We start from the raw sequence: 60,948 nt of genomic DNA on the forward strand, positions 1-60,948 counted from the left end.
ATCTCAGAAGAGAAGAGGCTTTCCACCCTTTTTAAGAAACTAAAGATTGAGTCCAGGACCACGAGTATGCCTGGCAAGTCCACTACCACTGAGCCACACCCCAGCCTCTCACTGGGGATTTCTAGGCAGGGGCTCTACCACTGAACCACACCCCCAGACCTCTTTTTACTTATTTCTAGGTAGGGTCTTCCCAAATTGCTCCGGCTATCCTTGAATTCCTTCTGTAGATCAGACTGGCCTTGAATTCATGGTCTTCCTGTCTGACCCTCTCAAGCAGATGGAATGACAGGCCTGCGACAGCAGGCACAGTGTTATTGAGCTGGTAAGTTGGTTGTCCTCAAGAATGCCCCACACTTGCTGGGCGTTGGTGGCACACGCCTTTAATCCCAGCACTCGGGAGGCAGAGGCAGGCGGATCTCTGTGAGTTCGAGGCCAGCCTGGTCTACAGAGCGAGTTCCAGGACAGCCTCCAAGACAATACAGAGAAACCCTGTCTCGAAAAAACCAAAAAAAAAAAAAAAAAAAAAAAAGAATGCCCCATACTCTGGATCTGCTGGCTAAGCCTTCATGGTTTCTAACTTGTTCCTGTGTCTAATTCCTCCACAATGGACATTAGCTGTGGGGTTACTTTCCTGTCTGATGTGACCATAAGTCCAACAAGAAGCAATTTAAGCATGGGAGGATGTGCTTGACTCGAGGTTGGAAGGTGCAGTCCATCGTGGCAGGGAAGGCATGGCAATGGCTGTGTTTCATGACTGTGGCTGCAGAGCTTTTGCTCACATGGCTATAGCCCTGCACATCTTGGCCAAATAGGAAGCAGAAAAAACTAAAGGCAGGTTGTGCTATGAACTTCAAGGCCCATTGGGCAGGACAATCAGGAGTTCATGATTACCCTAGACGTGCCTAGGCTACTTGAGACCCTGCCTCAAAACACAAGCAGAAGATGCCGATTGGTCATGATCCATCTCTCTTTCCTTGAACACACTGTCATACTGTTGCTAACCATGATAATGCACGTATGTATATACACATGTGCATTACACACGAAAACCCCACCATCCCTTTAATTCTTTTTGACTCTCACATTGTCCCCATATTTGTGATTGGGAGCGCACTCCAAGGGCTCCCGTGTCCTTTTGATGTGACTACCTATTTATCTTCACACTTTCTGGTACAGAAACTGAACGGGATGGTTTTGTGTCAACTTGACACAAGCTAGTCATCAGAGAGGAACGAACGAACCTAGGTTGAGGAAATGCCTCCATGTAAAGCATTTTCTCAATCAGTGATAATGGGGGAGGGCCCAGCCCATGGTGGGTGGTGCCAACCTTGGGCTGCCGGTCCTGGGTCCTGTAAGAAAGCAGGCTGAGCAGGCCAGTAAGCAGCACCTTCCATGGCCTCTGCCTCAGCTCCTTCCCTGCCTCAGCTCCTGCTCTGGTTTTCCTCAGTGATGAACTGTGATCTTGAAGTATAAGCCAAATAAACCCTTCCCTCCCCAACTTGCCTTCTGGTCATAGTGTTTTTGTCACAGCAATAGAAACCCTAAGACAGAAACTTTCTCTAGATTACTTGGTATTTGCCCTACCCTAGAGATGGAAGCAGCCATTTCCCCAAGGCATGTAGGAAATACCACATGGAAATCAAGTTCAAGGTGTTACGGCCACAATTTCCACTCCCTGAAACTGCCTTCCTATTAGCCAAGATGAAACGAGAATATTTTGTGTTCCCCATTACTATAGTCACCCGCCACTGTGTAACAAATCACCCCCCAGGACGTAGCTGCTTCAAACAGCAAAACCGTTTCATTCTGTGTCACGCTTCCTGTAAGTGAGGAGTTAGGGACAGGTCAGCTGCGGTTCTAACCCTTGGTTTCCTGTGGAGATGCGCAGAGGCAGGGGTGAGGGAGCGCTGAAGTCTTGGGGCCTCGCTATAGCAGGCTGAGCTCCCTCCTGGCACAGCAGCCTTGGGAAGACTATCAGCTCGGAAGCTGCCAACATTTGCGAGGGACAATAACCCGGCAGGTGAGGCAAAGCTGCAGCCCCTTCTTGTCACCATGAAAACGTCACATTACCTCTATTCATCTGTAAGCATTATGTATTGTGTGTGTGCAACACACGGGTACACGTGGAGGACAGAAACCCAACACACACATATACATGGAGGACAGAGACCCAACACACATGTACACACAGAGGACAGAGACCCAACACACAGTACACGCAGAGGACAGAGACCCAACACACGTGTACACACAGAGGACAGAGACCCAACACACGTGTACACACAGAGGACAGAGACCCAACACACAGTACACGCAGAGGACAGAGACCCAACACACGTGTACACACAGAGGACAGAGACCCAACACACAGTACACGCAGAGGACAGAGACCCAACACACATGTACACGTGGAGGACAGAGACCCAACGCACACAAACACAGGGAGGACAGAGACCCAACACACAGGTACACGTGGAGGACAGAGACCCAACACACGTGTACACGCGGAGGACAGAGACCCCACACACACATATACATGGAGGACAGAGACCCAACACACGTGTACACGTGGAGGACAGAGACCCAACACACGTGTACATGCTGAGGACAGAGACCCAACGCACGTGTACCCGCGGAGGACAGAGACCGGTTCTAGGAGTCAGCTCTCTACCTTCGCCATGTAGGTTCCAGGAACCAAACTCAGGTCGCCAGATCAGATGACAGAGGCTCTTCCCGGCACTCCCTTTACCTTCTTGATGTTATATTTTGAGACAGGGTCTCAATACATAGCTCAGGCTAGACCCAAACTCTCTGTCCTCCTACCTTGACCTCATGAGTGCTGAGATTATGAGCAGCCTATCCCTAACCTAGTTTTGTTCTTGTGTGCATGTGTGTGTACACATATATGCTTGTATGTACGTGTATATGTACAGATGTGTTTATGTGCATGCATAGTGTACATGTATGTGCAGGTGTATTTGTGCACACATATGTGCAAGTATGTGTATGTACATATGTATGTACAAGTATGTGCGTGTACATATATGTACAGCTGTGTGCACATGTATTTGCATGTATGTATATGTACAGATAGGTGCATGTATGCATGTGGTGCAGGTATGTGTGCAGGCATGTATATGCGTGTGTATATATGGGTGTGTGTATGTACATGTGTAGATGTATTAGTACATGTGTAGATGTATATGTGCAGGTGTGTATGTGTGCATATGTATGTGTGTGGGCAGCCGTGTGTATGTGTGTATGTAAGTTTTGTGTATGTGCATGTGGAAACCAAACGTCATTGTCAAATTCTTTTCTCAGTTTCTCTTTGTTTTTATTTTCATTTTTTAAAATGTTATGTGTATGTATGAACATGGACCGCATGAGTACCTAGTGTCCTCAGAGGCCAGAAAGCGTTAAATCTCTGGAGTCTGGCGTTAGAGACCGTTGTAGCTGCCGTGTGGGTGCTGCGATGGGGTCCTGTAGAAAAGCAGCCCGTGCTCTTACCACCGAGCGGTCTCTCCAGCCTCCACTTGCTTGTGGGGCAGGGTTTCTCGCTGAACCGGCTGCCGGGACAGCCCTTCCTCTCTCCTCTCGCCCAGTGCTGGTGCACACGCTACTGCAGTGTCTTTTCCATGGACGCTGGGAGGGAGGGAGGAGCTGAGGTCCCCAGACTGCTGTTTTGAGATGGTGTATGTCTTCAAGCCTTTGTGGCGTGGAGGGTCAGTGCCACCGACTCCTACTACACAGCTGTTCTGATGGTTCAGGAACAAAATTCCCTGACAGCGGGTGCTCATGGCTTCTAAGGAGTCCTAGGGGGAAGTGCCCTGGGGAGAGCCCTAATGTGGGCGATCTGTGTATTCTGGGGGGCTGATGTTGGGGGTTTCAGTGCACCATGGGGGTGTTGATCCTGCAGATTTTCCATGTTTCCTGAGAGGATACCTAACACTGAAGCTATTCACATGGCAGGGACTAAGAAACGGAGAAATAGACCTTCAAAAGCCAAACCCAGTGACCCACTTCTGCTAACCATCACAATAGCGCCACCAGCTGGGGACCCGGCCTTCAAAGCAAGAGCCTGGGGAGGGGGCTTCTTAAGCCCAAACCACAGACTCACCTGACACAGGTTCTGGTGTTCCAAAGTCATGTCAACAACACTGGTGAAGGGATGAGGTTACGACTCGGTCAGCAGAGTACATGCCCAGAACGCTTGCAACCCTGGGTTCCATGCCCAGCGCCAAGCACGGTGACACATGGCTGTCATTCGGCATTTGGAAGGTGGAGGCAGGAGGATCAGAAGTTCAGGGCCATCCTCCTTTGCATTGTGAGTTTGAGTTTGGGCTACATGAGACCTTGTTTCAAGCTTGCCACTAATCAGGACTAGCCTTGGCTGAAGGTTAGCCTCAGGCATCACGGTAGAGCTGAGGTAGGACTGGGAGGCACGGAGGTTGGCATTACATTTGCAAAGTCTCCACTCTGTCCTCGCTGCGGTTTGCTCTTCCTGCCTTTGTGTCCCCACTCTTCAGCCTTTCAGCTGTCACACACGCACACACACACGCACGCGCACGCACACACACAGCTGTCATCTAACGGCCCCTTCCTACCTGCTCCTACTTCCTTCTCAGCATCCATGCCTGGATGCAAAGTCACCTCTCCCAGGCCTGTGAGTCTCCTGAGCTACCCCCCCCCAAGCCTCTTCTTCCTGGCTCCTCTTATTCTCTTCATGACTTGTGCACCTTCCAGAAGAACCCCTTGAGTTACCCTGTTCCCTAGAGGGTGAGCTGCCCGGGTCCAGGGATTTGCCCATGCCTCCTGTAGCCAGCAGGCAATCCTGGGATTCCAGGCAAACTAGAAGTTCCCTGGGAACCTGGGCCTGGGCCCTTCAGCTACTGGCTGGATGTGCAGGGAACTGCAGACAGGCAGCTTCCACAGGCCCACGTTCCTGGCAGCTGACCCTCAAGCAGAAAGCACTAGTGCCCAGCAGGCAGGCAGGCAGGCAGGCAGGAGTCTGTGATGCCAGCATGGACCCTGGGTCTCACCAAGAGTCTCTTCTCCAGGCTCCTAACCAGATGTCCGCACTGCTGGGCACCTAGTAGGCTCTGTCCTTGCTGAGCCCTCCTCTCTTTGATTGTCCCCTGTGGCTTTCCGTTCTGTGTGTCCCCCAGTACCCTCCCCAGCTGTTTCTTTCTCTCTCTTTTTGTTTTTTTTTTTTGTTTTTTTGTTTTGTTTGTTTTTTGAGACAGGGTTTCTCTGTATTGTTTTGGAGGCTGTCGGTCCAGCCTGGCCTCGAACTCACAGAGATCCGCCTGCCTCTGCCTCCGGAGTGCTGGGATTAAAGGCGTGCGCCACCACCGCCCGGCTCCCCAGCTGTTTCTAAGGCACCCACCAGTGACCCCACCCCTCTGTGAGCTCTAGGTCATCCCAAGCAGGTTCCTTCTCCACAAATGTCTGTGTGGCCCCTTCCCTTCCAGCTCCCAGGGCGGGCACAGGCTTGACTCCCCTGCTGCCAGCTTCAGAGGCAGGGACAACCCCCTGTTCTCTTGTGCTCCCAAGGGTTTTAAGAACAAGGACCCTGGCCCCAGAGAAGCAATCTTCACTCTTTCCCCCCTCTTCCTGGTCCTAGGTTTAGTAGCCAGACTTTCTTTCTTGTGGTGGGGGAGATAGGGAAACTTCTGCCTCCTTTAACACTGGAGGAATGCGGGGTGCCTGGTGGCATGAAACTGCCTCCTCTTAGCCCTCCTGGGCTCCTCAATGCCCAGCGTGGGGGAGGGCAGGGAGCAGATGAGAACATCCACTGACGAGTGGGAAGAGAGATGTCCTTGTGACCTCTCCCAGGCACCCTGCCCCACCCCCTGTCCCCTAGGCTGGCACCAGCTTCACACCTCCCCGTGTGTCCCAGCACCCTCTGCCCGCACCTGGGAAGTGAGAGTGTAGGGGGCTGGGCTTTGCCTCGACTCTGCACAGGCGCCCTGGCTCCGCACAGGTCTGGGGCACGGACTCAGAGCCAACATCCCCGCTGTTCTCTCTTGCGGTTGCCAGGCCCAAGACAGTCCAGTCCCCAGTCCCCTCGTGAGAGACTTCTTCCAAAGCCCTTCCTGGAATGGAGACAGAGCTTAGCTCCATCCTCCTCATCAGATGAGGAGTCGGCTAACAGTGGAATTCAAGAACCGCTCCCCCACGTCCTGGCTTCCCAGTGCCTCCCCAGCTCCACTGCCTCCTCCAGGCCTCTCTACCACCCACCCGCTGGTCCTGCCTCAGTTCCCCCAGGCATCCCTGTCAGGCCGCTTCCTTCTGAATCCGCGACAGTTCGTCCCGGCCCTCTCCCAATACTTCTCTCCCCCCCATTCCTTCCCGGCCTCCCCACCCCCAACCCGTCTCCCGCTCTCCCACCTCCCTCTTCGCTCTTCCCCGCAGCGCCCGTCAGGTCCCCTCCATCCCATCCGTTCCTCGGAGGTCTAGGAGTTCTCCAAGTTCGAGCTCGAGCCCCTTCTCCCTCTACCACACTGCCGCTCCCCCTTCCCCTCTAACCCCATCTCTCCTCCACTCCCCTTCCTCTCGCTTCTCCCTCCTCCTTTCCTCTCCTCCTCCCTCCCTTCCTCCTTTGCTCCCTTCCCCCCTCGGCTCTGGCTCCCCTTCCCTCCATCCTCCCTCTCCCCTCTCCTTCCCCGTGCCCCCTCCCCCTTCCTCGCCGCCTCTCCTGCCCTCCCTCCCCAGCTTCCCCGGCCACTCTCCCCTCGGCGCCCTCCCTCCTCCTCCTCCCTCCTCCTCCTCCCGCTCCCCACCGGCATCAGTATTCCGCTCGCGTCCACGGGACTCTCGGCTGCTCTCGGCGGCTGCCGCACCGTCCGAGCGGGGGCCGGGCCGGGCCGGGGCCTGGGGGGGTGGGTGGGGGGAGCGGCGGGGCCGCGGCGGAGGCGGGCGGCGGCCAGGCTGGCAGGAGGCGAGCGCGGAGCGCGGGCGGGCGGCGGGCCGGGCGGGGGCGGAGCCGCGGCCCCGAGGACGCCCCCGGCCCAGGCCCCGCGCCCCGAGCGGACCCCGCGGGGCATGCCGCCCCTCGCCGGGAGCCCGGAGCCCGCGGTGAGTCGGAGCGCGCGACGCGCGGGGACGAGGCAGGACAGGGCCGGGGCCGGGGTGCATGGGGACGCGGACGCGGGATGGGGGCGCAGACTCGGGGTGCGGGCCCGGACCTGGACCGGCGCCCCAGGCGGGGCGACCGCAGCTGGCGGCCCGGGGCGGGAGTCCGCTCCCCCACGCCCTCCTCCCCGCCGCCGGGGGGTGTGCGGGCGATGGGGAGGGGGAGAGGCGGGCACGGGGTTTCCTTGGTGACCGCGCCTGGCAGGAGCGGTTGCCGTGGCAACCGGGGAGAACCGGGGAGTTTGGGAAGTGAACATGGGAAAGCCGAGAAGGGGTGATTGGGGAGGGAGGCGGCTTCAGATCCCACTCCCCATCAACGATCCTCCCCCCTCTGACTGCGCGCCCCGCTCCTCCCGCCGCGCAGGACCCCCTTTCCCTTCACCCGCATCGGGCCCAGGGCTGCGGTCCTCTCACACGTCTTCCCGGGACCCCTGCTCGCTCGGTGCCATCCTCTCGAGGGGCCCTCCCGTCACCGCTGGCCTCCCGCACACCTGTTCTTCCAGGGCCTTCTCACTACACTTCCCCTTATCCGGCCCGTCGCTGACCCTCGCCCCCAGACCCCCTACCCCTCCACCCTCCTTCCTGGAGACCCAGCGGGGCCTGTGCGCCTCTAGGCCCATTCTTCTCCTTGCCTGAAGTCCCTAACCTTACTGGCTGGTACCCTTTCCCCTCATCCTGTGACCCTTCTTTCCCCAAAGGTCTGTCTTCTTGTCTCCTCACACGTAGGGTACTTGGATCCCACCCACCTCTCGACCTCAGATTCTCTTCAGAACCCTCTCCCGGGCCTCCTTCCTCCTGGCTGTCAATCCTAGGCCAAAGGCTCAGGCTAGGTCCAGGTCCCTCCCAGGTCTCCGTGGTCAGTTTCCCGGACTCCACCTCTTGGACCAGGGGACCAACCAGTCTCCCAGCTAGATTCTGAGTCCCCCAACGTTCGTGAGCACCATTTCCTCTTCGGGCCCTTCCTTACCCTGCAGCTTCGGGTGACTTTCCCTAGGCTGGGGAATCCTCCTGGCGAGCACCCCAGCGGGGCAGTGGAGGAGCCTGGGGTGCCCCTCGCCCCCTCCCCAGCTGGGAGCTGCAGCCGGGCCTCCCTCCGCACCACCCATTGCTATGCACCTCACATCCCGAGTCCAGCCGCGCTGCGCCAGACAGGAACTCTGGGCTACAGTGGCAGCTGGTAGTAGCCGAGTCGGCTTCCCTCCGGGTCCAGGCCGCGGGCAGCACCCCTCCCCACTGCTCCTCCCCGCCAGGACCTTGGCCTGTTCGGTCTCTTCGCCGCTGGCTCACTGCTGCTCTCCTCTGCTTCCTCTCCCCACCTGCTGCCTCCTCCTCCCTGGGCCTTCTCTGATTCCTTCTGGTCCTCCGCCACCTGATTATTCAAATACACACAGAAGAAGGAAGTCAAGAGAGACTATTGGGATACGCTCAAAAGGGAGTACAGAGATGAGGAGCCATAGAGAGGAATGGTTTCTCTCTCTCTCTCTCTCTCTCTCTCTCTCTCTCTCTCTCTCTCTCTCTCTCTCTCTCTCTCTCTCTCTCACACACACACACACACACACACACACACACACCACAAAGAGCTAATTTCCCTTAAGGGAAAATTCTGCTGGGAGATGGGAAGGGATACACATTCCCACTGAGCCAGCACAGAGACCCAGAGCCACAGACTAAGGGGGCCTGAGACCCGTGGACCCCTCTGCTGGAGCCAGAGAGCACTCTGCCTCCCTGAAGCAGAGTGGAGTCCAAATCAACCCAGAGGAGAATGAGCAGTCGCCACACACACACACACACACACACACACACACACACACACACACACACCAGGGAAGAAGTCCCCACACTTGGAACCCTGTGCTTACGGAGACCTGGAGGGAAGGACAGAGGCAGAGACGTCCTGTGCATGCGCATTCCCCTCTCAGAGACAGAAAGGGCCGCTCTGGAGCTGTAACTGTGGAAATAGCAACCCCACTGTCCACACTGTTGCCATGAGGTATGATTGAAGGGCGTGTGCTAGAGGGCCACCAGGGTCGGGGGAGCCGCAGCAGTTACCCCTCACACCCCTAGGAGCCAGGAGGGAGCTCCACCAAGGTCTCACCCCAGAGGACAGGGCAGACCTCAGGGAACCCTCGGGGTCTGCAGCAGAGGGGTGCTCTGCTTGGCCTGTTGCGTGGATGGCCTGGCTCGGGCTTGGACTCTGCTTTCCTGCCAGGGCCCCTCCCCCAGCGCCTGTTCCTCAGTGACCCCCATCTTCTCTGCTAGGCTTAGGGGTCACCTTGCCTCCATCTCTCTGCTCTTTCCAGGGGCTGACCCACCATCCTCAATCCTGCACCTTCCTGGATACCTGTCAGCCTTCTCTGGGGTGCCAGCACTGGGTCAACAAAGTCCCTAACGTTCCCGAGAACTGTAGTTTCCTGTGTCTGTCCAGGAGGATGGCTCACATATGGTCCCAACATGTCCACAGTCTCTGACAAGCCAGGCAGGGCTATAGTGAGACTCTGTCCCCAAGCAACAGGTGCCCACCGAGCAAGAGGGAGCCGTGTCGGAGCAGGGAAAGAAACAGCCACCTCCTGCGGCCACCTGTGCCAACGGTAGGGAGAGTCCACATGCAAGTTCCCAAGGTTGGGGTCTACCTGGAGCCCTGCAAGAAGCTACCATGTCATGTATGGTCTGTCTTCCTCAACTGGCCATCACTAGGGCGCCAGCTGACACCCAACAGTCCCATTCCCTGTGTACGGCATGCTAGGCGTCCCTAGGAGTTAAAGGGCAACCTTGGGGTGGGGTTGGAAAACAGAAGCCCTGGGGACACAGAAAGATGGTCTCGTGGTCTCACCTCTAGGTCAGGGGACAGATGCTGGGCCCTTGGTGGGGTAGCCATAGCCAGCCAGTACCAGTTTGCCCATGCTCTCCCTGGAGGCCTGTAGGGAGAATATACTTGTGTCTAAGCTTCAGGATTCTCCCTCCGTACTGGAAAGAAGCCTCTCTGATCCTGGCCCTGGGGCTAGGGTGGTTTTGCCAGACAGAGGATGGCAAGAGAGTAACTACAGTGGCAGGATGCTCCTTGTTGCCTGGAAACACATACTAGGCTGTTGTCATGGTAGGCAGGACGAAGGGACTGCAAAGACCTAGAGAAGGGCAGGGAAGACCCTGGCATAGGGCAGGCGGGCAGGAGCCCATCCCAGAGTGAGGCTGTGAGGAGCTGTCTGTAGGGCATGGGCAAGTTGAGCTGAGTAAGAGTGATGGGGATGAGAGAGAAGGCGGGGGACAGTTGCAGGGTCCCAGCGCTTTGAGGTTAGGCCCAGAGCTCTTGTCTGGATTCTGCGAGGAAGGTGAGAAGCTCCACGGAAGGGTAAGCCCTGGGGGAGGTGCAGAAAGAAGCTGCCCTGCTCTTGCCTGGACAACCCTAGGACAGGAACCTAGTGTAGTCATGACAGCATTTGTGGGGCGCCTCCAGAGCCAGCCCTGTGCCAAGATTACATGGGGATTCCTTCCACTCCTTGTAGTAACCCTAGCAGGGAGGCACTGCCGTCACGTCAAGTCTGACAGGAGAAACTGGGGCCCCTAAGTATGAGGCACCTCTTCCAAGGTCAGCTACCTGGAGGAGGGGCCTCAGGCACTCTGGAGATGGCCACACCCAGCCGGAACCACTGCTTTACACAGCAGATCTGGCGCCCAGAGTCAGGAACATAACCACACTGTTAAAGACTCATGGGCATTAAGAATCTCACCCTAGCCTGGTGACACAGGCGTTTCATCTCAGCCACTTGGGAAGCTGAGAGGAGGGCAACAAATTTGAAGGTGATCTAGACCACCTAACAAGACCCTGTTTCAAGATAAAGAAGAAGACTGGGCGTGCGGTGGTGGCGCACGCCTTTAATCTCAGCACTTGGGAGGCAGAGGCAGTCAGATCTCTGAGTTTGAGGCCAGCCTGGCTACTTAAGAGAGGCCCTGTATCCAAAACTAAAACAAAACAAATATATCCCCTTCTTTGGGCTGGTGAGTTGGCTCAGTGGTTAGGAACACTTCTTTGGCTACAAAGGACATGGCTTCAATTCCCAGCACCCACATTGAGGCTCACCACCTCCTCAGGCAACAAGCATGAATGCCAGCATGTCAACAAAACATACATTTAAAGTAGTAAAAACGAATCTAAAAACATTTTTTAAAAAGAGGACTGGGGCATGGCTCAGATAAAACAAGTGCCTAAAGGGGGGCTGAAGGTGTGGCTCAGAGATGGAGCCTCTGCCTAGAATCTCCCAGTGAGGGGTGGGGTGTGGTCAGGGACAGAGCCTCTGCCTAGAATCGCCCAGTGAGGGGTGGGGATGTGGTCAGGGACAGAGCCTCTGCCTAGAATCGCCCAGTGAGGGGTGGGGATGTGGTCAGGGACAGAGCCTCTGCCTAGAATCTCCCAGTGAGGGGTGGGGATGTGGTCAGGGACAGAGCCTCTGCCTAGAATCGCCCAGCAAGGGGCGGGGGTGTGGTCAGGAGTAGAGCCCCTGCCTAGAATCCCCCAGTGAGGGACTGGGCATGTGGCTCAACAGTAGAGCCCCTGTCTAGACTCCTCCAATGAGGGACTAGTGGCATGTCTCAGTGATAAGAGCCTCTGCCTAGAATCTACCAGTTGAGGCATGACTCAACAGGGGAATACCTGTCTAGAATCTACTAGTGAATGAAAGCTGGGAGCATAGCTTAGTTGGTAAGATGCTTGTCTGTAGGCAAGAAGTCCTGAGTTCAAGTCGTAGTGCTTCATATTTTTTAAGATCTATGTGTGTGTGTTTTGCCTGCATGTATGTAACTGTACCACATGCATATCTGGTGCCTGAGGAGTCAGAAAAGAGCATTGGATCTCAGGAACTGAGTTAAAGATGGTTGGGAGCTGCCATGTGGGTGCTGGGAACTGAACCCAGGTCTGTTGCAAAAGCAGCAAGTGCTCTTAGCCACTTCACCCATTTCTCCAGCTCCCCCTTAGTACTCATCATTTTTAAATTATTGCCTGCATTTAGTTACTGGAGGTAGAGGACAGCTGGTATGTGTCTTTTCTCTCCTTCCACCTCGTGGTTTCCAGGGTGGAACTCGGTTCCTCAGGTTTGGCTACAGATGGCTTTACCGTCTAAGTCACCTCACCAGTCCCAATTCTCAGCACTTAAAGCAACAGCAAAGAGTTCCCATACTGGGGCCTCTGTCTCTCAGGCTTTCTCATGCCTGTAACCCCGGAGAGGACTGGATGCTCTGAGCTGATTGCACTGGTGGAGATTCGGGCTTTGACAATGTGGGGGGGGTCTCATTTTTGGGAAGGAGACCTAGACTGTGTTCTAGGGGATCCACTCTCCAACAAACGAACATTTCTGATCCAGTCATAAATAATGGAAGGAGCTGAGTCATGAGATGGGGGAAAGCTTGTGTTTCTGCCCCAGCGAGAATAATAATCACTTTTCGCAAGAGTCTGAGGTGAGAAGGTTGCATGAGTTTGAGGTCAGCCTGGGCCACATAGAAACAGATATGAACGGTGCATGTTACTGCAGTTACCTTCGAGGGTCCTGTACTGTACCTGCCACCTTGAATCTCCACCAAACTTAGCATCATCTCTCCAGACTGCCAGGGACGGTCATTAAGAGCTAGGAATAAGTCTGGGCTCCACTGGGCTCCTACACACCACCACCCCTCCTCCCAGGACACAGTCTGAGACATGAGGAGAGTATTTTCATACAAAAAGGTTTATCGGGAGCCCGTTGAAGAGATAGGATGTCCCTGTGAACTGGTAAGGGCCTTGGCGCACCCCTCTGCAAGGCCACGTGGCTAGGCATGATGGCGGACTAAGGTCAAACAGAGTCCACACTGAGCCACAGCCCCCCACAGCCTGGACTGGGGAGGGGGCTTCATTTTTCCTGTTCCCCCCCCTTTTTTTGACACAGGGTTTCAAACGTAGCACAAGTTTGACTCAAACTCAGCAATCCTCCTGTCCATGTCTGCCATATATTGAGGTGACAGATATGAAACACCACACTAAGCTACTGTAAGACACCCTTTGATTCACAAAAAAAATATGAGAGCATAACAGAGAAACAGAAACAGGCTCAGGAGCCTTTTCCAGAGGTCGTTCAGGTCACTTGTCCAGGTCGTTTCAATGCCCTCTACCGCCAGGTTTCAGGTGTGATCTTTTCCTCTCCGTCACCAGGAGTTGGGTCTGGAAGCCCTGGTTCTACCACAGAGCCCACTTGTGTGGGTGTCCACATACGCATCGACCGCACCACCGTGCTTCAGAAATGGGCTGTGGAATGGGCTGCCATGACTCTGCCACATGGGCTTCTGGCAGGACTAGATCTACCGTGAGAGCCCCGTAGGAGGCCGTGTCCCACCGTGCTGTGGGGACCGAAACAGGTAGCCCCAGCCAGAGCTGGGGTCAGGCACACAAAGCCACATTTCCTGGTACCACATGTGGTCACTGTCATTTAAACCGTCCTAGTTGAGTGACAAACTCAGGCTGGGTGTGGTAATTTTCACCCATCATCACGGCACACGGAAGGCTTGAGGCAGGGGCTTTTCAAGTTGTAGTCACAGCTGGCAGCTGGGGAGTGTTCAACGACCAGCTGTGGTTGGTGGCCACGGGGTTCCATCATGGAGCTGGACATTTCTGTTGCTCTAGAACTCTGTTGGGTTGGACGGGGCCGTGTTAGAATTTCATGGTCGCCCTGCTCTGTATCCGGTCCCTGCCACGCTGCCGAGTCCCGATCCTAACCTCCAGTTCTGTGTCTGTCACATGACACTGCTCATTCATGCCCAGTGGAGGCAGTGGGCGAGTGACAGTAAGGGCAGATTGGTGGCAACACAGGACAAGAGCCTGTCACGCTTTTTTCCCTTATTGCTATTATTTTGAGGCAGGGTCTCATGTAAGTCAGGCTGGCTTTTCACTCCCTGTGTAGCTAAAATGACCTTGAACCCCTGACCCTCCTGCCTCTACTTCCCGAGTGCTGGGATGAGGGTAGGTACCCAGAGGTCTCCTGATTGCTAGGTAAGCTCTCTGGCAACTGAGCCACATCCTTGGTCTGTTTGTTTCTTACTTAGAGGGGATTGAGACAGGATCCTGCTATACAACCCAGATTGACCTGGAACTCGAGAAACCCTCCTGCCTCCACCTCCTGAGTGACAAAGTCACAGGTGTGCACCAACAGACTCAGGCTTTGTCTCCTTTTCTGAGCCTCTTGTCCTCTGCTGGGCTGTGTGTCGCCACTCCCTGGCATGACAGCAAGGTTGACTTGTGGGATACGCACTCGGGGCCTGCGCTGAGTGTCTCCCTTCATGGCTTTCAGGCCAACAAAGCAGCCAGGGTCCTCTCCCTCACTTCTGCCTCTGGGTTCCGAGGTTTTGCCTGTTTGCTGTCTCTGCATCCTTCCCCTTTCCTGTCGCCTCAGCTCTAGCCATAGCCCCTCCCCCATGCCTCAGTTCTGACTTCTCTATGCAGAAGAGATGGCTCCCAGGGCTCAGTCACCCTGTCCCTCCGGGTAACTTCCCAGTAGCCTGCTTGGGGCGAAGGAAGCCAGCATCCCCACCTCCTGTCATTACCTCTGCACCCGAACTGGGCTCCTTGCAGACCAGAGGGAAGTATGTGAGCAACATGCCCATTCGCATGCCTGTACACGCATGCACACACACACACACACTCCACATGCTTGGGTCCCCACACCTGACTCGACCTTCATTACCGCCTCCTGGCTTGTGCCTCGGGTCTCTGGGCTTCTCCGTGGCAGGCCACTGGCTAGAGGGGACAGCTCCTGCACACTCCTGAGCCCGTCCTGGCCCATCCTGTGCCCCCTGCCCTGCTGTACTCAGTCATGTGCACCCAGATGCCAGCACAGAACAGAGGCTGGGACTGTGAGTCCCTGCTCTCAGGCGTCTGGTCCCTGTCACCTTCTAGTGGGAGGGAGACAGCTAAGAGACCAGGAAGTTGCTACATAGAGAGGCTTGGTGGCACCAGAACAGAGAGCAGAGTTGGGGGAAAGCAGGACAAAGTCCACGCTCATGACTCGGAGGGAAGACAACCCTTGCTGTGTGCTGGGGACACCAGAGGGGCCCAGGGCACCCAGACTCTGCTCTGCCCTTTTCTCCAGGGTCCTTTGCTAAGAGGACATCAATGCTCAGGGTTGAGTGTTCGCTCTTATTGCGAAAGCCCTGAGGACATGCAGTGGCTGAGGGGACAGGTCTGCACTTATTTCCCTCCACCTTGAGCCTCTACCTCTACCCCTCCCCCAGCCTTGCTTGTGACTGCTGTCCCGAGTGTGCCACTGCCCCACCCACCTGTCAAGGCAGGGGAGGACCTCTTTTAGCTCTGACCTCCACTCTGCCTGCTACCATAAACAGCTTCCTCTCCTGTTCTCACCTGATGAACTTCTTCAGGCGCAGGAGTGTGGCTGACAGGGATACTTCTTGCCTCCCTTTTCTCCTCACCCCGCCTCCCCTGAGCCCCCAAGTTTCCCATCTGCCATCTGCATGAATCTCTCAGGCACTGTGCCCAAGACACACATCCCCGAGCCAGGCTGGGCAGGCAGCAGTGGATGAGGGCTTAGCACCTTCCTGGAGCACCTGAACTCTTGGGGTCTCTGGTCTCTGTCCTCAGCCCACTCTACCCTGCCCAACTGTCTGGCTTCTCTGCTCCTCAGGCTCTGCCCATTCAAGGTCTGCCTGACTGAGCTAGTGTCTCTGACCCCTCTGAGTCAGCATCACCTGGGACCTGTGAGTGGGACCATGGCTGACCCCCAGGGGCTGGAAGAGGGATGTGTTGGAAGCCCTGGGACTGGGAAGGAGGGAGAGGGCTGTAGCCAGCTACTGGTTGACTACTTGGCCAACCTACACCCCAGTGACCTCTGTGGAACTTATCACTGTGATCTCTGGAGTCCTGTGACTCCCAGAAGATCCATGGTCTTGCCAGTAAGCCAGCCTAGCCAAATAGATGGGCTCTGGGCCAACCTGGAGGCCCTGTGTGTGAGTGTGAGTGTGTGTGTGCGTGTGCGTGTGCATGTGTGTGTGTGTGTGTGTGTAACCTGTGAGGCCCTGTATATGTGTGTCTGTGTGTGTGAAACCTGTGAGCCCTGTGTGTGTGTGTCTGTGTGTCTGTGTAACCTGTGAGGCCCTGTGTGTATGTGAAACCTGTGAGCCCTGTGTGTGTGTGTGTGTGTGTGTGTGAAACCTGTGAAGGCCCAGAGGTCAGCCACAGTGTTCCTCAGATCTGCACTGTGGATTTTGTTGGCTTTGGTTTGGTTTGGTTTGGTTTCTGGCTTTCCTTTTTTTGTTTTTTTGCATTTATTTATCACTCTGTGTGTGCATGCGCCTATGGTCAGGAGTCTGTTCTCTCCCCCATCAAACTCAGGTGCTCAGGTTTGTCTAGCTAGCTTACCCACTAAGCCATGTCTCATCAGCCTCACATACTCGTTTTTAAACAGGGTCTTTCATTGGCCCAGTGCTCACCTGTTTGGCTAGGCTGGCTGACTGGCAGGCCATGGATCTATTTCCACCCCCTCAGTACTGGAGTTACAAGTGCACCACAAAGTCTTGCTTGTTTACATTACCTCTGGCGACTGAACTCAGCAAACACTTTACCCATGGAGCATTCATCCCAGATATATATGTATGTATATGTGTATATATGTATGTATGTATTGGCAGTACTTGAAATGGAATCTTGGGCTTTCTGCAGACTAGGCAGGAGCTCTACCACTGAGCCACACTCCCAGCCCACCAGTAGGGGATTCTAGACAGGTGCTTTACTGCTGAGATACTCCCTCCCCCAACCCTCTTTTTTTCATTTTCTTTAGAGACAGAATCTCATTAAGTTGCCCATGCTGGCCCTGAACTTGCCATCCTCCTACTCAGCCTCTGCATAGCTAGGATAACAAGACTGTGCCTCTATGCCTAGCTTCTTTCTTAACTCTGTGGGCAACCTGGAGTCAGTGTCTAGGCCTACCCAGGGCCTCAGTTTCCCTGTTTATGCGATGGGGATGCCAGCAGAGCTTTTCCCTCAAGAAGCACTGCAGAAGGGCGTGGTGTGCATGCTGGTGATGTGCTCTGCTCTGCTGTGTGCTGTGGTGAGCTGCTCTAATGGAGCCTGTGCCTGGGACTAGCCCAGGTGCACACTCAGAAAAAGCATCTAGCCTGCGCTCTGTCTACTCCAGTTTGGCCAGTGAGCTCCATGGGCAGCTTCTGGTTCCAAACAGAGATGAGACTCCCCTAGTGACAAGATCTTTGGAGGGGCACACAGAAATGCATTGGGATCTAGTGAGAACCAGATGACACTGTGGCAGGGAGGGAGGGAAACCTGGGACACAGGTGTTCAGCCAAAGACAGTGACCTCCTGGGCACAGGTGAAGACCTCAGTTGGAGACATGTCTCAGGCTGATGTGTCTGACTTGACCAACTTTTAGAGTACAGCAGGACTGGGTGACAGGTGTGTCTGTGACAAGAAACAGAGATGTAACCTAACAGAAAATGTGCACAGCCAAGTATCCACAGCTGTGCCCATCCCTTTCCCTCACCCGGCATTTGCTGAGCACGCCAAGCTCAGTCACAGAGGCCAAAGCAGATGTGGCCTCCCCCTTGGTGGATGTGCTTCTCGGCAGGTGTGGTCTGAGAGGTCAGGTGGCAATAACCAGAGGGACCAGAAAATGCACCAGCATCATTCACCGAGAAGGTGACCGACCAGGGATGCAGGCAGAGTAAAGAGTAACTTCCATGCCACTCCCCTGACCCCCTGGGCTGGTGCTCAACCCTCCACTGAGGTCAGAGCAGAGGCTGACCTAGGAGTGAGCTCCTCGCCTGTATCTGGCTGACTCGGGAGTTGCTGGAGAGCCCTAAGCAGCAGAGGGTGGGATCTGGCTGCTGTGCTAACAGGGTCTCTCTGGCCACCTGTGAAGTTAGACACAACATGGAGTTGTAAGAAGTTCAGGGGGGAAGCAAAGCGGCCAGCTGAGGAGATAGCTGAGCCCGAGTCACCTGTGAGCTTTCTAGTGTCGAGACAGGAGAGCCTGTGTTCAGTACATTACTCTTCCCACCTCCAGCCACTCTGGGAGTTGGCCTCTTCACAGTGGAGGACACCAGAACTCAGAAACTGAGACCATATGGAAAAAAGGGCAGATTTGGGGGTCCAGCCAGAGCCCCTTCCCAGAGCACCTGCTGGCACTACCCCAATTTGGCCCATGGTATGCCGAGCCTTGTACCCACGCATAAGCACTTGGTGACATCTTCAGTGCCTGGCACATAGTGGGGGCTTCCAAAATAGGTTTTAGATAGAAGAAGAGAAGAAGGAGGGATGATACACAGGCAGAGACAAAGAGGTGGAGGGAATGGATAGATGGGCGGATGGATGGATGGATGGGTGGATGGGTGGGTGGATGGATGGATGGATGGATGGGCAAACGGATGAATAGATGCATAAAAGGATGGTTAGAGACAGACAAATGGATGGATGAACAGATAAATGGATGGTTGATGGATGGATAAAGAATGGAGAGATGGGTAAAGAAATGGATGAATGCATATATAGATAAGTGAATTTACAGATGGATGGATGGAAGGAGAGAAGAGATGGAGTATGAAAGGATAGATGGACAAAGGGAGGAATAGACAGGTGGATGGAAGGACAGATATATAGACAAGTGGATGGAAGGACAGAGGAGTAGAGGGTGGACATATGATTGCATGGAGGAAGGGCTGACGGATGGACATACTGAGTACTCACTATCTGTGTGGACGGATGGGCGGGTACATGGATGGGCAGGTGAATGCATGGAGGAAGGGCTGACGGATGGACATACTGAGTACTCACTGTCTGTGTGGACGGATGGGCGGGTACATGGATGGGCAGGTGAATGCATGGACCGCTGGGAGGAGGAATGGATGGATGAAGGGACACATGAAGTGAATGAGCAGAGTGTAGCTTCCCAGACTGCTCTGCAGAGGGCACTAGGAGTTGGGTGGCCCAGGTGGGGTAGAATGGGGAGGGGCATCTTGGGGTAGTTTTCTTTGTGGCAAGAATGAGTGCCGGCCCCAGCTGAAAGAAAGGGTGATTGTGATGTGGGCCTAAGTTGTCTGGCATAGGCTGGGTAGCATATTGAAATGGGGTTGAATCAGGGACTGCATGAGGTGGAGCAGTACCTGAACCCAGGATGGGCCCTGAGGATGCAGGAGGGACATCTTGGTCCAGTGGCATGGAGTCCAAGCAGCCCAGCCTGGTTCTGCAGCTGAGGCTGCTGTGTGTGTGTGTGTGTGTGTGTGTGTGTGTGTGTGTGTGTTGTGTGTGTGAGTGTGTGTGTGCCACGAGGCTGTAGCTTGGCACAGTCCAAACCCCTCTCCCCTGGCAGCACAGCCGCCAACCTTCCTCCCCCGCTCCCCCCCACCTTCCCTGACTGCCCAGAACCAACGGGTTAATTAGATAACGGAGCCTTTGATTAGCAGGGGGGAGGGGGAGGCCACCCCCTGGCCGAGCTAGCTGGGAGGGGGGAGTTGAGTGAGGGTGGAGGGAAGAAGGGAGGGAGTGCCCTCCCCGCTGGAAGGAGAGAAAGAAGGAGGGAGGGGGCGGGGAGGGAGGGAGCTGGGCTCTGCACTGCCGTGTGACTAGAAATTGTAATCGCAGAGAAAGGGAGAGAGGCAGAGCCGGGAGAGGGACGAGGCAGGCCCCAGGACAGACAGACAGACAGTAGGAACCTGACTGAGCCAGGCTCCTGGCAATGACAGGGTGACAGGACAGTGGAGGAGGAGGACAGATAGAGAAGGGGTCTGGTGGTCCTCAGGGAGGCAAGACAGAGTTGGGGAGCTGGGAGAGGGGCAGAAGCTGGGTCTGGGAGTGGAGAGAAGGAATCTGGTGTGGGGGGACTAAGGTGGGGGGCACAGGACCGGAGGAGGCGAGGGCTTGCTTGTGTGGTGGCCAAGAGAAGAAGGCCAGGCTCCCCTAGAGGGTGGGAAGGGCGACAGACGAGGGGGGGGTGCAGGGAGACCCAAGACACCCCTGCGCCCCCCCCCAGCACAAGCCCAGCGGGAAGCAGCGAGAAGCTGGGGTGGCAGGGCCTTGGGGCAACTGCAGACATGCGGAGGGGGGGGCCTGGGGCACAGAGAGAAGGCATCGGAAGCCAAGCCACCAGGGTAAGTGTCCCTCAGTGTGCGTGCTGTGGGATCGGGCGGGCGGGCGGGGAGGCAAGGACAAGGAGACGGTGGCAGGAGAGGCGGGAGGCGCAGGAGGGAGCTGCTGCAGCAGCCCTGGTGGGGTGTGCACTGGCAGCCGGTGGGGGAGGAGACCGGGTGCCGGCCGGGGGGATGGTGGGCTCAGTAAGCACCGCGCCAGATCCTTGGCTTACAGCTGTATGGGCTGGTCATAGCCAGAGTCTCAGCAAGTGGGGACGGTGGACCCAGGGTGGACTGAGGAGGAAGCTCACGGCCACATGTGTGGGAACAAAGACCCCACAGCCCCCGCTGAGAAACGCTGGCGCAGGGCAGGGCCTGGCGGCCAGCTGAGGCGGGGACCTCGGTCTCTGTGGTCTCGGTATCCTTCTGTCTCAGCTCAGTCTGTGCTTCCGTCCCCATGTCCCCGCCTCTCTGTCCATTTCTCCATCTCTGTGTCTCTTTTTGTCTATTTCTCTGATCCTGTCTCTGTCACAGTCTCTGCCTCTGGCCTGGTTTATGCCTTTGTCTTTTCTTTTTCTGTCTCTGCTCTGCCTCCATGCCTCTCACCATCTCTGCTTCTCGCTGTCTCTCTGTCTCTGACTCCATTTCCTGCCCTCACACACAGCAGCACACACATTTCTATCTGGGTTAAAATCTTGGGAGCTGCAGAAGTGTGTGTGTGTGTGTGTGTGTGTGTGTGTGTGTGTGTGTGTGTGCTCATGCGCACCTGCGTGGGGGGGGTGGCAGCCCTGTGTCCGTGGATTGGAGAGGCCGTATGCGAGGGTGTGTCTGTTCCTGCTGTTTGTGTGAGTGGGTGGGTATCGTGTTTATGGGGACCCCCCTTCCTGTCTCAAGCCGACTTTCTATGTGTGTGAGCACTCGGGGACACTGTGTGGAGGGTGAGTCCTGAGGCCAAACCCCCTCTGCCACCCAGTGGGCCTTGAGATGGCCTGGCACACAATCCAGCGGCTTCCGCCCTCCACAGGCTGGAGGGCTGAGGCATAGGCGAGAGCCTGCTGTGCTGGCTGCAGGTACCTCCATTTGGTTAGCCTGAGTCCCTCCCCTCTGGGGCTCCGGAGAGTAGGGTGCAGTGATGCTGACTTCCCATACCCCAGGCTGAGACACGGGGCACCCACCGCCCCTTTCCGCTCCCTCAGCTCCCTCAGCCCCCATCCTGCGACAGCTGCTGGCACAGGGCCCTCCACAGGCCGTGTTCCCTCAGAGCACCTGCCATCTTGAGGCACAGGGCACTGCTATGGTCTCCAACTGTGCCACCACAGGGTGAGGGTGCCCCGCAGCCCCCACCTCCTCCCAGAAGCCCAGCCACCAAGTCTGGGACAGGGTAGGGTCTGGGAGGAGCGAGGGTGAGCCAGGGGAGGGTACAGAGCTGGGCCTGGCGGCTGGTGCCATCACACCTGAGAGATGGGGGTGCTTCTCCCGGGGACTGCTTGGGTGTGAAGGGGGCTGGTCAGCTTTGTGCTTCACCGGGCTGAGCCTGTGCCTCACGGTCCGGTCCGTCCATCGGCCCTTCATCTCCACACACTTACCTGTCTAACTGAAACCAATGCAGACACGATGAAGATAGTTTTAAAGCCTTGGGAATGGAACCGAGGGTCTTGGATGCACTGGAATGTGCTCCACCACTCAGCCACATGTTGCCTTTTTAGATTTGAACAAGGTCTCACGGAATCGTCCAGCCCGGCCTTGGATGCACTCTCCAGACCAGGCTAGCCTGGAACTTTCAATGTTCCTGTCTGGGCATCCTGCACCCCCCCAGGCTTGGCAACACCTGAGTGTGAATCTCGCTGACATTGCCATTTACTGACCAAGTGACCTTGGGCCCAAACGTTCTCTTTTGGCCTCAGTTATCCTTTCTACAGAACGGCCCAGGAGAAATGGGCCCGTGCAGGCAGGCCAGGTTCCCGTACCTTTGGTTCCGAGCAAGGGTGAGGGCTTCTGGTGGAGTTTCGCGGGTGAGTCGGGACAACCTGAGCTCCTGACGCTTACTGACCACCACCCTGTCTCCTCCACAGCCCCCCAGCGTGCCCTCGGAGTATGAACATTGAGGATGGCGCACGCCCACACTCGTGGCTCCCCGTGCCCCCTGCTGCCGCCTGGTAGGATGTCCTGGCCCCACGGGGCTCTCCTGCTCCTGTGGCTTTTCTCCCCACCCCTGGGGGCCGGTGGGGGCGGTGTGACCGTGACCTCGGCCGCTGGAGGAGGCTCCCCGCCAGCCACCTCCTGCCCGGCAGCCTGCTCCTGCAGCAACCAGGCCAGCCGGGTGATCTGCACTCGGAGGGAGCTGGCCGAGGTGCCTGCCAGTATCCCTGTCAACACCCGCTACCTGAACCTGCAGGAGAACAGCATCCAGGTGAGCCCACCTCCATCGCTGGTTGGCCACTAGGTCAAGGCACAAAGGGTGTAAGGCTCTGCCTCCCTCCCCATCCTCTACGCTGCACTTCCTGGCGCCTGCGCACCAGATCTCCCGTCGTCGCCCTGCCCACCTTTGCGATGTGTTTCCCCGCAGGCTGTGCGTTTTCCCGGTGTGCCTGCCACGCCTTCGCACCACAGGACAGGGTGCCTTGAGGCGGCCAGGAGGGGCCCTTCCACCTCACCCTCCCTGTTGTTGGGCCAAGATAGCATCTCTCAGTAAGCCTCAATGCCTTCTAGAAAGTGGGGGCTCATTCCGGTTCTGGGGAGCTAGCTGGATGAATGGTGGGGTCCACGGGGTTTAGGGCTGGCACTGGCAGTAGTTAGTAGGGGCTGCAAGTGACTTCAGCTGTCTTTGTTTGGTGCACAGCCCATCCCATGAGGTGGGGTTGGGACTGTGCTGGTGGCCCAGAGGGCTGCTGGGAGCTGCCTCCTACCTGTACAGTGTGATGTTTGGACTAGGTCTTTCTTCACCCGAGGTGGAGCTGTCCTGGCTGCTGAGAGGTGCTCAGAAGCGTCCTGGCCACCTATTTTCAAATGTCTGCAGCTGTCATCAGACGCAGGGCACCCCGAGTGAGGACTTTGCTGTTGGGTGCTGCTTGGGTTTGGTTTTGCTTTTATTATTTGTTGGTTTGCTTGGTTGCTTGAGATAAAGCCGGGTCTCACTCTGTATCTCCAACTGGTGTGGAGCTCTTGCCGTGGCTCAGGCTCACCACAGACCCGCTCTGCAGCCCAGGTTGTGCCAGCTTGCAGTGACACTCCTGCTTCGGTCTCCGGTGTGCTAGGAGGACAGTTGTGAGCCACCATACTCGGCTGAAGGCATGTAGTCAACTACAAGTCCTCATGCAGGCTGCCTTGTACCCACTTCATGCAGGTGGGCACCCTCACAGAACGTCCCAGACCCCCGGTGCTCAGCTCAGGGTTCAGGGGCCCCACAAAAGTCTTCTGGAGAGCCAGAAAGAATGGAAGCCCCCAGGGGACAGGCCCTTTCTGGGTGTCTGAGAAGCAAGGATGTGTGAACCAGAGAAACTTGAGACCCAGGGCCACCACCAGTGCGGGGCTGGCTATCTCTATGTCAGGCCACCTCGCCGGCCGCTTCCTTGAACAAATGGGTTACCATTTGTGTCGGTTTGCTTGAAGTCCGCACCCATATCCCTCCAGCTGCTGGGCTGTCTATGTCGCTCAGTAGGGCCAGACCCTCTGCCACAAAAAGGATGAAACAGCGCCCTAGAAATCAGAACACTCTCATCTGTCACTCCACTGTAGAAGCTGCCCTAAAAGCTGCGATCCAGAGCAGAAAGGCCCATGGGGGCTAGGCCTTCCAGATGGCAGGAGCAAGAAATGCAATGCTGGCTTGGCGTGGCGCTGTGCACCTATGATCCCAGGAGGATAACCATGAAAGCCACCCTGAGCTACATAGTGAGTTCCAGGCCAGCCTGGGCCACAGAGAGACCATGTGTCAAATCTAACCATTGAACCAGCATTCAACAAAAGAAAAAAGTAATGGTTTTAATTATCCATATTTTAAAAAAATCATCACATCCCACCACCCAGATATAAATAACTCCTGTTTACATTTGTTGTCATACCTTTCTGAGCTTATGTAAATGCATCTTTTAATTATTTATTACAGAATGAATACAAATTAATTCAGGAAAACCAGAAAATACACTTAGATAAACATACAGAGACAAAAGCTATTCACAGTCCCACAGGCTCAGATAGCTCTCCTGCCCATCTGGAGTCCCCAACCCGACATTCCCAGCCCATACTCAGGGTCCTACCTGGCTAGCAGGAGGGTTCTTTGTTTTCTTGTGTGTGTGTGTGTGTGTGTGTGTGTGTGTGTGGTGTGTGCGTGTGGAAGCCACAGGTAGATATCAGATGTCTTCCATAATTACTGTCCGCCTTTTTTTTTAAGCGGGGTCTCTCTCTGAGCTGGAGGGCGCAGATCACTGAGCTGACTGGCTAGCAAGCTTCAGGGAGCCTCCTGTCTCCCTTCCAGTGCTGGGTTACAGATGTGCCACCATGCCTGGCTTTTCCGCTGGTGCTGGAGCTCGAACGCTGGTCCTCCTGCTTGTGCACCAAGCGCTTTCCTCCTCAGCCATGATCTCAGCTCACTTCCTTTTCAGAGACAAGAGTCACAGTGTTTAAAGCTGCCTTGAGGTTGGGTTCTGGCACCTGGTGGTGTGACCAGGAACATCTCTCATTGCTAGACTTTTGTTTTGCAGTCTTGGGGAGGGAACCCAGGGCCTCCAACACACCAGGCAGGTGCTCTACCACTGGGCAACAGCCCCCCAAACACACTGGGGGATTCTAGGAAGGGGCTTTACCACTGGGCCATGCCCCCAAACACACTGGGGGATTCTAGGAAGGGGCTTTACCACTGGGCCATGCCCCCAGCCTCTCACTGGAGGATTCTAGACAGAGCTCTACTGCAGGGCCATGCCCCTGTTCACTTTTTATTTTGAGACAGGTTTTCACTCAATTACCTAGGCTGGCCTTGAACCTACTCTATAACCTAGGCACACGGTAGGCTTGTCATCCTCCTGCCTCTTACCTACTTGAGGATCTGAGATGCCAGGCCTGTACCACCAGATTTGCCTTGGTTTACAGTTTTTTGAAATATATTCTCAGGTACCCCAAGCTGGCCTTGAACTCCATCTCCAACATGCTGAGACTAAATGAATGGGCCAGCAGACCCCGTGTCTGGTGTGGCTTGGTAAAAGTGTAATATTCCTGTCACCAAGAAGAGACTAGTGAAATGGCTGGATGCCCAGGCTCCGGGGTTCTAGACGCTCACTACAACAGCAGCAGAGAGGCTGGGGAGGTGGGCAGTATGACTCCATCCAAGAGCGCTTGCTTGCCTTGCTTTTGGGTCAGCAAGCGCTTCGAAAGGAAGACTATTCACGTCTCAGTTGCAAGTGGAGATATCCATGCCACACCTCCCCACTGCTCAAGACTCAACCCTTGAGAAGCACTACCCAGTGGTGTCATTTGATCACATACCTGCGCCCTGTGCGTGCACGCGCGCGCACACACACACACTCACACACATACTCACACACACACACACACACACACACACGTTGCCTGTGACTGGCTCATAGACTGCCTTCACAACTTCCAGCTGCACCTCCCACCATTCCCTGCCGCACCCTTGGCACCCAGAGCCAGAGCCTAGTGAGCAGCAGGCACTCAGCAGACACCTGAGGGTGGATGGAGGCTGGCCCCAGAGCTCTGCCCTCTCCCAGACAGGACCCCTGTCCTCACAGTGCCCTCTTGTGAGAACCTGCATGGCTGAGAGAGTCCCACCACCTGTTCCCACATAGGCTGCCCTAGGAGTCCAGGGAGAGAGAACCACACTGGGCACTGAGGGACTAGAGGGTACTGACAGGGTTCTCTCCAAAGTGTGACCTCTGTGCTTATGTGTGTAGGTGGCGGGGAAGCCTCTCCCACAGGGCAGAGACAGTGAGTGCCTCTTCTCACTTACTTTATTTCGTTTAGGTTGGCTGGTTTGGTGGTACTGAAGGTGGAGCCCAGAGCATCTTATTTTTCTTAAAACAACAGTTTCCCACTGGTACCCAGTTGTCCAGTTGGACAACCTAACAGAACTTGCAGCCCCAGGGTTGCTCTGGCCAGGTGACAGACCACCAGGCCCGGGAGAAGTTGGAGTGTGGGAGCAGAGGTTGGACAGCCAGCCCTCTGTGCCCTCCTCTTCTCTGGAAGCTGCTCTAACTGGCGGCAACACCCTTCCTCCTTCCCATCCCCATCTCCTCCCGGCCCACAGGCACCCTCAGAAGATGCTTATGGAGGTCTGTGTGTGTGTGTGTGTGTGTGTGTGTGTGTGTGTGTGTGTGTGTGTGTGTGTTTAATGTATGCGAATAAAACGGCTGTGGAGTTGGTTCTTTGTCCCCATGTTCCCTCAGCCACGTTAGTCTCCTCTGCCACCCCTTGCTGGCCCATGTACCCCCTCTCCCTTGCTGCAAGATCACACTTGGGGACTCCTGTGGGAGTGGTAGGTCTTTTTCTTCTTTTCTCATTTTATTTTGCCTGTTTGAATTCATGTTGATTGTTCGAGTGCGTGCGTGCGTGCGTGCGTGCGTGCGTGCGTGCGTGTGTGTGTGTGTGTGTTCCCCCTGGGTGTTACTCATTGGGAGCTGCCTGAAACTCATCAAATCAGCTAGGCTAGCTACCAAGCCAGCCGCCGGGATCTGCCTGTCTCCATTTCTCTATGCTGGGATCACGATCCTGAACCTTACACCTGGTTCTTCCTGTGGGTGCTGGGCACTGAGCTCAGTCCTTGTGCATGCATTCACTCTCCCCAGGCCCTGCAGAGTGATCTCCATGGAAGGTTTCATCTGGGGAATTGTTAGTCTTAGGCCATGTGTGCATTTAACTTAGCAAAATGCAGCTGACACCACAGAGGCTATGGTGCGGTCCTTCCAGCACCCATCACTGAAAGGAATAGAAGGCCCAAAGACTTCCCTTTTAGGATGGCCTAGCACCCCATACTGCAGATGCTCCCACCTTGGATATTGCACAGCTATAGCTAGGGAGGGAATTTCCCCACGCCCCCTCTGTGAATTCTGCCTGGGCATTTACAATGAGGTCTTAAAGAGATGTCCCATATACAACATCAAACAGTTAGCAAGGTGTGAGTCTACACAGCTGACATCCCAGCATTCAGAAGGCTGAGGCAGGAGGATTGGCAGGAGTTTAAGGCTAATTGGGCCTCATAGTGAGCCTCCATCTCAATCAATATCATGAGCTTTCAAAAAATACAAGGAGGAACTCCAAATGGTCCCCTGGTGTTAATATTTTCAAACTTCACAGGGAGTTGGGTTGGAGACATGGTCCAGTCTTAGGAGCATTGGTTGCTCTTGCAGAGGACCTGGGTTCAGTTCCCAACACCCACATACTGTCAGACAATCTCCCAACTTTGATGTCCTTTTCTGACCTCTGAGGGTACCAGACACGCACATGGTGCAAATACATATACACAAGCAAAATACATACCTACATTAAGATTTTTATAATGTATTTAATTTGTATTTTATGTGCTTTGGTGTTTTGCCTGAGTGTATGTTTGTGTGAGGGCGTTGGATCCCTTGGGACTGGAGTTACAGACAGTTTCGAGCTGCCATGTGGTGCTGGGAGTTGAACCCGGGTCCTCTGCAAGAGCAGTCACTGAGCCATCTCTCCCGCCCCATAAAAACATAGTTAAAGTTTTTTTTAAGGGTTGTTATTGCAGAGGACCCAGGTTCAGGACCCAGACCCACACAGCAGCTCACAACCACATGAAACTCCAGTCCCAGCGTGGTGAAGGGTGGTTACGACCTCTTCCTGCCTTTGTGGGCGTGGTGAAGGGTGGTTACGACCTCTTCCTGCCTTTGTGGGCGTGGTGAAGGGTGGTTACGACCTCTTCCTGCCTTTGTGGGCGTGGTGAAGGGTGGCTAAGACCTCTTCCTGCCTTTGTGGGCGTGGTGAAGGGTGGTTACGACCTCTTCCTGCCTTTGTGGGTACTGCAAGTGTGGTGTACGTATGTACATACAGGCAAGACACCATTCACCTAATAATAAATCTTTGTTTTTCTCCAAGACAGGGCTTCTCTGTGTAGCCCTAGCTGTCCTGGAACTCACTCTGTAGACCAGGCTGACCTCAAACTCACAGAGATCCTCCTGCCTCTGCCTCCCAAGTGCTGGGATTAAAGGCGTGCGCCGCCACCACCTGGCTATAAATAAATCTTTTAAAGAAACATTTCACAGGGAACACAGAAAAATACTGCCCATGCTTCTCTCTCGAGGCTGCTCTTTGTGGGGAATTTAACTTCTCCAATGGTGTCCTGTTTTCATTGAAGGCCTTCGATCCTTTCTGCAATGGGCATGATAAATGAAAGTCGCAGACTCAAAGCCTGGAGTGGTAGCAAAGGTCTGGCTTCACAGCTGCTCAGGAGGCTGAGGCAGGGGGACTGGGTGTTCAGGGACGGCCCCTTCTCAAAATAAAATGTAAAAAGAGGGCTGGGGTATAGGTCAGCAGTAGAGCCCCTGCCTAGAATCCCCCAGTGAGGGGTGGGGTATGGTCAGGGGTAGAGCCCTGTTGTAGATAAGGGAGGCAGAGGCTTAAGTCTGCAGCCTGACGGGCACCTCCTTCCCACACCTGTCTGAGGAGCCTGGAGAAAGGCCACACACCTGCCTCCTTCAACTAAGCTGTCTGCTTAGTTAGGTTTTTTTTTCTTCTTCTTTTTCTTGTTTGAGGTAAGGTCTCATTTATCTCAAGCTGGCCTTGAACTCACTGCCTCAAAGAAGATAGCCTTGAACTCCTGATCCTCCTGCCTCCACCTCCCAAAGACCGGGATGATGGGAAAGTGTCACAACACGTAGTCTGTGTAGTGCTGGAGATGGAACTCAGGGTCTTGTACATGTCCTGTGAACACTCCACCAACCGAACTATAGCCCCACCCTGGGGTGTGTGCGTGTGTGTGTGTGTGTGTGTGTGTGTGTGTGTGTGTGTGTGTGTGTGTGTGTGTTCCTGTTTGCATGTGGGCTCATGAATATGTGGAGGACAGGGGACAACTTCAGACACTGTTTCTCAGGTAGCGGCCATATCCTGTAGGGAGGTCTCTCGCTGACTTGGTGCTCAGCTGTCAGGCCAGATTATCTGGGTAGTGAGCTCCAGGGATCCCCGGCCTGAAGACAAACACCTGCCACCACACCTGGCTTTCCGTGTGGGCTCTGGGAATGCAACTCTGGACCTCCTGCTAACTGGACAAGCACTTTACCAACTGTGAGTTCCCCCAGGCCTTGGCTGTGTGTGTGTGTGTGTGTGTGAATGTGTGTGAGTGTGTGTGTGTGTGTAAGAGAGAGAAAGAGGCTTACTTATCTTTTTTGTATACATGTTGTTGCCAATTGGGAAATATACATTGTCAAGGGGGGTTGCACCTTGCATGTGTGGGTGCTCAGCACGTGACGGCAAGCACCCAAGTGCTGCGTTGCATTTGTGGAGGTCAGAGGTCGCACTTGGAGCTGGAGCTCCCTTGCCCTCTGTTTGGGCAGGTCTCCTGCTCTAACCACTGAGTGTGCCGTGGCCTGAGCAATTCCTTGTCCACTCTATGCAGGTTCCGGGATCTGAACTCAGGTCCTCAAACTTGTGCCGTGTGCATTGGTGAGGGCAGGGTGAGGCAGAGTTCTACTCCATAGTCCCGGCTAGCCTGCACTTCCCATAATCCTCTTGCACGCTAGGACTACAACCAGAAGACAACGTGCCCTTCCTTTGATCTCCGTCCCCTCCCACCCTATGCCTGACCCTGTGCGCACTGCAACCAAGAGGTCCTTCAGCACTCAGGCACCTGCTCCCCCGGAGGTGCCGTCCCGCCCACAGCTCGTCCACCCATCAGTTCCCATGTGCTCTGTGTCCAGGGACACACAGAGTCTACCTGAAGCTCATTGTGGGATCCACCGGGACCTCCACTTCATCCAGTCCCTGTGTCAGAGCTCCTGAAAGTTTGGGGGCTTGGGAGTAGAGTGCTCCCCTAGAGTGTGGCACGGTTAGTCCCCAATATGGCATAAAACAAGGCCATGGCGGCCCACACCTCTGTCCCATCATCTCCCACGTAGATGTCACGCTGAACACAGGACTGTGGCGTCCTGCAGCACCTGACGTCCTCTGTGCCTCAGGGCCACCTACTCCTCACTGGGGCAGACCTGGGCCCTGAGACTCTACCTCCATGAAGGAAGTGTCCCAGCTTGAGCTTCCTCACAGCCCAGGAGAGGAAGGGAGGAGGGGACACACCAGCCCTGCAAGCCCTTCCTTAGGATAGCCAGAGCACACTAAGGCGGACACACACACACACACACACACACACACACACACACACACACACGCACGCACGCACGCACGTGCGCGCGCGCACGTACACACGCGCACGCACACACACACACACTGAGGTGCATGTGTGGACAGGAAGTAGAATCCGGGCTCAGACGTCTCAGCACAGCTCCTCACAAGCACTAGTTCAGGGTGGGAGGGGACTCCAGGCCCTGGCCAGGGAAGAAAGGAAGGAGGCCAGTCCTGGCTTGTACCAACACATGACCCCAGCCATGTGCTAGTCACCAAAGAGGTCCCAAGGAAGGACAAGGGATAAACACAGAAACCACCATCAAAACAGCTGGGGGTTTTGTTTGCTTTTTTTTAAAATATGTGTGTGGTGTTGTGTATGTGTGTGTCTGTGTATGTGTGTTATGGTGTGTGTGTGTGCTGTGTGTGTATGTGTGGTATTGTGTACATGTGTGTATGTGTGTGTGCTGTGCTGTGTGGGTGTTGAGTGTGTGCGGTGTGATGTGTGTATGTGGTATGCGTGTGGTATGTGGGTAGTGTAGTATGTGTGTAGTGTGGTGTTGTGGTGTGTGTTTCATAGTGTATTGTGTATGTGTGGTGTGTATGTGGTTTGTGGGTAATGTGGTGTATGTGGGTAGTGTGGTGTGTGTTATGTAGTGTGGTGCGTGTGTGTGGTATTTGTGTATGTGTGTGTTGTGTGTGTACACGTATGTAGTGCAGTGTGTGTGCATATGGAGGCCAGAGGTTGGCATCAAGTGTCTCCCTGTCCCTCTCACCTTTGACCTGAAGCCCACTCATTTGGCTGCACTGACTGGCCGCCCAGCCCAAGGACTCAGCTCGCCTCTGTCTCCCAGCATTGGGGTTACAGATGTGCACCGTTGCGCCCAGATTCTTACCTGGGTTCTGGAGATCAAACTCAGGACACCAAGCTTGCATGGCCAGCACTTACCTGAGGCAGCCATATCTCCAGTCCGGTGGCTCTTAAACTTGAAAACAAAAAACTGTGCCACAAAACCCGAAACAACCACAACCTCACAAACGTGCTTCTCCCTGCATCAGTACATTCAGGACGCATGAAAACAATTTATCTTAATAGCATTAGGCTGAATGTCCACTTAATCATTTTCCTACCACAGTTAAATTTTTAATAAAGGATCTCCTGACAGTTTATTCTCTTAAAAGCCCCAGTAGAACACAGTGGTTCGCTCAACTCCAGTCCTGGTTACCGATGCTGCAGACATGCAGACATGCACAGTGCCTAAGGAGGCCAAGCTGCGGGGGCGGGGGGGGGGGGGGCTGCGGCCAGGCTTCCTGGCTTGAGTGTCCACTCAGTCCTCAGCTCTGGCAGGGAGCCAGGAGAGCAAGATGCAGGACATGTTGCCAAAGGACTAAGGGGACAGATGTGGCCAGCTGGGGTCCGTCATCCCAGACCCAGGGCTCCTGTGTCACAGCATGGTTGGGCAAGAAGTGGAGGGCTCCCTGCTCCAAGAGCCAATCACAGTTGTATCAGGGTTCTCTAGAGGAGCACAACTGAGAATGGATGGAGATACTTACGTATACATGGGAGGGAGAATAGAATCGCTTACAGGCTGTGCTCCAGCTAGTCCAACAATGGCTGGCTACCAATGAAAAAACCAAGAACTCAGCAGTTGCTCAGTCCATGGGGCTGGAGGCTTTTCGGTAGATACTGGAATCCCAAAGAAGTGGGCTCTGATGCCAGTGAAGGAAGGGACTTGCCATCGAGAGGGAGCAAGCAGGCAGAGAGAGCAAGCCCCCTTCTCCACATCCTTTATGTGGGCTGTCAATCTGGGCCTTCCCTGGGGCTGGATGGAGACCTCGAAGAGCACGGATGTACTCTGAGGCAAAAGGTGTGGTCCAGATTAGAAGTGGGTCTTCCCATTTTTTAATGTTTGTTTTTGAGACATGGTTTCTCTGTGTAGTCCTGGCTGTCCAGAGACTCACTCTGTAGACCAGACTGATCTAGAACTCAGAGATCCGCCTGCCTCTGCCTCCACATGCTGGGACTAAAGGCGTGCACCACCATGCCCAACTCAAATGATTTAACTTGAAAAAGACGTCCCCACAGTTTTGCTCAGCCATTTGTGTTGTAGTTTATTCCAAGATGACAATCAAGAATAGCCATGGCAGTAGCCTTGTGACTGTCCCAAGACTCAGAGGACATCTGGTCTGGAGTCTTTCAGATGGTGTTGGGGTACTGAGGCCCATCACCCCAGCAGGCTGGACGCTCCATAATTACACCATAATGGATGATTAATTATCACACTGCATGCAGACTCTACAAGGTCAGGACTGTGTCTGTCCTGCCCAGAGAAAGCCCAGAATGGTATAAAACCTCTCAGATGTCCATAAGCCAGCATGGTGGTGCTTGCCTAGGCTTCCAGAGCAATCACAGCCGTATGGCAACCCCATCTCTAAAGGAAAAGGTGTCTGGGCCAGAGGGAGGCTGAAGCTGTAGCTCACTGGTAGAGTGCTGGCCTACCATAAATGAGTCCCTGGGTTTGATCTTCGTGGGGCAGCCTGTCATCCCAGCACTTAGGAGGTGGAGGCAGGACTGACGTTCAAGCCATCCTTGGCTACATAAGGAGATTGAGGTCAACCTAGCCAAAAAGGAAGGGAGAGAAGGGTGGAGGGAGAGAGGGAGGGGAAGGGAGGGAGAGAGGGAGGAAAGAGGGAGGGAGAGAATGAGGAAGAAGGGAGGAAGGAGGGAGGGACAGAGGGTGGGAAGAAGGAAGGAAGGAAGGAAGGAAGGAAGGAAGGAGGGAGTCTTATGAGGATATCAGCACCTGTGACTGTCCCCAGGTGGGCCCTACAGCACACAACATCACACAGCTCACAACATTACACAGCTCACACAGCTCACAGCTCACACAGCTCACAACATCACACAGCTCACAGCTCACACAGCTCACAGCTCACAGCTCACACAGCTCACAGCTCACACAGCTCACACAGCTCACAGCTCACACAGCTCACACAGCTCACAACATGTAAAGTATCAAGTACAGGTGGGAATGGGCTATGCCTGACCAGGGTTACGTGACTGGATTTCCAGCTGCAGCCTGAGAGCCATCACACAGAGCAAACACACACACACAAACACACACACACACACACACACACACACACACTTTGCTGGGGCCCATCAGGATGGCTCTTGACTTTAGAGTCAGAAGTAGGATCAGTCTTGTATTATTTGGGGAAGAGAGAAAAGAAATCAAGGGCTATGCTCCTAAAGCATGCCTGTTCATATTTAAGGCTGTGACAGGGAAGTATGAACATGTCATCCCAGAACTCAAGAGACTGAGGCAGGAGAATCACAAGTTTGAGGTCAGCCTGGACTACATGATGAGATGCTGTCTGTCTCAAAGGATAAAAAAAACCTAAGGAAAAAGAGAGTGTCTGTCTTAGTGAATGTTGTTGTGAAGAGACACCATGACCACAGCAACTCTTACAAAGGAAAAAAACTTAATTGGGACTGGCTTACAGTTTAGAGCCTTAATCCATTATTATACAAGGGAACACGGCATCGTGCAGGCAGATATGGTGCTGAAGAGGTAGCTGAGAGCTCTGAATCCCAATCAGCAGAAAAAGAAGGAAATGTTGGGCCTGGCCTGAACATTTGAAACCCCAAAGCCCACCTCATGACACACTTCCTTCAACTAGACCACACCTCCTAATCCCTAAGGCCAAGCATTCAAATCTATGAGCCTGTGGGGGCCATGCCTGCTCAAACCACCTTAGTGCTTTAAGGTAACCAGAGAGAAGAGGCGGTCTCTAAACTCTAAAGCAGAAGAGGGTAAATGGAATGAGAAGAAATCCACTTCCCAGGAGAGGGGGGAAGGATAGGTGCAAACATCCAATAGCATTCTAGGAGTGATCCCTGTGAGTTCATGGTTACAGTAAATCAACTCAGCTAAGCGTTCCACAAAAGGCAGGGACTTCAGGGTGGGGTGGCACCGAGTTCCTACAGTGATTGCCTAGCATGCATGAAACCTTGAGTCCAATGCCAGCCTGTGTAAACCAGCTGTGGTGGCACTCTTAGAATCCCAGACTTGGGAGGTGGGAACCGGAGGATCAGTAGTTTAAGGTCTTTCTTGACTACATAGTAAGTCTGATGACCTTAACTAAAATTCACAATCCTGCCTCCTTGGACTCACGGCAACCCTCCTGCCTCTACCTCCCAGGTGCTGGGATAGCAGGCATCACTGGAGGCTTCACTCTCTGGCATTGTCACTCATGCTGAAAGATCAGGCAGTCACAGCACACCTGGGTCTGCACTGGTAACTTTTCTCATTGTTATCTCAGAGGAGCTGACCAATGAAACTTAAGGGAAGAAGGCTCATTCTGGCTCACGGTTCTAGGTGGTGCTGCCCAGAATGTCAACAAAGGCGCAGTGGCAGCAGTGTTACCTGGTCACATTGCATCCAGTCCACAGGTGCTCAGCTCACCTTCTCCTTTTCATTCAATCCAGAACCCCCAGTCCATAGGCCGGTGCCCCCACATTCAGGGTGGGTCTTCCACGTCCATGAACCCAATCTAGAAGCCCCCTCACAGGTGTGCCCGAGTCTTGTCTTGTTAAAATGACTATGACCCATCACAGGGCCTTGCTCTCCCTGGTCCATTCACCCTCAGACCTGGCTCGGTGACCAAGGCATTGCACTGAATGCCATGAGTACAGACCTCATTGCCATGATCTTTACACAAGGTTCACCATCCAGACAGGGTCACAGCATGTCAAACCAGTGGCAGTCAATATGGGGAGCTGGTAAAATCTCTTAGTGATGAGTGGAACCATCTGGGGTAGGTGACCAGGCAGATACCAAATGGCTTTCCTGGAAGTTCCAGAAAGCATCTCAGGAAGGGGCCAAGAATCCAGACAGGGTGTGACTAGTCAAGGGGATCTGTGTGTGTCCCCAATGTGGGTGGAGCACAGGAGAGGGGGGCAGAGAGGAGTGTGTGTGTCACTGAAGTCACTGAAGTCAGAACTCCACCTTGGATAATTCTGGCCACTAATTTGAAGGGAAGGTGTTGGGGAGAAGCAGAGGAGGAAACACAGAACAGTATTGATCATGATCTGCTGAGTCAAAAATTCAGATCCAAGTATTCCTGTGGGATTGCAGTCACTGTTTCATCTGACCACCACCGAACATAGACTCTCACATATGATAGGCAAGTGCTCTACAGTGGTGGAGTGGAGCCACACCCCAGCCCCTCACTGGGGGATTCTAGGCAAGAGCCCTACCCTAAGCCACACCCCAGCCCCTCACTGGGGGATTCTAGACAAGAGCCCTACCCTAAGCCACACCCCAGCCCCTCACTGGGGGATTCTAGATAGGGACTCTACTACTCAGGCATGCTCCCATCCCCTCTCTGGGGGGGTCCAGCCCCTCACTGGATTAAACATACATTATTAGGTCCAAGTTTCATTATTTCCCGGTCTCTGGACCAGGAACACCCAGACGTGGGCTTTACTTATCTCCCAACATCACTCAGTCCAATCAACCTGACAGGATTAAGCATCAGTTGGGATTGGTGACTCCAGCATACACCTGTATTCCCAGCTACACTGGAGACCAAAACAGGAGGTGTGGCTCCAAGTCAAGGCCAGCCTGAGCTACAAAGCCTCAAAAAACTTGAAAGTTTAAAGTTTAATCATCTACAATTGTGTACATGTGGAAAAGGAGCTTGAGGCTGGGGAGATGCCTGCACACTAAAGAACACTTGCTGCCCTTGCAGAGGACCTGGGTTCAGTTCCCAGCATCTAGCTCCAAGGGACCTGATGCCCTCTTCTGGCCTCTCTGGGTACCACACACATGTGCACATACACACATGTAGGCAAACACTCCTACACACAAAATAATTTTCAAAGAAGGAAGGAGGGGATGAATGGATGTGTGTCGTATGGCTAACATGGCTGAACTCTGTTTTCCAGACTTTCCTTTCCTTGTTATTTTTCCTTAAAAGGTATACAGGTGACTCCCATCAATAGGCTTGTGAATGCTTGTTCTGTTTATAATTCTCACTTGGCGCCAGCCAGGCCTGGTCCAAGGAACCAGGTAGCGTACTTTGAGGAGCCTCTTCCCTCCACAGCCCCTCTCTGGTCCTCTCACTTGAAATCTCAGTTCAGGCTCCAGCCACTTACTCTACCACAGTGAGTGGGAGTCCCTGAGTTATCTCATTGCATAGCCCAGAGTGGCCTCAACTCACAATAATCCTCCTGCCTCAGACTCCTGAGTGCTGGGATTAAGTGCATGCATGAGTCACCGTGGACGCTCTCTCACCCCTTTCATCTCTCCGTGAGTCAGCCAAGAGCCTCTGCGCTGCCCTCGTGAGATGTGGTTGAGGCTCAGCGGCAGAGCCACTTAACACAAGTGAGGAGCTGGGGGCGTGGCTCTGTGGCCAGATGAGAGTGGGCGTCCCAGACAGGAGTCCTAAGAGGAGACGGTTTCAGACTCATCCTGCTGCAGAGGAAGCGCTGCTCTCCTAAACCCAGAGCCGAGGTTCTGTGGGTGACACACAGCCCATGGGGGGTTGCAGCCAGGACATCCTCCAGAGCAGGCAACCCTGATCTGGGCAAGGAAGAGCTGACCATGAGCAGAAGCAGGCTAACGCCTAGGGGCTGAGGGGACAGGCTTGGAGGCACGAGGGAGCTGGCAGCTCTGGGGAGCTTTTTAAATAAAGAGGTAGCAGAGGGAGGAGGAAGGCGATGGTGATGGAAGATGAATGTCTTGAAGCCAGGGCTGTGGCTCTTTGGGGATCCTGGGCGAGGACGCAGTTGGGAGAGTGCCTGCCTAGCATGCAGAAAGCCCAGGCTTCCAGCCCCAGCACTGCATAAACCACACGTTGGTGAATGCCTGTAATCGCTAGGCCAGGTAAGCGGAGGCAGGAGGATTTGAAATTCAAGTTATCAGCCAGCCTGGGCTACATAAGACCCTGCCTCAAAATTTTTTAAAAATTTGTTTGGGGTGGGGGCTGGAAAGGCAGTTCAGAGGTTAAGAGCACGGGCTGCTCTTCCAGAGGTCCTGAGTTCAATTCCCAGCAACCACATGGAGGCTCACAACCGTCTGTAATGAGATCTGGTGCCCTCTTCTGACCTGCAGGCATACATCACTGTATACATAATAAATAAATGTTTAAAAACTTTTTGTTTGGGACATCACTGTCCCTGCCATCTAGGTCTTCGCTTGCATGGGGTAGAATATTGTAGCACGCTGTGAGTAGGAAAGCGATGGTTCTGTGAGTCTAGACACCCTTGCAGGGGATGGGGGGGATAGGAGATGGGGGTTGGGCTTCAGGGCTGATGTCCTTGAGCTACCTCCTGCAGGTGGCGCTCCCATGAAGACTTTGGGTCAGTAGGCCATGGGAACAATAGTGAGAATCCTGAGGTAAAGAGAAGCCAGTGTCAAGGGACTCCAACATCCTGAGGCATGTGCATGGCCTCTTGTCAGCTGTCTCTGCCACCCTCGCTTCTTGAGGGAGTTGACCCTGGGCAATGGTCAGGTGACAGGTCCCATACCCAGGAAGGCAGGGCTGGGAGGAGGAGTGTGCTGTCCATTACCTCCGCAGTCTCAATTTCTGTATGTGTCCATAAAAACAGACAAGAGGGAGGCAGGTCCACCCGGCTCAGCACCCAGCAAGCCGTGTGGTGAGCCGCCTCTCTTCCTCTCAGAGCCGGAGTAATTATAGGACTGTTGAAGGGTGAATGACAGGTGTGTGTGGAAAACATCACGGGACACAGAAGGAGCGTGAGAAAGTCGGGCATGGAGGCACAGGCCTGTCTTCCCAGGAAGTCAGAAGCCTGAAGTGCCAGGATGAAAAGTTTAAGGCCAGTTTGGGAACTTGGTAAGGCCTGTCTCCAAATAAAACGTGAAAAGGCAGCTGGGGGTGAAGGCTAAGGGTGGAGCAGCAGCCTAGAATGCCCCGGTGAGGGGTGGGGGTGTGCTCCAGGGTAGACCACCCACTTAAGAGTCCTCCAGTGAGGGGTCTCCCATGGCATAGTCACAGAGCTCCCGCCCAGCATCTTGGACATCAGGGTCTTGTCCTCAGCACCCCATGCTGATCACCGGGTCTCGTTCTCCGCTGCGAACTGGAGAGCCCAGGCTTGTCAGATGCACTGACACTGTCTCCCCGCAGGTGATCCGCACGGACACGTTCAAGCACCTCCGGCACCTGGAGATCCTGCAGCTGAGCAAGAACCTGGTGCGCAAGATCGAGGTGGGCGCGTTCAATGGGCTGCCCAGCCTCAACACACTGGAGCTCTTTGACAACCGGCTCACCACGGTGCCCACACAGGCCTTTGAGTACCTGTCCAAGCTCCGGGAGCTGTGGCTGCGCAACAACCCCATCGAAAGCATCCCATCCTATGCCTTCAACCGTGTGCCCTCACTGCGCCGCCTGGACCTGGGCGAGCTCAAGCGGCTGGAGTACATATCGGAGGCGGCCTTCGAGGGGCTGGTGAACCTGCGCTACCTCAATCTGGGCATGTGCAACCTAAAGGACATCCCCAACCTCACAGCGCTTGTGCGCCTGGAGGAGCTGGAACTGTCAGGGAACCGGCTGGACCTAATTCGCCCGGGCTCCTTCCAGGGCCTCACCAGCCTGCGCAAGCTGTGGCTGATGCACGCCCAAGTGGCCACCATCGAGCGAAATGCCTTTGACGACCTCAAGTCGCTGGAAGAGCTGAACCTGTCCCACAACAACCTGATGTCGCTGCCACACGACCTCTTCACGCCCCTGCACCGCCTGGAGCGCGTCCACCTCAACCACAACCCCTGGCACTGCAACTGCGACGTGCTGTGGCTCAGCTGGTGGCTAAAGGAGACGGTGCCCAGCAACACCACGTGCTGTGCACGCTGCCACGCGCCAGCCGGCCTCAAGGGCCGCTACATCGGCGAGCTGGACCAGTCACACTTCACCTGCTACGCCCCCGGTCATCGTGGAGCCACCCACAGACCTCAATGTCACCGAGGGTATGGCTGCTGAGCTCAAGTGCCGCACCGGCACATCCATGACCTCCGTCAACTGGCTGACACCTAACGGCACACTCATGACGCATGGTTCCTACCGTGTGCGCATCTCGGTCCTGCACGACGGCACGCTCAACTTCACCAACGTCACCGTGCAGGACACGGGCCAGTACACGTGCATGGTGACAAACTCGGCCGGCAACACCACTGCCTCGGCCACGCTTAATGTGTCAGCTGTGGACCCTGTGGCCGCAGGGGGGGTAGGGGGCGGGGGCCCCGGGGGTGGGGGCGGTGCAGGGGGCGCGGGCGGCTACACCTACTTTACCACGGTGACCGTGGAGACACTGGAGACGCAGCCGGGTGAGGAGGCTCAGCAGCCCCGGGGTACTGAAAAGGAGCCCCCCGGGGCCCACGACCGATGGCGCGTGGGGCGGCGGCCGGCCTGATTCCGCAGCCCCGGCCTCGGCGTCCACCACGGCGCCGGCCCCGCGCTCCTCGCGGCCCACGGAGAAGGCGTTCACGGTGCCCATCACGGACGTAACAGAGAACGCGCTTAAGGACCTAGACGACGTCATGAAGACCACCAAAATAATCATCGGCTGCTTCGTGGCCATCACCTTCATGGCCGCTGTGATGCTGGTGGCCTTCTACAAGCTGCGCAAACAGCACCAGCTGCACAAGCACCACGGGCCCACGCGCACTGTGGAGATCATCAACGTGGAGGACGAGCTCCCCGCCGCCTCCGCCGTGTCGGTGGCCGCGGCCACCGCGGTGGCCGGAGGCGCGGGCGTGGGCGGGGACAGTCATCTGGCCCTTCCCGCGCTGGAGCGAGACCACCTCAACCACCACCACTACGTGGCGGCCGCCTTCAAGGCACACTACAGCGGCAACCCAGGGGGCGGGTGCGGGGCCAAAGGCCCCGGCCTCAACTCCATCCATGAACCTCTGCTCTTCAAGAGCGGCTCCAAGGAGAACGTGCAAGAGACACAAATCTAAACCCGGGCCGGCAGGGACGCAGGACGCCTGCCCGGGATGCTCCTGCTTGCTGCGCAGCCCGGCGGCGCTGGCGGTCCTGCACCAGGAAAGGACCTGGAGATCAGGAGAGGGGGCCCCGCCCTCCGTCCTCTGCCCACCAGCCCTGCCCGCCACCTTCAGGGGACAGGAGCTTCTTCTAGGAGTGCTCTTTCCCCCATCCCAACCCTCCTTTTATGGCTCTTTCTTTTTTCTTTCTTTTTTTGCAGTTTGACGCCTGTCCTTCCCTCTTACTCCTCCACTCTCAAAACACAAGAGACAGACAACTTCACCAGAGCCCAAGGGGCAACTCCGACAGTGTCCCCAACAGGGAGCTCTACTCGCGGCCCTGGCCGGCCCCACCCGCCCCACAGACTCTTTTGATACTGAAGGGAGGTTTGCGTCAATCACTACCTGCTCTGTAATTACTTTAAAAAAAAAACATGGAAAAAGTAAAAAAAAAAATTTGGTCATGAAAGTATTGAAGACAAACAGAGCACAAAGTCACTGTGGGTGGGGCCAGGGGAGAAGGGACAGCCAGCGGCGCTGTCCTCTCAGGAGGGGGAGTGGACACCCCAGAGTTACAGCTCTAGGACACCATTCGAGAGGAACACGCTCATCCAGCACACAGCAGTACTGTCCATCTTCCTGGCTGCCCTTCCAGAAATGTGCTGGAAGCTTGGCCTCTCCCCTTCTCCCATGCGTCTGTCTCCATTGACATCTCCGCTCTTTCCTTTCTGACTCTGGTGCCTGCCTGCACCACACACACACACACAGAGACACTCACACACACAGACACTCTCACACACAGACACTCTCACACACACACACACACACAGACACACAGACACTCTCACACACACACAGACACACACACAGACACTCACACACAGACACTCACACATACAGACACACACAGACACACAGACACTCTCACACACACACAGACACACACACACAGAACTCTCACACACAGACACTCACACACACACAGACACACACAGACACTCTCACACACAGACACTCATACACACACAGACACTCACACACACAGACACTCACACACACAGACACTCTCACACACACAGACACTCTCACACACAGACACTCACACACACACTCACACACACAGACACACACAGATACTCACACACACAGACACTCACAGACACCCACACACAGACACTCACACTCACACACACAGACACAGACACTCACACACAGACACTCTCACACACACAGACACACACACACAGACACAGACACACACACAGACACTCTCACACACACAGACACTCACACACACACAGCACATAGACACACACAGACACTCACACACACAGACACTCATACACACACACTCACACAGATACTCACACACACAGACACTCACACACACACTCATACACACACAGACACCCACACACACACACAGCACATAGACACACACAGACACTCACACACACATACAGATACTCACACAGCTCATACACACGCACACTCACACACAGACACTCACACACACACACACTCATACACACAGACACTCACACACACAGACACACACACAGACACACAGCTCATAGACACTCACACACAGCACACAACCCAGAGGGGAGCTTGGGCTACAAAGTTCCACAGTGTCTTGGAACAGCAGAACTGTGGGATATTGGTCTTCTGAGGGTTGTAAATCCAAGGTCACAGTGCTGGGTCTCTCTGAAGCCTGGGCAGGAAAGCTCTGTCCCAGCCTCTCCAGGCTGCTGGGGTATCCCTGTGGGCCGCCTCAGAGTAGAGCTGCCATCATGCTGTTTTAGGGGCTTGTACAGCAGCAGAGCCTCTCCTAGAGTGACCATCTGCAGACACAGTTGTCCAGGAAGGCCACAATTGACCATCTGAAGGTCAGGGTAGCCACAGAACTTTCTGGGTGACACTACTGAGCAAATGGTTGTGTCCCACAGGGAGTCTTCTCCATTTCACGCACATCCCTAGCTCGTCAGGAGAGCGTTTGTACGAGGGAGGTCATACAAAGCAAACAGGCCTGGGTCACATGACCACGTGCCGGGCATTGTAAACAGGCCAGGGCACGTGGAGGTGCGCAATCGCCGGCGAGGCCGGGGCTGGGTGGTGCTGGATGGGATATTAGTGGCATCGCAGAGTGGGCTGTGCCCAAGGTTCAGCCTCAGAGAACTAAGGTTGCCTAGGGAGTCAGAGAGGCAGCCAGGGGCAGGCATACCGCACATGGGCACTTCACCCATCCATAGATCTGGACCCCGTGTGGGCACTGGAGGCCCCAGGGTACACACCTTCGCCAGAGAGGGGAGAGCAGGAAGCCCTCCCCCGACTCCTCGCACTCTGTCTTCTCCCTGTCTCCCCGCCTCTTCCTGATCTGCACCTTCCCCTCACCCCACCCGGCGCTAAGTGGCTTCCTGTGACCACTGTCGGCGGGGCGGGCGTCAAGCCCCATCTCCCTCCCTGTCCAGCCACCCTGTGTTGAGACGGGGACAGGGCTGTTGCGCATGTGCTTTGGGGTCTCTCCATCTTTCCTGCCTTCTCTGCAGCCATCTCGGCTAGGATCCTGGTTCCCATGGTAACACTGCGGCTGTACCAGGTGGCAGTGGGGGCAGGGAGCTGGCCTACTGCAGCCTGCCGTGTCCCATGCCAGGCCTGCCAGGCAGTGGCTGGACTCAGCCTGGGGACACTTAGGAACTCCCCCAGCTATGCAGACCCCCTTCTTCGGGGATGGGCTAGGAGGTGGGAGTGGGCAGGGGACCGGGAACACAAAGAGGCGGGAGACTGGGAGACTGCGGCCTCAAGGTGGGATGGGCGGTGCACAGGACAGTTAAGGTGAGATCAAGGGCGATTAGACACTGGGGCGGGGGAGGGGACTCTGGCCGGCACGAGGGGCACGGAGGGCTGGGAAAGACGGGACACAGGTGGGGCGTGCCGAACCACATGACATTCCAGCCGGGCCTTTCCACATAACGGAGATCAAGGGGTCTGCAAGGGACCTAGTGGAAGATCCAAGTTCTAGTCCCCAGTTCTTCCCGTCCTGCCCGAGCAAATGCAATTCCCATGACAACTTGCTGTGCAGCCCGAGGAGGGGACTGTATAGGGATTTCCACCTCCTAAGGGTGGGAGAGGGTGCTGCACAGGACGAGGTGGGGTGGTGAGCACCTGGGCCACAGAAGGCCCAGCTCCCAAGCCACCAGCCCAGGAGGGCAGCGGGCTCACACAGAACCACCCGTCCCCCCATCCTGCTCCCTCCCTCTGCCTCCACTGCAGAGGATCAGGGTTAAACTACAAAGTTCACTCACTGCCCAGGCCTGGTGCAGAGACCAGCAAACACTGACGATCTACAACAGGACACCGTGCTAAAGGCCATGGCCACCAGTATAGTCCCTCGAGTCCCTCAGAAAGTGGGGGTGGTGGGTTATGGCCGCCTGGGTGAGTCCAAACTCTCTCTCTCTCTCTCTCTCTCTCTCTCTCTCTCTCTCTCTCTCTCTCTCTCTCTCTCTCTCTCTCTGGGTCTCTGTCCCCTCTCTCTGCCTCCCATCTCTGTCTTTGTCTCTGTGTCTCTGGGGTATTTTTCTCAGGCTGTCTACCTCCCGTAGGGTCTCTCTCTCTCTCTGTCTCTCTCTGTCTCTCTCTCTGTCTGTCTGTCTCTCTCTCTCTGTTTCTGTCTCTCTCTCTCCTGTGTGGTGGTGGTGGTGGTGGTGGTGGCGGCGGTGTGTGTGTGTGTGTGTGTGTATCCCTCTCTCTGTCTCCCTGACTGGGGTGTGGTCTCTGCACCAACTTTCCTTGGATCTCTGGCCCTCCCCTTCTGCAGGACAGTCTCTTGTGTCTCGCCTTCTGGCTCAGGGATCAGAACTGGGCCTAGAACTTGTTTTTGTATGGAACCGTGACCCTGGACGAATGGCAGGGAGTGTGCCCCCTGCCCTGCAGCTCCAAGACCTTACTGCCCTTGAGGACAGGTCAGTGGCCCGCAGCTCAGCGAGAGCCTTCCCTAGCTGCCGCCTGCCTCCCTGTGTCACAGCTCTGATCCTCTCTGGGTCTCAGTGCACATAAAGATAAACCAGAACACACCCAGCCAGGGTAAGGAGTGACACCCCCAAACCCTGAGACCTGACTGTTCTCTGACGGCTCCTCCATGTCTCCCTCTCCCAGGCACCCTGACCTTGTGGTAGAAGTGGCCCATCCAAATATAATCCACGAATCAGGGGCACAAATTCTGCGCCACGCTAACCTCCTGGTGAGCCCCCTCATCCCTCAGCAAGTCCTTCTCTGTGGTGGCTGCATCCCACCCCACAGCAGGGAGCTATGTCTTGGCCTTCCCTCTCTCCACCGTACTTCCCAAGGTGGGGTCTCCATCAGCTCTGGCTGACCAGACCACAGAGCAGCAGCTCATGGAGGCCTCAAACTGCTGGGGCCACACTGTGTTTGTGGCCAGAGGAGCCCTGTGGGGGACTGAGGACATCAGGAGACTGGATTTAGCAGGAGGCCTCCAGGTGAGAATCAAATGGGCTGCGACGCAGGTGACCCGTAAATCTCAGCTTCCTGACCTTGCCATTGCTTTCAGAGCCTTCGAGTCACCATGGCCACACATCCCGATGGCTTCCGGCTGGAGGGATCCCTGGCTGCAGCGCACATCAGTGGGCCCCGCACAGTGCTCTACGAGGGCCCCGTGCGTGGGCTCTGCCCCTTGGCCCCCCGGAATTCTAACACCATGGCAGCCGCTGCCCTGGCTGCCCCCAGTCTAGGCTTCGACCGTGTCGTTGGGGTGCTTGTGGCTGACCTTAGGTGAGCAGCGGAGGTAGGTGGCCTAGCTGGGTGCACGCCAGGTGGACTAACTGGCCTTCTCCGCTGGCTGCAGCCTCAGAGACATGCACGTGGTGGACGTGGAGCTGAAAGGCCCCCCAGGACCCACAGGCCACAGCTTCGCGGTGCACACCCACAGAGAGAACCCAGCCCAGCCTGGCGCTGTCACCGGCTCTGCCACTGTCACAGCCTTCTGGCTCAGCCTGCTGGGTGCGGCCAGACCCCTCCATCAGTCCCTTGACCTTTGTGCCCTGCGGAACTCAATGTCGGGTGTCCCACCCCGGTTTTCTGTCCGCCCGTCCTTAGTTTTCACTCCCAGGCTTTATGAGCCCGTTTCCCCGCCCCTTTCTCTGAGTCTCCGTCCCTCTTGTCTCTCCACATCTCTTTCTGAGTATCCTCTTTGGGTTGTACTACACTACCATTTCCAAAGCCCTGGGTCGTCGTGGCTGCTTGCAGGTCTGGGTTGCATCCTAGTCTTTCCTTCTTCCCGCAGGCTGCTGCCAGCTCCCCTCCAAACCTGGGATTCATCTCTGCTGACAAGTCTCCCCCACTGCCCTTGCTGTCACCTCGACCTCTATGTGTCTCAGTAAACATCAGAGTTCTGTCGGCTGTTCTCTTTGGCCTCTTTAGTTCCTTATCCCCTAACTCTATTACGTCACGCTTCAACACACCGTGTGTGACGCCATAGCAGCGAGCGCATGAGCATACACACAAACCAATTTCCTGGAAGCTATCGCGAGAGTTCAAGCTACTACATTTCCCAGAAACCTCTAGGTAGTAGTGAGCCCTGGGGGTGCTTGAAAACTGGCTGTGTGGTCCGACGGGAGTTGTAGTTCCGTGCTGCAGAGCGTCCCCGGCGAACTTCCGAACTGCGAGGCCTATTTAGGCGTCCCGTAGGCCTTCGGGAATCGCAGTCCGGGGCGCTCAGGCTGTCGGGAGCTGTAGTCCGTCCCGCCTGCCCAGTCAGCGTGGTACCACCCGGCCGCTGCCCAGGGAATGAGAAAGCGGCCGGTCCCAGCGAGCAGAGAGGCCGACGGGGTGAGGGCCAGGCGAGCGGCCGTGCGGAGGCGGGTGGGAGCGTGCCTGGTTGCCAGGTGACAGGAAGAGCAGGGGCTCCTGTTGCTTAGAGACTGGGAGAGGGCCTTGTTGCCAGGAGACGGGAGGAGAGAGCCCTGGTTATTGACGAGGGGTAGTCTTTCGTTGCTAGGCGACCAGAAGAGACCCTGTTACCCGGAGACCGGGAAGGAGGAGTCCTCCATTGCTAGGTGATCAGAAATCGGACCGGGTTACCATGGGGGTGGGGTGTACCCTGTTGCTTGGGAACCAAAAAGGTATTGTTTCCTAGGGACAGAAGGGACGATACTTCGTTGCTAGGTTACAGTGATCCGGACCTTTTTGCTTAGAGACATGTAATGGGGGTGGGTCTCTATTGCCAAGTGGGCAGAAAAGAGCCTTTTCCCCCTGGGACTAGTGCTTGAAGATGCCTCTATGCTCCGGAGACAGCCTAGGTCGCAGGGTCGTATCCTCCCAAGCTGGCCCCAGTGCCTATCTCAGTGGCTGTTGCCCAGGGACACCGGAGTCTGGAGACCCAGATGACCGTGACCCTGGGTTCCTAACCCTGTCTGCTTGTACCACCCCCAGCAGGAGCCGAGGAGGGCATGTCTCAGGCCCCGGAAGCGCGGCCGAGCCCACCGTCAGTGTACCACGAGCGGCAGCGGCTAGAGCTGTGCGCCGTCCACGCTCTCAACAACGTCCTCCAACAGCAGCTCTTTAGCCAGGAGGCTGCAGACGAAATTTGCAAGAGGTGACTGCCGGCCAGGTCCTGGCCCTGGAAGAGCAGGGCTGAGAAGCATGGGAGCCTGCCTGGGCACTAACAGGGCCGGGCTCAGATCCTGCAACTGTTACCTGCTGCCTCCCACAGCCTCGGCTCCAGCTTTGGCCTCAAGCTCTCCTACCTGAGCCGTTGGCACAGCCTCCCAGCTGCCTGGTTTTCTCCTCCTGCCCGTCCTGCCTGCCCCTCTTGTGCATTTATCCCTCTGGGGGCCCCTAGCACTCCTAGAGTCCGTCATCCTGAGCTCCAGGGCTTTTGGTGCTCTGGTCCTTACCTGCCTGTCTGCAGCTCCATCCTTCACTGCTCTCCTTGGCCCCAAATGACCCCACTGTGGCGTCTCTGAGCTCTTACACAGGCTGTTCCGTGTTACAAAAGACATTCCTTCTCTTCTTGGTCACCTAGGTGCCTCTCAGAATTTCAGCCATTACTTTCTTACGAAACTCTCTCTGTTCCCACCTGTAGGCCCCCAGTCCTCCCACAGACATCCCAGGCTGCAGTCAGGTCCACATCCAGAGGCAGCCCTTATGTCTTCTCACTGCTGCTCACCCAGCATCCTCATCCTGTAGCTCTACGTTGGGAGATAGCCATCCCTGCACCAGCTTTCACACGGGGGCATCGGAACAGCAGGAGCAATAAGAAAGCTGGGGACACAGAGCAGACAGAAGGGGTTCCCTCCATGTCACTGCTCCCCAGGGGTCCAGCTCTTCAGAGGAGCGGGCTCACCTCTGGAGAGAGCTAGAGGGAAGGCTGGGGCACCAGGGACAGCTGGAGACAGGAGGCTGGTAAGAGCTGAGCTGTGCAGGGAGCACTTGCCGCTGGAGGAGGCGTCTGTCCTGGGGGTCTGGGGCACCAGGGAGGGCTGTGAACAGAGTAGGGCAGGGTGTGACCAAACGAAAGAGGCATTCTGTATTCAGATACGGGGACATGAGTGGCATTGTCACTCGGGAGCTGAGTGCCCAGCTGGGGGTTTGATGGCTCCTCTTCTAAAAGACATGACACGGAGACCAGTCTGGAAAGAGGCCGTGGTGAGAAGGGATAGGTGGAAGGGCAGAGGCTTTGTCCAGAACTCGTGGGAGTCGTGGGAGAGGGGGGAGTAGGAGCATGGCAGCTGGAGGCTGCCGGAGGGACAGACCAGAGACCAGGAAGGGTCGAGTGGAAAGAGACAAAGCTGCAGCCAGGCCAAGAGAACGGGTGTGGGGATGGGAGGAGAACGGGGCTTGGGGCCTGATTAGCTGTGTGGGGCTTAAAGGAAAGTCAGAAGCCAGGCTCTGGGCCGTACCTGCTGTGTGAGAAGGTGAAGGCCTTTCCAGGGTCCCCAACCTTGGCTCTGCCCCCTTCACCCCCAGGCTAGCCCCCGACTCCCGGCTGAACCCCCATCGCAGCCTCCTGGGCACCGGCAACTACGATGTCAACGTGATCATGGCTGCCCTGCAGGGCCTGGGCCTGGCCGCTGTGTGGTGGGACAGGAGGAGGTAGGGCCGCGGCCGTGGCTGCCCTGACCCCGGGTGTGGGCTGCACACAGGGCGGTTTGAGGCTCTGGCTGATAGAGACTGACTGACTGGTGGGCTAAACTGATAAACTTGGTGCCAGTCAAAGGGGTGGTGTAGGGTCCAAGTGAGTGACTTGTGGCTGAGGTGGGGAAAGATGGAAACGGGGTTAGGAGTGAGAGCAGCCCGTTGGCCCAAGGCACAGCTGAACTGGGAACTGGCCTGGGCTGCGTATGGAGACCCTGACTCAAAAGGGCCAACAACAAAAGTTGAGGGGCTGGGGCTCCACTGGCAGCATGCTTACCCAGCATGCATGAGGCTGGGGTCCCATCCCAGCACCCCATGAACTGGTGTACCTGGCACACCCTGCCTAAACAAAACCAAGGCTGAACTCGGCAGGGAGAGGGTGGCGGGTCAGTGGGTGGCGCGTGGCCTTTCTGAGGAGCGGAGCAGTATCCAAGGGCCTCTAGAGCCTCATGCTGCGTCCCTCCCCTCCCCAGACCGCTGTCCCAGCTGGCCCTGCCCCAGGTGCTAGGCCTGATCCTGAACCTACCCTCTCCTGTGTCCCTGGGGCTGCTGTCCCTGCCACTGCGCCGCCGGCACTGGGTGGCCCTGCGCCAAGTGGATGGCATCTACTATAACCTGGACTCAAAGCTTCGGGCACCTGAAGCCCTGGGGGATGAGGATGGTGTCAGGTGAGTGGTGAAGGGACAGGTGAGACCAACGGAACTATCCCGCCCGGGCTGCCCGGGTCTCATCTCCCCACGTCTCCCTTCAGAGCCTTCTTGGCAGCTGCCCTGGCCCAAGGCCTGTGCGAGGTGCTATTGGTGGTGACCAAGGAGGTGGAGGAGGCCGGCTGCTGGCTGTACACAAGCTGACGCGCTGCCTGTGAACCCTTGCCGCCTCAGGCCCGAGCGCCTGGGAGGAGCCTGCAACTCCACGCCCCAGGAGCCTGCTCCTACCCTAGAGTCCCGCTCCCCACCAACCATTGCTGCCTCAATAAATCTGCTCTTTTGCTATCTTGTCTGAGCTCCTGAGGACTGCTCTCGGTCACAAGCCAGTGCCCAGAGGGAGACAGAAGCCAGAAACCAACATGTCGTCATCCCCAAAATGAGTAGGGTAACATATGATGAATCAGGGACCACTGGTGAGGAAGCAGGCCAGACAGTAGGCCCCAAGGATGGCCGTGGGTCCGGCAGCCTATGACCACGGACCAAGACTTCGCAGGTGCAGGGGGAGCTGGGCCGCAGATAGGACTGGTTGTAACCAGCCTCCCTCGGGAGCAGCAGGACTTGGCGGGTGAGTGGGTGAAGGCACAGGGCCCTTAAAAGTGGGAGGCCAGCCCACTGGAGCCCATTAAGAGTTTCTGATCCCCACGGAGAGAGCCAGCATGAGGGGTCTGAAGCTGTAACGGGCTTGGTGCTCCTCATAGCAACCTCAGGAAATCGGCACAGCTGCTGCCGTTTTCTCAGGCTGTGCTGGGCCACCAGAGAAGGGTCAGTTGGGCTCAGCCCTGAAGTAGGTGAGGGACGGACAGCTGTTGGAGGAATATTTTCCCAGGGCACCAGACTGGAGCAGACACCCAAGCCAGACATTCTCAAGAGGCTGGGAAACTTGAGGGGCCCCAGAATTGGAAATTGCTGATGTCCCCAGAGTGCTACAGCCCTGCTGTCATCACCACAGTTATTTGGGGAGGTGTTGACAGACAGGCCTATCTGGGACAGTGGAAGAGACTGGAGCCAGGAGGAGGGCCCAGATAGGCACACCCTGAGGAGTCGCAAGAGGAGAAACAGACAGCCAGGGTCTGTGACCTGGTGATGGATTCATCTGGGGATGAAGGCCACATCCTGCACCATGTTATCTGGTCCCCAGGATTCCGAGGTCAAAGGGCAAGTTGTAAAGTAAAAACCCAGGGCAGCATGTGGAGGACACATACTGAGTTGCCAGCCCTGGAGCCCAGGACCCTCCCTGCCCCCTGGCCTCCCAGCCCCTCTCTGGGTGTCCTCTCTCTGTCCTCAATATGTGTCTGGATTAACCCTTCCACCACCCCCCAGTGTGTGTGTGAGTGTGTGTGTGTGAGAGTGTCTGTGTGCGTAAGTGTGTGTGTGTGCATGTGAGTGAGTGTACGTGTGAGTGTGTGTGTGAGTGTGTGCGCATGTGTGAGAGTGTGTGTATGTGAATGAGTGTGTCTGTGTGTGTGTGCGCGTGCGTGTGTGTGTGTGAGTGAGAGTGTGAGTGTGTGTGTGTGCACCCTTACCCCCTTTTTAAAACAGTCTCGCTGTATGGCCCAGACTGGTCTCAAACTCGCTCTGCCCCTCCTGCTCAGCCACCCACGTGCGGGAATTACAGGTGTATGCCACCACACCCACTTCCCCACCTCTCCCTGGCCCTGAAGTCCCGCAGGGTCTCTGGGCCTCTTACCTTCTCTGCGATTCTGCTGCCCTCTTTCCCGTCCAGCCTCCTCCTAGCCCCCTCCCCCCACCCCCTCCACCTGTCGCCTGTCCAGTTCCGAGTAGGGGACAGCTGCCCGGACTCGCTGTTTCTATTCTTGGCCTGAGTGGTGCAGCCTGTGACATCCCAGGTGCACCCTCAGCTGTGACCAAATAAGGTTCTAAACGGGGAGCTGTGGAGGGAAGGGCGCAGGCCTGCACACTGATTCAGCGCCTCGTGTTTGCCCTTAGTGCTGACCTGGTGTCCCCACTGACACCCCTCTTCTGAGGAGAGCACCCTTGACCCTAGCATGCCTCACCAGGCCTGTCCTGAGGCTGCTGGGCTCCTGGGGTTCCCTGATGAGGGTGTGGGGCTCCAAGCTGACCTCCAGGGCCGCGGCACCCCGGGAGAGTGGAGGGTTGGCGGCCGCCTGTACAGCTGTTGCTGGCTGTGCTGACAGCTGAGGCTCAATTTAGCTGCAAGGCCAGGATCTGGCCAGATAAGGTGTGGATAGGGCCAGGACCGCCCCTATGGTGCCCCTTAAATTGCAGGGCTTGGGCTGGGGCCGGGGGCGCAGACACCGAGGCCAGGTGAGAGGGTCCTGCTGCCGTGGTGGCCCGCAAGGCGCCCGGTGTCTCTCCACCTGTCTGCTTGCCTCCCACAGCCTCCACCCTCTCCTGTGCCTCTCTCGGCCTGCGACCTCATCTCCGCCCCCACCTCCCACACACATGCTCCATCCCTCTGTCTCCGTCTCTGTTCTCCCTCTGCCTCCATCTCTGTGTCTGATTTTCCCTGCCCCCTTCTCGCTGCCTCTGTGTCCCTCCATCTCTGTCTCTCAGCCCAATACTTTCTGTCTCTGATGTTCTATGTGTCTATCTCTTGGCCTGATTTTCCTTATCTCTATATTTCTTTCCATATCGTCTTTGTCTGGCTCTCTCCATCTCTCTGCCTCTCTCTGATTCTCTGTCTCTCTCTCTGTCTCTGTCTGTGCGTCTCTGTCTCTGTCTGTCTGTGTGTCTCTGTCTCTGTGTCTCTCTGTGTCTCTGTCTCTGTCTGTCTCTGTGTCTCTGTCTGTGTCTGTCTCGATGTCTGTCTCTCTCTCTCTCTCTCTCTCTCTCTCTCTCTCTCTCTCTCTCTCTCTCTCTCTCTCTCTCTCTCTGCCTGGTTGTTCCAACCCTTTCCTTCCCATCTCCTATTTTCGGGTCTCTTTTCCTCCCTCTCCGACTCTCTCTCCCTCGGCTGGGGCCGAAGCCCTGTGTTCTTTCCTGAATAAAGCTGGTTCTGTCCTGGCTCCCCCTTCTCTGCCTCCGTCTTTCCTTCCCCCTCTGCCCCCACCCATGCCCAGCCCAGATCCTGGGTGAGGCGCTCAGTATTGGCAGCAGGGTCACTCCCCACACAACAGGAAAGAGGGGTGGAGAGCAGGAGACCAGAGCGACAGGGAGGAAGGTCAGCCCGGAGGAGGGACAGTGGGTCATGGGATTCAGAGGCCAGGCAGCACCCCACACCAGGCAGACTGGGCTCCCCTCCCCCTCGGACCAGGCTGTGCCAGTCCCAGGACAATGCACCCTTGTCTCCTGCCCTGACAGCTGGGGGCTCCTGCCTCCCGCTACTGCAGAGGAGCTGGTGGCTTTCTGCTCCACCCTAGGTAGGGGAGTGACCCTGAGGGCCAGGCCTGGGGCATCTGCTACCTCCTGAGCCCCAGGGCCCTTCTGGTCACCCTGGTGTTTGTCCACCCTTTCTACCCTCCGCCCCCTCTAGCTCCGCTGTCCCTCTACTGAGTCCTCCCTCCCCATCCAGTCTGCCTGGCTCCTCCCCTGTGAGCACCTGCTGTGCATGAGGTCCCAGACTCCCACCCATTGTCTCTTACTGGTCTCCTCCCTCTCTGCCATCCTGGGAGAAGGGGTGAATGCGCTCCACTCACCCTCTTATCTCTTTCCACCCTCCCCTCCCCTCCCCTCTCACTGCTTACTCTCTCCCAAGACAAAGAATGCATTTATTGAGTGCTGCTAGTATGCATTCTCTCTGGTCCTCCATTCTCCACTGACAATGGCCTCTGCCAGCCTCTGCTTCCTGCTTCTCTCTGCCTGGGCATGAGGGCACTTATTGGGCACCAGCAGTATGCTAAGCTTTTTATAAACACTTTCTTCCTACTGCACCCCACACACACTCACCCCAGGAAAGGGAAGGGGCACTAATTGAGCACTGACTGTGTGCCAAATAATCCACACCTATGCTCTTTCGGCCCTGTCTCCTCTGCAGAGAAGCTGCAGCCCTTCCAGGAAGACGGGTGGGGTGCCCTTTGGGTGTACAGCTAGGGTTAAGATGGGCCAGCATGCTCTGGGTGTTAAGGCGGGAACAAATGAGGAAACTAACCCTGACGGGGGAGGGTGTGCCCCCAGCTGGCCTGGGCCCCCATTATGCTCTCTGCCCCACCTAATGGGAGTCTCACTCTGTCTCTCGCTGTCACGCGCCTTCTTCCTTTGACCTTGTCCCATCTCTACCCACATGATATGGCGGACAAAGCTCCTCACAGGCAATGCAGTACCTAATACTTGGGTCATCACCCAATGCAGGCACTGCCGCTCTCCCGGGCAGCCATCTGTTCCTCCTCTCCTCCTCGTCCTCCACTCCCTCCTCCTCTCCCTTCCTCCTCTCCTCTTCCAACTTCCTCTCCTCCTCCCCTTCTCTGGCTCTCCCTTTTCTTCCTCTCCATTTCCTTCCCCTCCTGTACCTCAATCTCCTTCCCTTCCCCTTCCTCTTCCATCTCCTCTGCTGCTGCTTTTTTCCGTTTCCTCCTTCTTTTCCTCTAATTCTTTCCCCCCTTCCCCTCGTCCTCTTCCTCCTCCTCTCCTGCCCCCTCTCTTTCTCCACATTCTTCTGCTTCTCCTTCTCCTCCTACATCTTTCTTCCTGCATCTCCTCATCTTGTCCTTGTCTTCCTCCATCTCCTCATTTATCCCCTTTTCTCCTTCCTTCCTGTTTCCTCCTGATGCTCCTCCTACTCCCTCTTTTCCTCCCTCCTCCTTTAACTCTTCCTCTGCTTCTAGCTCCTAACCCTTCACCTACTTTTCCTTCCGTTCCTCTTCCTCTTCTGACGCTCTTCATCCCTTTTTCCTCTCCGCCGCCTTCTCCTCCATCGCCGCCCTCCCTTCTCTCTCCTCCTCTCCTTCCTCCCCTTTGTCTCCTCCCCTCCCCCTCCTTCTCCACACCCTTCACTCCCTCTCCTCCCACCAGTCTCCATCTCTTCTTCCTTCTCTGACTGTTCCTCTTCCTCCACCTCTTCCTCCTTCTCTGACTGTTCCTCTTCCTCCATCTCATCTTCCTTCTCTGACTGTTCCTCTTCCTCCATCTCATCTTCCTTCTCTGACTGTTCCTCTTTCTCCGTCTCTTCTTCCTTCCTCCTTCTCTGATCATTCCTCTTCCTCCATCTCTTCCTCCTTCTCTGACTGTTCCTCTTCCTCCATCTCTTCCTCCTTCTCTGACTGTTCCTCTTCCTCCATCTCTTCTCTTCCTTCTCTGACTGTTCCTCTTCCTCCATCTCCCTTCTCTGACTGTTTTTCTTCCTCTAGCTCTTCCTCCTTCTCTGACTGTTCCTCTTTCTCCGTCTCTTCTTCCTTCCTCCTTCTCTGATCATTCCTCTTCCTCCATCTCTTCCTCCTTCTCTGACTGTTCCTCTTCCTCCATCTCTTCCTCCTTCTCTGACTGTTCCTCTTCCTCCATCTCTTCTCTTCCTTCTCTGACTGTTCCTCTTCCTCCATCTCCCTTCTCTGACTGTTTTTCTTCCTCTAGCTCTTCCTCCTTCTCTGACTGTTCCTCTTTCTCCGTCTCTTCTTCCTTCCTCCTTCTCTAATCGTTCCTCTTCCTCCATCTCTTCTTCCTTCTTCCTTCTCTGACTGTTCCTCTTCTTCCACCTCTTCTTCCTTCTCTGATCGTTCCTCTTCCTCCATCTCTTCCTCCTTCTCTGACTGTTCCTCTTTCTCCATCTCTTCTCTTCCTTCTCTGACTGTTCCTCTTCCTCCATCTCTTCCTCCTTCTCTGACTGTTCCTCTTCCTCCATCTCTTCTTCCTTCTTCCTTCTCTGACTGTTCCTCTTCCTCCATCTCTTCCTCCTTCTCTGACTGTTCCTCTTTCTCCATCTCTTCCTCCTTCTCTAATCGTTCCTCTTCCTCCATCTCTTCTCCCTTCTCTGACTGTTCCTCCTCCTCCATCTCTTCTTTCTTCCTCCTTCTCTAATCGTTCCTCTTCCTCCACCTCTTCTTCCTTCTCTAACTGTTCCTCCTCCTCCATCTCTTCTTCCTTCCTCCTTCTCTAATCGTTCCTCTTCCTCCACCTCTTCTTCCTTCTCTGACTGTTCCTCTTCCTCCACCTCTTCTTCCTTCTCTGACCGTTCCTCTTCCTCCATCTCTTCTTCCTTCCTCCTTCTCTAATTGTTCCTCTTCCTCCATCTTTTCTCCCTTCTCTGACTGTTTTTCTTCCTCTATCTCTTCTTCCTTCTCTGATTGTTCCTCTTCTTCCACCTCTTCTTCCTTCTTCCTTCTCTGACTGTTCCTCTTCCCCATCTCTTCTCTTCCTTCTCTGACTGTTCCTCTTCCTCCATCTCTTCTTCCTTCTCTGACGGTTCCTCTTCCTCTATATCTTCTCTTCCTTCTCTGACTGTTCCTCTTCCTTCACCTCTTCTCTTCCTTCTCCATTTCTTTCCTTCTGTCTTTCTTAATTTCCTTCTCCATCTCCTCCTCTCTTCCTCCTACATTGCCTCTTCCTCTGGCTTCCTGCTCCATCTTCTTTTTCCAGCTTCTCTACATCTTCTCCTTCTCTCCCGTTTCCTTCTCCTCCTCCATTCCCTTCGCCTATCCCTTCACCATGTCTCTTCTTCCCGTCTCCAACCCCCTCTTCTCCACCTCTTCCTCTTTCCTCTGGTTCCTTCTCTCCTATAGCCTCTTTTGTCTCCTCCTGCTCCTTCATCTCCATCTTGTTTGCCTTGCTCACCCCTCCCATTTCCTTCCTCTTACTCACCTTTCTCCTCTCTCTCTCCTTCTCTACCCTCTCCCTCTTATGTAACCCATGGTCTCCACACTCTTGCCCTCCCCCCCATTTTCATCTCCATCTTTTTCAATATCCTCCTTCATGCCTTCCTTCCCCTACCAGCACCATCCTACACCTCAATACCCCATCCTTTCCTCCTCTCCTCCAACACACCTCCCTGTCCTCTATCACCTTGCTCACCCCTCCTCCCTTCTGCCGGTGTCTCTTCACAATACACTCCCCTGCTCCATCTTGCCCCTGCTTGCTCTCCTGCACCTCTGCTCTCCCCTTCACACCTCCCTTACGCTGCCTCTCCCCGTCTCCCGCATTTCTCTCTTCTCTTCTGACTTCCTTTCCCAGTTCCTCTCTTCCACTCCTCTACTCCATCCTCTGTCCTTTCCTTATCCCCCTCACTCATTTCTTCCAGGCTTCCCTTGCCTCATCTTCTCTTCCTCCTTTATCTCCTTCTATCTTTTTCCTACTCCTTCTGTTTCCTCCTGCTGCTTCATCTTCTCTATTTTTCTTCTCCTCAACTATCTCTTACTTCACTCCCCAAATCCTCTTCTTCCTGCGACCCCTTCATCTCTTCCTCCTCCATTTCCTCCTTCATATCCTAAGCTTCCATACCTTCCTCCTATATCTCCTTTGTTCATCTCCTCCAACCTCTCCCCTGTCTGTCCCCTCCTCCACATCCTCCATATACTCCTTCATCTTCCTCCTTTCTCCTATCTTCACCCACTTCCTCTTCCTTTCCTCTCATTTTCAATTCCATCTCCTCTATTTTCTACTCCTCTTTCCGTCCTCCTCGATCGCTCACGCCTGTCCTCACCTCCATCTTTCTCCTCCTCCACCATCTCTCACGCCTGTCCTCACCTCCATCTTTCTCCTCCTCCTCTTCCTCCTCCATCTCTCACGCCTGTCCTCACCTCCATCTTTCATCTCCTCCTCCATCTCTCACGCCTTTCCTCACCTCCATCTTTCTGCTCCTCCTCCTCCATCTCTCACGGCTGTCCTCACCTCCATCTTTCTCCTACTCCTCCTCCTCCATCTCTCACGCCTGTCCTCCCCTCCATCTTTCTCCTCCTCCTCCATCTCTCAGGCCTGTCCTCACCTCCATCTTTCTCCTCCTCCTCCTCCTCCATCTCTCACGCATGCCCTCACATCCATCTTTCTCCTCCTCCTCCATCTCTCACGCCTGTCCTCCCCTCCATCTTTCTCCTCCTCCTCCATCTCTCAGGCCTGTCCTCACCTCCATCTTTCTCCTCCTCCTCCTCCTCCATCTCTCACGCATGCCCTCACATCCATCTTTCTCCTCCTCCTCCATCTCTCACGCCTGTCCTCACCTCCATCTTTCTCCTACTCCTCCTCCTCCTCCATCTCTCCACCTGCCCTCACCTCCATCTTTCTCCTCCTCCTCCATCTCTCACGCCTGTCCTCCCCTCCATCTTTCTCCTCTTCCTCCTCCTCCTCCATCTCTCACGCCTGTCCTCACCTCCATCTTTCTCCTCCTCCTCCATCTGTCACGCCTGTCCTCACCTCCATCTTTCTCCTCATCCTCCTCCATATCTCACACCTGTCCTCACGTCCATCTTTCTCCTCCTCCTCCTCCTCCATCTCTCACGCCTGCCCTCACCTCCATCTTTCTCCTCCTCTTCCATGTCTCACGCCTGTCCTCACCTCCATCTTACTCCTCCTCCTCCTCCATCTCTCACGCCTGTCCTCGCCTCCATCTTTCTCCTCCTCCTCCTCCTCCATCGCTCACGCCTGTCCTCACCTCCATCTTTCTCCTCCTCCTCCTCCATCTCTCACACCTGCCCTCACCTCCATCTTTCTCCTCCTCCTCCTCCATCTCTCACGCCTGTCCTCACCTCCATCTTTCTCCTCCTCCTCCTCCTCCATCTCTCACGCATGCCCTCACCTCCATTTTTCTCCTCCTCCATCTCTCACGCCTGTCCTCCCCTCCATCTTTCTCCTCTTCCTCCTCCTCCTCCATCTCTCACGCCTGTCCTCATCTCCATCTCTCTCCTCCTCCTCCTCCTCCATCTCTCACGCCTGTCCTCACCTCCATGTTTCTCCTCCTCCATCTCCATCTCTCTCGCCTGTCCTTACCTCCATCTTTCTCCTCCTCCTACTCCACCTCTCACGCCTGTCTTCACCTCCATCTTTCTCCTCCTCCTCCTCCATCTCTCACGCCTGTCCTCAACTCCATCTTTCTACTCCTCCTCCTCCATCTCTCACGCCCGTCCTCACCTCCATCTTTCTCCTCCTCCTCCTCCTCCATCTCTCACGCATGCCCTCACCTCCATTTTTCTCCTCCTCCATCTCTCACGCCTGTCCTCCCCTCCATCTCTCTCCTCTTCCTCCTCCTCCTCCATCTCTCACGCCTGTCCTCACCTCCATCTCTCTCCTCCTCCTCCTCCTCCATCTCTCACGCCTGTCCTCACCTCCATGTTTCTCCTCCTCCATCTCCATCTCTCTCGCCTGTTCTTACCTCCATCTTTCTCCTCCTCCTACTCCACCTCTCACGCCTGTCTTCACCTCCATCTTTCTCCTCCTCCTCCTCCACCTCTCACGCCTGTCCTCAACTCCATCTTTCTACTCCTCCTCCTCCATCTCTCACGCCCGTCCTCACCTCCATCTTTCTCCTCCTCCTCCTCCATCTCTCACACCTGCCCTCACCTCCATTTTCTCCTCCTCCTCCTCCATCTCTCACGCCTGTCCTCACCTCCATTTTTCTCCTCCTCCTCCATCTCTCACGCCTGTCCTCACCTCCATGTTTCTCCTCCTCCTCCTTCTCTCACGCCTGTCCTCACCTCTATCTTTCTCCTCCTCCTTCTCCATCTCTCACGCCTGTCCTCGCCTCCATCTTTCTCCTCCTCCTCCTCCTCCTCCATCTCTCACACCTGTCCTCACCTCACTCTTTCTCCTCCTCCATCTCCATCTCTCTCGCCTGTCCTTACCTCCATCTCTCTCCTCCTCATCCTCCTCCATCTCTCACGCCTGTCCTCACCTCCATGTTTCTCCTCCTCCATCTCCATCTCTCACGCCTGTCCTCACCTCCATCTTTCTCCTCCTCCTCCTCCACCTCTCACGCCTGTCCTCACCTCCATCTCTCTCCTCCTCCTCCTCCTCCACCTCTCACGCCTGTCCTCACCTCCATCTTTCTCCTCCTCCTACTCCACCTCTCATGCCTGTCTTCACCTCCATCTTTCTCCTCCTCCTCCTCCATCTCTCACGCCTGTCCTCACCTGCATCTTTCTCCTCCTCCTCCTCCTTTTCTCACACCTGTCCTCACCTCCATCTTTCTCCTCCTCCTCCTCCTCCTCCTCCTCCATCTCTCACGCCTGCCCTCACCTCCATCTTTCTCCTCCTCCTCCATCTCTCACGCCTGTCCTCACCTCCATGTTTCTCCTCCTCCTCCTTCTCTCACGCCTGTCCTCGCCTCCATCCTCCTCCTCCTCCTCCACCATCTCTCACACCTGTCCTCACCTCACTCTTCTTCCTCCTCCATCTCCATCTCTCACGCCTGTCCTCGCCTCCATCTTTCTCCTCCTTCTCCTCCATCTCTCACGCCTGTCCTCACCTCCATCTTTCTCCTCCTCCTCCATCTCTCATGCCTGTCCTCACCTCCACCTTTTCCTCCTCCTCCTCCATCTCTCACGCCTGTCCTCACCTCCATCTTTCTCCTCCTCCTCCTCCATCTCTCACGCCTGTCCTCACCTCCATCTTTCTCCTCCTCCTCCGTCTCTAACACCTGTTCTCATCTCCATCTTTCTCCTGCTCCTGCTCCTCCTCCATCTCTTACGCCTGTCTTCACCTCCATCTTTCTCCTCCTCCTCCTCCATCTCTCACGCCTGTCCTCACCTCCATCTTTGTCCTCCTCCTCCTCCTCCATCTCTCACACCTGTCCTCACCTCCATTTTTCTCCTCCTCCTCCATCTCTCACGCCTGTCCTTTCCTCCATCTTTCTCCTCCTCCATCTCCATCTCTCACGCCTGTCCTCACCTCCATGTTTCTCCACCTCCTCCATCCCTCACGCCTGTCCTCACCTCCATCTTTCTCCTCCTCCTCCTCCATCTCTCATGCCTGTCCTCACCTCCATCTTTCTCCTCCTCCTCCTCCATCTCTCACGCCTTTCCTCACCTCCATCTTTCTCCTCCTCCTCTGTCTCTAACACCTGTTCTCACCTCCATCTTTCTCCTGCTCCTGCTCCTCCTCCATCTCTTACGCCTGTCTTCACCTCCATCTTTCTCCTCCTCCTCCTCCATCTCTCACGCCTGTCCTCACCTCCATCTTTGTCCTCCTCCTCCTCCTCCATCTCTCACACCTGTCCTCACCTCCATTTTTCTCCTCCTCCTCCATCTCTCACGCCTGTCCTCACCGCCATTTTTCTCCTCCTCCTCCATCTCTCACGCCTGTCCTCAACTCCATCTCTCTCCTCCTCCTCCTCCTCCTCCATCTGTCACACCTGTCCTCACCTCCATTTTTCTCCTCCTCCTCCATCTCTCACGCCTGTCCTCCCCTCCATCTTTCTCCTCCTCCATCTCCATCTCTCACGCCTGTCCTCACCTCCATGTTTCTCCTCCTCCATCTCCATCTCTCTCGCCTGTCCTTACCTCCATCTTTCTCCTCCTCCTCCTCCTCCACCTCTCACGCATGTCCTCACCTCCATGTTTCTCCTCCTCCATCTCCATCTCTCTCGCCTGTCCTTACCTCCATCTTTCTCCTCCTCCTACTCCACCTCTCACGCCTGTCTTCACCTCCATCTTTCTCCTCCTCCTCCTCCATCTCTCACGCCTGTCCTCAACTCCATCTTTCTCCTCCTCCAC

General features: G+C 55.6%; 3 protein-coding genes and 2 long non-coding RNA genes across 11 annotated transcripts in view; 3 read left to right on the forward strand and 2 right to left on the reverse strand.

Annotated features, from left to right (window-relative positions):
- Positions 1 to 426, reverse strand: part of LOC106022394 — an 18,345-nt gene extending 17,919 nt beyond the window's left edge. The window contains exon 1 of the long non-coding RNA XR_005873350.1: positions 1 to 426. This exon is cut by the window's left edge and continues 150 nt beyond it. This is a non-coding gene — a long non-coding RNA (uncharacterized LOC106022394).
- Positions 427 to 19,720: 19,294 nt separating this feature from the next.
- On the forward strand, positions 19,721 to 41,013 carry Lrrc4b (leucine rich repeat containing 4B). Its single transcript, XM_005084783.4, is given in 5 exon segments — positions 19,721 to 20,256; positions 22,308 to 22,645; positions 38,692 to 39,483; positions 39,485 to 39,922; positions 39,924 to 41,013. Coding segments are annotated over 4 exon segments (2,130 nt in total). The 5' UTR covers positions 19,721 to 20,256; positions 22,308 to 22,342; the 3' UTR covers positions 40,521 to 41,013.
- A 1,058-nt stretch (positions 41,014 to 42,071) lies between these two features.
- On the forward strand, positions 42,072 to 45,956 carry Aspdh (aspartate dehydrogenase domain containing). 6 transcript variants are annotated; one of them, XM_021235734.2, is made up of 7 exons: positions 43,129 to 43,379; positions 43,857 to 43,979; positions 44,362 to 44,506; positions 44,700 to 44,784; positions 44,891 to 45,040; positions 45,112 to 45,332; positions 45,406 to 45,956. In XM_021235734.2, exons 2-7 carry the CDS (start codon positions 43,916 to 43,918, stop codon positions 45,938 to 45,940), a joined length of 1,200 nt encoding a protein of 399 aa, XP_021091393.1. In that variant the 5' UTR covers positions 43,129 to 43,379; positions 43,857 to 43,915; the 3' UTR covers positions 45,941 to 45,956. The 6 variants fall into 6 exon arrangements, with proteins under 6 accessions (XP_040592029.1, XP_021091393.1, XP_040592030.1 ...); XM_005084782.4 differs by lacking the exon at positions 43,129 to 43,379 and having other exon boundaries at positions 43,422 to 43,979; positions 45,406 to 45,560; positions 45,844 to 45,956; XM_040736096.1 differs by lacking the exon at positions 43,857 to 43,979.
- Positions 45,957 to 46,087: 131 nt separating this feature from the next.
- LOC121136196 lies at positions 46,088 to 51,133 on the reverse strand. The gene is made up of 2 exons (XR_005873331.1): positions 51,090 to 51,133; positions 46,088 to 48,040 (listed from the first exon to the last, which is right to left on the reverse strand). It is a non-coding gene; the product is annotated as an uncharacterized LOC121136196 (long non-coding RNA).
- Positions 46,251 to 49,687, forward strand: Josd2 (Josephin domain containing 2). 2 transcript variants are annotated; one of them, XM_013124252.3, is made up of 6 exons: positions 46,251 to 46,388; positions 46,558 to 46,615; positions 46,992 to 47,154; positions 48,528 to 48,653; positions 49,169 to 49,363; positions 49,447 to 49,687. In XM_013124252.3, exons 1-6 carry the CDS (start codon positions 46,347 to 46,349, stop codon positions 49,544 to 49,546), a joined length of 684 nt encoding a protein of 227 aa, XP_012979706.1. In that variant the 5' UTR covers positions 46,251 to 46,346; the 3' UTR covers positions 49,547 to 49,687. The 2 variants fall into 2 exon arrangements, with proteins under 2 accessions (XP_012979706.1, XP_012979707.1); XM_013124253.3 differs by having other exon boundaries at positions 46,995 to 47,154.
- Positions 51,134 to 60,948: the final 9,815 nt, after the last annotated feature.

Source organism: Mesocricetus auratus, unplaced genomic scaffold, assembly GCF_017639785.1.
Source record: "Mesocricetus auratus isolate SY011 unplaced genomic scaffold, BCM_Maur_2.0 Super-Scaffold_100054, whole genome shotgun sequence".
Lineage (NCBI taxonomy): Eukaryota > Metazoa > Chordata > Mammalia > Rodentia > Cricetidae > Mesocricetus > Mesocricetus auratus.

Coding starts and splice junctions, on each gene's coding strand:
- Aspdh (XM_021235734.2), top strand. CDS start 43,916: ATGGCCACCAGTATAGTCCCTCGAGTCCCTCAGAAAGTGGGGGTGGTG. Junction 44,507..44,699: donor CTTACTGCCCTTGAGGACAG/GTCAGTGGCCCG, acceptor TCCCTCTCCCAG/GCACCCTGACCTTGTGGTAG. Junction 45,041..45,111: donor ATTTAGCAGGAGGCCTCCAG/GTGAGAATCAAA, acceptor CATTGCTTTCAG/AGCCTTCGAGTCACCATGGC.
- Josd2 (XM_013124252.3), top strand. CDS start 46,347: ATGAGAAAGCGGCCGGTCCCAGCGAGCAGAGAGGCCGACGGG. Junction 48,654..49,168: donor GTGTGGTGGGACAGGAGGAG/GTAGGGCCGCGG, acceptor TCCCCTCCCCAG/ACCGCTGTCCCAGCTGGCCC. Junction 49,364..49,446: donor GGGGATGAGGATGGTGTCAG/GTGAGTGGTGAA, acceptor GTCTCCCTTCAG/AGCCTTCTTGGCAGCTGCCC.